The sequence below is a fragment of the Mercenaria mercenaria genome, chromosome 3 (assembly GCF_021730395.1).
Source record: "Mercenaria mercenaria strain notata chromosome 3, MADL_Memer_1, whole genome shotgun sequence".
Lineage (NCBI taxonomy): Eukaryota > Metazoa > Mollusca > Bivalvia > Venerida > Veneridae > Mercenaria > Mercenaria mercenaria.
In genome coordinates, this window is record NC_069363.1 from 81,017,276 (window position 1) to 81,089,364 (window position 72,089).

Sequence of the window (72,089 nt, forward strand, 5' to 3'; positions counted from 1 at the left end):
ATATTTTTATGACCTGTCATAAAATGACACAACAATAAACCTTTATTAAAGACGTTGATAATTTGAGGCCCGTTTGAAAAATAACATTAAAGCGCACCAGAGTATTGTGTTTTGACTTTTTAACTGCATAGAAAATCAAGGCTTTATTGTAAAGGCAAAACTGAAGAAGTGGGCCTCAAATACCCCGGGTTAAATCCTAACAGTAAATATCACAGTTTTAAGCATGTCTGCACAGGGCGGGCAAGAAAAGCATGTATAAGTACCACTGTATTTTTTGAAGATACCAAACTAATGTCTTTAATGTAAATGCGCCGTTTATCATTTTTAAAGATATTTCTTGTTTTCAAGTCCGCTAAATTGCAATAAAACATCCATCAACATTATCTATACTGATGTGAACATTCCGTATCAAGTGTGTCACGTCCCAGTGAAATCATATGATTAATATACAAATCAACAAACTGTGAATCAATTATAGCTAAAATGGAATTGTAAAAAAGAAACAAAAAGATCATTAATTAACTTTACATAAATATAAGAAATATGCGGATTAATATTGCGTTCCTAAAGTCGCGCAATATCTCCGCTTCACAACTCGTGCTTATTTTTCGATACAAAGTTGATAACCTATAATTACACTATTTATGGAATAGTTCACATGTCCGAATAATGGCGTTCTCTAGCTCTTGACCTTTATGATGTTGGCCACACAAGTGTTTAATTCTGCGCATGTCACTAGTTTCCAAATGACACACACAGTTACACTGACTAAGTGACTATTTTCTTAGAGTTACCTTATTGTAACTATTGCGGCGCACTGAATTTGTGTCCATTTATTATCGTTGTTATGTAAGATTTATATGAAATGATCATTAAATAGTGTGTTCAATTGTTATAGAAACACGTTATTATTTGGCAGAGATAACAACAAAAACTAAGTGTGGAGTTAAAAATGTTGTTAAGTATTAAAGCTGGCCAACACAACAAAATTTAAAGCACGAGAAATTAAATGATATCACAGTATTTGACATCGGCATTTTCTTCATATTCAGACTGATGAAGACAGAGGAACATATCAATGGCATCGATATCCAGCCTTTCGGATGCTAAGGAGAAGGAACAAAACTATATACGGTTGAATCTGTTGATTGTCAAGCTTTTAACGTTTGTACTGAAGGCCAGATTTGACCATATCGTTCCGCCAGTGACCTTCATCATCAGTTGAAAACATTTAGTAGCACAATCAAGTACGGCAAGCATAAGAAAATTATAAGCCAAAAGCAGTTTGAACTACTGTTTCCACATAATACTTCTCCAAGTTCTGACAAATTTGATATAACTTTGCTAGTATATTTGTTGAGACATATATGTAGTTTTGATGGAAAATGCACATAGTGGATAGAAAAAGACAACAGTAACATACCAGATACTGTTGAAGAAGAAATTGCAGATAGTGTTAGAATCCGAAATCTACGAAATGAGGTTTGTTCATGTAAATATAGATTCACGGCACATTTTGAGTTTCTTTAATTTCGACATGTTGTTAACAACATATCTTTCTAGAAGTATGTCAGATTAAAAAAAGTATCTTCATAATATTTAAAGGTACTGACAAAGTGCAAATCGTACATTCATTTCTGTCAAGATATTCAATATATGACACAGGAATGTGCCGTTATATACGAAGTCAAGTGTAGACAACAATCAGAGACCGTTGTACAACTGTTCAAAATATGTTGGAAACTCAGTTAAAACCGTTAACAGCAATGACAGAAATGTCAATGAAAATCTCGAAAAAAAAACGAACCCGTATTTCTTCTGAAAAATTAAGTAACTGAAACTGAAAAAGCAAAGAAACAGATGAAAGCTAAATAAGAATAGAAATGTCAATGAAAAGCTCGAAAAAAAACCGAACCCCTATTTCTTCTGAAAAATTAAGTAACTGAAATTGAAAAAGCAAAGAAACAAATGAAAGCTAAATAAGTGAAAATGAGTATGCTTTACGAATAGGAAATATGAAAACTCTACAATCAAAACAAAATAAAAATCAACTTCAGGAAAACATATCAAGAACGAGGAAGCAAAGGCAAGTACAGAAAGATAACGTTTTTGAAATGAGGCAGGACCAAGAAGAGAAAAACTCTGAATTTTAAAACGAAATTGAAAAGTAATCGAATAATTATATCAAGTACGAAGTGTAGTAGATCTCTTGAAGTCTGAAACAGTTCAAACATTCTGTGAGGGCAAATACACAAACGAACTAAGAGAGTGTTGCAGGACTCTTCTCACAGACTGCTATATAAGCATGAACAGATTGTCTTGTATCATTAAAACAGTTTTGCTAACATTTACTGGATAAGTCCCGGAACGTCTGCCTCGAAAGGTCATGGACTAAATCAAAATGCAATCATGATTTTCATGACAAATGTGAGAGTGAGTGCCCAGGTGACACTGAAAAGTGACAAGGTTTATAAAATATAAATTCTATGACTCTCTGTTCATTGAAGGTAATTCATGGCTTGATGCTCTTACAGTGCTAGCTCTTGAGCTTTTGTCAGCGCAAAACCTCATTCTTCTTGAAAAACAAGGAAGTCATATATTGCCAGTACTCAAACCCAGGACCATATTTAACTGAAATGGCATGGAATGCCCATAGAACAGAGCAAAGCCGGCATCATCTATATTCATCCTTGAAGCAATCGTGATGTATAGTTTCATGGTTGCGCTCACTTGATGTAGCGCGAAATATTGTGCTAAATGATACACCTTATATGACATTTTCGGTGAAAAAGAAAACATTCTGAACGAGAAAACTTAAACTTGAACAATATATGAAATCAAAGTTAAAAGCAAAGGTAATGAATTTTGAAATTAAAGAAAACATAGAAAAGAGTAGAATTAGGCAAAGAATTGTCTTAGTAGGGTGGCCCACGGAATATAAAAGAACCATAAAATGCCCGAAACATATTGGACACAACTGAACTTTGGAAAGCTGTGAATTGTCGGAGCCGTTCTGTTTGACGTGTTAATTAAAATATTTTTTATTAACAAAAATGGTGATACGCATATTTATGCAGTTATTTGAAGAAGATATTTACGTTCTTGTTAATTTACATACTATTTCTTTAAAACTCATTTTTATAGTTACTTATCGTTATCTCCGATGTATTTCATAAACACATATCATTATCAACATTTTGATCCCGTCATAGTTTAACCTTTTAAAACTGAAATTATAGTAACTTTCGCAAACACAAGTATTTTCCATGAAATCATGTAAATTTTCCTAAGGACGTTATTTACGGCCTTAATTTTACTTTTGTAAGACATTATAGTTTAATGTTAAATCATGCCAATTGGTATTCTAAAAAGCCACATTGGTTTTTCCTTTTAACCTGTGAGTTTCAAGCCGAGATAAAATGATGTACGTTGTGTTTCATTCATTGTACATTTCAGTCCTTGCTCATCACTTAACTTGACAGTATCATATAGATCCCACATTCCTGATTAGACATTTATCAGAATAATGGTCTTGATAACATCTGAGTTAAGTTTGAAATTCACTCATTTCGGATGAACAATTACGTAAGTCTGAATTTAAGATTTCATTCTATATACCGAAACTTAGATGACAAAGTCACATATGAATCATGATCAGTCAATAAGTAGGCCAATAAATACAGCAATAAAAACCCTTGTTCACACTACAAAGGCATTTTTGCCAACATACAAGAAACCCCATCAGCCTGTCTGTTTACCTAGGGTCTACCTCAAAGACACAAGTATCGTTATATTATCTCCTGTTCTATCAGTACTACGTAGAAAGTTTTGTTCGGCGCGGTGTTTCCTTTTGCTGCATCTTGCAGCAATTTTCGTACTTGTAGACTTATGTCATAGCAATTTAACGATACTGGTAAAAAGCGTACCTAAAACGTGTAAATATTAGTAAAGCAATTTATAAGGTATATTTTAAGTAAAATAAATCCGTTTAGAGTCTCATTCTTTTTACGCACATATATGACCTTGACATTTTGATATAATTAAGGGAAGTACATCGCAACGCACTATTATATCATACTTGGATGGTAACACACAAAAAAGCTTTTATACTTAAGAGCATTCATTACTTTTTCTGATTATCTTTAAAAACAAGGTAAGTTTTCTGTTTTTCAACAGTGATGACATTTTCCGCCACAGTTTCAAGAAAACCCGTGGGAAACCGCACATTTAACTCCATTGATTTTCATTTTTATACGCTGACGAGATATGAAAACGCAAGTTACATATGCCTAAATATATTTTTACTACAAAAAGCATCACCTTGAAATGTTCAACACATATGCATCTCGGTACTCTATACCCATTGTGTTCAATTTTAATCAGCACAACAGACCGTAAAATTAACACAATGGGTATAGTGTATAGAGATGTGTAAGAGTTGAACATTTCAATATGATGCTTTTTGTAGTACAAAATATATTCAGGCATATGTTTGTTGCGTTTTCATATCTCGTCAGTGTATATATGACATCATTACTAGCCGCTGTTTAAAAACATGACAAAATCATAGGGGTCAAGAAAACTACACTGTTGTAAATTAGAAGCGGCTACACTGGTTCAAATGCTATTCACTAGGAAAAATGAACATTTATATCTTTTTAAACAAAATTTCCCAAACCTTTTTTGTATGATGTTCCATAGCACATTTAACATTTTAGCTATTGTATACTATGATATTTTGAGGACGTTTTCTGCGTTTTAAATTTATATTCTACTTATTCCACACCCAGAGGTTATGTTGGAATTAGTTCAACCCCGAATGTTAGAATGACCAGCCTAAAGTGTAATAACAATTACAATAACCTGCTTGTATATTTCATTTGAGATACTTGTATACTAATTTTTATGAAGTTTGTTTAGTTTTTTTCCACTGTAAAAATATGGAAAACACCCTGAAATTGAAATATTGAATTAAACAATTCATATAATATCTATCTAAAAATATTTCTAGGCAATGCTACGTCTTGGTGCAACAAGTGGAATGCAACAGTTATCTTGGGACATTACAATGATCAAAACAGAACCACTTGATATTGTTAAGGAGAAGATAACCTACATTCAACAGTCACCTGGTCACTGCAACAATCGTTGTGATCAAATGCAAGACGAATACGAATCTGTCAACGATGAGCAAGATGATAACGATGCTTTTATTGATGGGAAAGATGATAACGACCATGAACATAATTCGCAGGGAAAGTACGATATTTTTATTGATGACCAATATGATAACGACCACTATGACGAGTTGACTTTGGAATATGAAGCTTTTCTTGATCGTAATGATGAAATACACGATGCTTTGTTGTACTGGCAAGACGAGTTGAACCAATATGATGAATTGCAAGACAGGTATGAGGATTTTGTCCGTTGGAAAAAATATTATAACCGTTATGTTGAATTGGAAGACGATTACAATAGTTGTGTTGATAGGCAATATAATTACAACTGTTATGATGAGTTTCAAGACGAATATGAAGCCTTTGTCGGCGGACAAGGTCATAACAACCATTATGATGAACTGCAAGACGACTATTACAATGATTTTATTGAGAAAGAACAAGATGATTACGACTGTGATGATGAAATGCAAGACCACTACGATTCTTTTATTGATGAGCAAGATGAGTACGAATATGATGATGGATTTCAAGACGATTACGATAATGTTGTTGACGGAGAACATGGTTACAAATATGATGATGAATTACAAGCTGATAACGATGAGTATTTTGAGTGGCTACATGAGATAGACAATGAGTGTGAATCGCAAGACAAGTACGATGACAATAGTAATGATGACGTGCAATACGAGTATGAAGCTTTTATTGATGAGCAAGATTATTACGATTTTAATGATGAATTTGAAGACGATTATGATAGCTTAATCGATGAGCATGATGATTACGCTTTTTATTATGACTCGCCGGAGGATTTCGATTCTTATGATTACGATCGCTATGATGGGTCATATGACGAATACGACTATTACGGAGACTGAGCGTTTAATGATCTCTTTCACGTGTGTTGTTAGGAGTTATTACCGTACGCTAATACATATCACTCACATGTGATCGACCAAAGCTCATATAGAAAAAAAACCTTGATCTCAATATGCTTTCAATTATAATCAGCGCGTTTGAATACATTGTTGTTTACTGTAACCAAAAACAAAATAATCGCATCGCACATGGCATAGTGTGTTTTATCTAATTGTTTTTAAAAGGCAATGTTTGCCTTTATAACAAACATGTCAGCTCTAAGTGTTTGTTAGCGTATAGAAAGTTAATCATCAACACTATGAAAACTATTCATTAAAACAATATATATGTCGGAAACCCCATATAATTTCTTCGAAATATAATTATGACAACCGATTTTAACAATCATGCTGAATATTGAAAGCTTCATTTTGTATATACGTCCATTAATGCAAGACATTTTAGAGTATATTAGAAATATAGTGTTGTGATATATACATTTTGTCATGAATATGACTTGTTTTCTCTGATATTTCAAGAAACATTTCCTTTTGTATAACATATTAAGTCTCAACTATATTACAGGTCAATATGTATATTTACCTCATATTATCAAATGAGAGTAATAGACGAGTATGAAAATGTATACGTATTTCGATTAATTTCGAGTAGTTTTCTCATAACACTGGATGGAACATAGTTTGGAAGGAATAAATAAGCCAGTTTACATACAAAGTCAAACCAAGCCAGGAACGTACGTAATAAATAGTCTGGCATAAAAAGCAACATCAAGTCTAAATTTAGTTGTCTAACTTCACTGTGCCGTTAGTATTAATATCAAGTAATGATACGGCATTCGTTGTTGTCCAGAGAAAACTGATGTTGGTGATTTATATTAAGTTCCCTTTAAATTGAATGAGAACAATAAAAGGAGATGAAAACGAAAGTAATTGTGAAGGACGGACGGACAACGACTACTGTATGTCTCGCGTGTCCGCAACACCAGGGGAATAAAATCCCTGTTGGCGGTAGTTCTGTTCCGATTAAACAATTAGCGGACGATCATTAGAAAATCAGAGGAGTCTTTCCTCAGATTCGTTTCTCCTTTATTTATATACATATAAAAATTGGTACGGGTCATCCATCTTTACGATCATATACTAGTATTAAGGAGGTAGGTTACCTTAATATTTGTATGTGCGCATGTCCAACCGGAAGCTAGCGTGACGATTTACGACGACGTTTACGACAAACTAAATGTGTTTATTTATCCATTCTTCTGAAAACAAATCATGAACCTGTATCCAATCTGATGCTTTATGGTTCAGTAATGCAGAAATAATGAATATATTTCCGCAGAAACGCTTCAAAACAATGTTGCCTTAAAATGACGTCATTGACGTTATGACGTTACGTGTCAGTTACCGCGCAAAATCTATAGCTTTTATTTTGAAAGTACGTAATTCTGTGCATTTTCTTTATTTGAACTATTTTCAAACAACCATCATTGCTGAAATATTTTTATGAGTCTTTTGCTCTGAATAATAATCAATATTTTGCTTCTTTTATGTAGTTATATTGAAATGTTATGCGGAATGTAAAATGGATGATGGTAACCAATGTTATTTGGAATATAGTTGGGTGAAAGGTTACTTGTTACGGCCAGTTTCAAATAAAAACACTGGCAGTTTTATTTGTAATATCTATTTTTCAGTTCCCGTTGATAACCTGTTACTTATATACTACAAATAAGCTCTAAAATTGTTCAGATTTCAGTAGAAAATTGTTGTTTCTTGAATTGAATTGATGTTACCATGGAAACGAAGCCCGTGACCTATATATCTAAATGAAAATTTCAAAAGCGTTGACACTGGTCTATTTACGGAACACAGCTTCGGCTTTTTATTTTCATTTCAACAATATCCATGAGAATAATAGCAGCATGCCGAAAGAGTTTTCCATGAAAAATGCCAAAACGAAGGGTACTGCTGTAAGTATTTTAAGCTGTGAAATTTGTTCAAATGAATGCAAATAACACGAAAATATAACTTACGTTAGAAATAATATGTTTTAAAGCTACATTAACGAGAAGCATAACTTTATTTAATATTTTCTTATATGAAATTACGACAAAAAGCAAGATATAAGCTATTTTAAACAACTCTGTTGCCATGGTTACTTTAAACTTTAAGAAACATAGGGTACCGTGTAAAGTGCTTGGTATTTTGCTAATATAACCCAAATATTCCATGTTGGTCATTAACAGAATGACACTTAAGCCGTCGAAAACCCCGTTTTTATACATAGTTGTTCAAAAATGACAGAGAATGAGTTTCCATGGAAACACGAGCCCCGCGACATATACATTTTAAGCTTATATTAGAAAGCTAATGCGCATACTAGAAAAAAAATCAAATATGCAGACTTCTACGGATATCAATGAATTTCAAACTAAAATACACTGAAAAGTGTTAATATCGTATTATCCTTCTTCTTTCAATATAAAATACCTGTGGAGGGTCGTGTTTTTCAAACCTGGATAAAAATTGTACTTGGAGGGACAGAGGTAAACGAAATTGTGAGTGTAGCAGTTAAAACATCATATTACACGAAATACAAAAAATTGCTGGGGTTCACCTAATTTGAATTTTCCCTGGTAACAAGGTAACCTTCCTCCTTAAGTCCATTATGTATAAACGAATTAAATGCATATATGAAATGACAAGTTGTGCACAAAAGGACTAATTACTGTATAGATGGCACAAAGGTAAAAGTTTGGCATGTCAGTACATGTGTATAGTAACATATGTCAACATAAAATATTAAACTAGGGGTAACCCCGTTTATTTTCCTTTGCATAACATACATATGACATACAATTTCATATACAATGTTAATGATATATATAGTAAAATAACAACAACATGAACTTAACATGTTTCAAATCAAAATCTCGTCAGATTCAATACGAATATTATGCAAGTAGTTTGGGAAGGTAAGAAAAAAGGAAGGAGAAGGAAGTAGAGAAGAAAGAAAAGAGTTATGTCGCTTGGGAGTTCTAACTTTTATTTATGAAAAAGAAGATTAAAATTGAGGAATGAGGGATGATCGTTTCCTGGTTTCAGTAGTAAGTACTCAATACTAGTATGTGTACGAGAGTTTTAGGGGTTGTAAAGTTTAGTTTAGTCAGCTATTATAATTCATCACACTTTGACCATTTTTCTCATGTCTATCTAACTTGTTTTGCATCAATGCGATTTCTTTTTCAATTTTTATCCTAGCTTTCAAGTATTGTACAAAGCAGTCAAACATTGGAATTAGATTTAAATATAAAATATTTACATAATATTATTATAAAGTTTAGAACATCATTTTTCTTATTGTTTTGTGTTACACCGAAACATATGTCTTTGACATTCAGTTTCACGTCAATTCCATAAAAATTTAAAAATAGTTGACGTGATATCTTTGATAGTATCTTCCGGTGGGTTTAAAGCACCGTAAATGGATAAACAAGTTTCAGTAGAGCATATGTTTTAATCACAGTTACTTTACCCAATAGGGTTAGTTTTCGATGTTGTCACTGTTTCAGACAATTCTTGCAATTAAGGTACGAGGTTGAGCTTATTATTTGATTCTAAATCTGTATAAAATGTCATTCCAAGTGTTCTAGCTTGTTTAGAAGTCCAAACGAAATTCATGTTTTTAGCATATTTAAAGTTCCTCTGTTTAAGTGAACCAGCCATTAGAACTATATATTTTGTTGTAATAAGTGTGAGTCCGGATATTTTGCCAAATTCATTTATAACTTCTATAAGTCGTTCAAAATATTCTTTCTGTCCGTTATTTACATAAGTGGCATCATCTGCGAACAAGGTTTGTTTAATTTCTGTGTTGTCTATTGTTATACCTTTTATTGTATTATCTTTTGCTATAAAATTTGTCAGTAATTGAATGCATATTATGAACAAAGAAGAGGAGAGAGGACATCCTTGTCTAACACCCTTCTTTATTGGAAAGCTTTCTGACATATAACCATTACTTTTTATTACACTGTTTATTTTGGTGTAAAATAGTTTTACCCATGTAATTAAAAATGGTCCGAAGTTGAAATGATGGAGACATTGCATCATAAAGCCGTGATTTAATCTGTCAAACGCTATTTGTTAATCAGAAAAAAAGAGTAGATCAGGTTGATTATAAGCTTCAAGATGTTCAATTATTTCATAAATTAAGCAAACATTTTCACCAATATAGCGGCCCTTCATAAAACCAGTTTGTTCATGAGTAATAATTTTATCTAAAACTTTTTAAATTCTATTGGCAATAGTTTTGGTTGCAGTTTTGTAATCTATATTTAAAAGACTGATTTGAAAGTAATGATTGGTCTTTTTCAATCTTTGGTAATAGGTCAATATACTTTGCTTTTGTAAATCTGTTAATTCCCCTTTTCTACACGAGCAATTTAAGGAGTTTATGAGGTAGAGTTTTATTTCGTTCCAAAAGAGTTAAAATTCTGTTGTTAGCCCGTCGGAACCTGGACTTTTGTTGTTTTTCATATCAAGTAGTGCTTGTTTACACTCGCTTACTGTCAATAAACCTTCACATGTTTTCATTCCTGATCCAAAAAAAATATATTTGTTAGGTTTTGTTCATGTTTTTCATATAAAGTTCTATAACAGTTTGCTTTTTTTTTTTTAAAAATCTGATCATTTTTTGTTATTTCTTGACCATTAATTATTAGTTTGGTAATGTTCTTTTTTTCTGCACGTCTTTTCACTATATTTGAGAAATATTTAGAATTATTTTCGTTACCTTCAATATGTATAGCTTTTGATGTAATCAATAAACTATTGAAATTTTTCTCATATAAACAGTCAAGCTCATTCTGTTTTTCTGTTATTGCAGCTTTAATATTATTTATGTCTTCATTTTCGTGAAGTACCTGTTTATTTAAACTTTCAATTTCTTTTATCAGTTTACTTTCCTGGTCTGTTTCAGTTTTCTTTTTTATGTAGAATATTTAATTGCTGTATTTCTAATGGTACCTTTGATATTTTCCCATAAAATATCAGGTTCAGCTTCAGAGTTTTGTCTGACTATTTCCTCAATATTGTCTTTTATCAATGATTTAAAATCATCATCTAAAAGAATACTGTTGTTTAGCTTAAAATAACCTGGACCTCGTTTACATTTGTCAAAATTTATTTGCAGATTAACACACGATTGGTCGGTTTTAAAGCCTGGCTTTACATAACAATTATTTGATAAGTTACATAAGTATTCGGAAATTAAAAAATAATCGAGTCTACAGTATATACGTGGTGTTGAGCTTGATTTCCATGTAAATTGGGTGGATGAATTGTTCATATGACGCTATATATCAATTAAGCTTCATTCTTGTATAATTGCTTTAAGTTTATTTCTTGTTTTAGTTGAGTGTCGACTCTCCCATTTCGTTTGTCTTTTGTTATATCTAATACTCTATGAAAATCTCCCCCAATGATAAAGTTTTTGTCATTATTTTCAATTAAAAAAATCTTCAAGAGATTTAAAAATGTTGACGTCGTCTTTATTCGGGCCATATATATTAATTATTGTTATATCTTGGTCCTTATAATTTAATTCTAAGGCAATAAGTCGTCCTTTAACTATTTCTTTGAAACTAATTATATTATGTGATTCTTCTATATTGAGTAAAATAGCGACTCCTTCGCTATTGGAACTATTGCCGCTGTAGTAAGATTCACCATTCCAATCAGATTGCCAGAATGTACTTTTATTATCTGGTAAATGTGTTTCCTGGAGAAGACATATTGAGAATATTTGAGATTTTAACCATTGGAATACATGTTTTCTTTTATTTGAATTTCATAAACCCCTAACATTCATTGAGCTAATTACGGATGCCATGAACTATTGAGTAGTCTACTAAAACATTACTTAACATGGAAACGATCATTTTCCTAACACTGAATTTGTTTTTAGTGGAAAACATATTTTGAAAATACGTCAAGGGTATCAAGTAGTGAGCTTACATATATTGAGAACTATCGACATTTTTTCTATAGCTGAAATTTATTTCTACGTAAGATAAATGCAAATTACATTTAGAAAAATAAAAATAAAACAAATAATACACACACAAAACACAAAAATACAAAGCACACTTTTTAACAGAGGCCTCAATATCATTTTTCAACATTCATATATGACCAGCAACATGCGATCTTAAAATTTTATTTCAGCTTAAGAAAGAAAAAAAAATACCGATTAAATAGTCTATGTTTCATTGTCATTTTTTGAAAACAGTCTTATTTGTATCCTGATTTTAACGAAAATATTTTTGATACATTGAAATGAAACTTATGAAACTTATTGTCGAAGGTGGTAAAGCACATGATGTATATGCAAAAAGGAACAAGTTATGCATAGTTTGATATATATGAGTGTAATTGTTCAAAACCTTCGAACATCATATAGATTCATATTCAATATTTCATGATCAGGGCAGTTGAATGACAACAATAGTTACTGACCAACATGGAAGTTATGCATGGTTTAATATATATAAGTGTAATTGTTCAAAACCTTCGAACATTATATACATTCATATTCAGTATTTCATGATCAGAGCAGTTTAAAGACAAAAATAGTTACTGACCAACATGGAAGTTGTGCATGGTTTAATATATATAAGTGTAATTGTTCAAAACCATTTGAATGAGTAAAAACTTCATGAATAAATATGTGTTTTCTAACACAAAAAACATGTAGAGACAGTTCAACTACCAAGACTTATTACATACTTAAAATTAAACTATCTTACTTTTGCAGGTTTTCCAGATCTATAATTAGCTACCAACTATTATTCATATATTCAAATATTATTCATAACTGGCCTTGTGTTAAAAATAGTCTATTTTGAACATGATCAGTAATACACCGGTGATTTTCATTTCACCTGTTAAAGGTATATACCCATGTTTTTTTGTATTTTGTCACATACAGAATACTTACGATCATTTACAATTTATCATATGAACATGCTTTTAAATATTTAAAGCGAGTTTAGTTTGTCAATAAAATACAGATTTATCAGTAGATACCACATGTATTGTTTTAGCTGAAATGCGTCACAGAGCTAGTAGTAGCATTGGAAAAAACATAGAATACTGGACACTGTGTTACTTTTTAACAAACTAATTTCTCAAAACAAAAACACTACGTGTAATTCAATATTACGCAGTACAAAAACAAAAAATAAAAACAGAAACAAAAAGAAACTAGGTATAATGATTGAACATCACTGTTTTCTATTTAATTCAATGTTACAAGTAGTGGTGTGTTGGAAGAATAATTTATCAGTGGTACATAAACATAGGTCATATACCTTTAGAGCGATTGTGTTGTTTTGTAATCATTACTGCCCTCAATATTTTGACAGTTGACAAACGTCAAAATCAAGGGATGTCAGATTACCAAAGATCCACGTTTTGCCCTTTACTTCAAATACAAAGCAAAGAAAGAACAAACATAGGAATTGGTCGAAGGATAAATTTATAATTCCTGGTCTTTTTTAGTTAAAATGCGAAAAGCAAAAGAAAAGATTTGTTTTCAGGACTGTTTCAATTTTAAATGGTGCTATGCATTAAAACTTTTTACAGACTTGTCTTTTTATAAAATCCACAGTTATAGTTGGTCTAAACCTATAGATATGCAAGACAGAATTTCAGTCTTAGACAATAAATGTTATTACATTATAAAAAGTATCATATTTGTACCTTTTTCAACATATAATGTTATAACATTATAAAAAGTATCATATTTGTAACTTTTTTAAAATATAATGTCTACATATTTATGCAATAGTTTCATGAATATGAGCAGTAGCAATATGTTATAGTCTCAAAAAATATATCATTGTTATATGCTTGTTGACACAGAACTCGTGTCATGGAACATTTAATAGTATATGTTTATGTGATAGTTCATATATGCACAATTTGATAAAATACTTTTCACTTTTTGTTTGTTTCAAACTTAGATTTCTCTTTTCATATAGTAGGTATAACACTTAGAAATATTTTCACATGTAGGTATATTAAATAGTTTAATAGGTTTATATAAAATACACAGTTCATGTCATGATCAGTTCATGTTGTGATTTACACAGTTAGTATTTTCCAGAGCCAGAGGCATTCGCTCGGCGTTCTGGCCAGGGTGCACTTAACCACCATCCAAAATGTTTGTACTGTACTTGTTGTACAATGTCAAAGTGGTTCTTGTAGAATATCTTCCCATTCCTGAAACAAGCAGACTTCACAAGATCTGTTTTTTTCTGTATTTAACTGATTGGAATGCCTGGTAATTTTGGGATGTCATGTCATCCATAATGGAAATTGCTTTCGGGAACAGTGGGCGATTTCTCATTATTTTGTCTTTGGTCAGCCTGGACATGAATTGGACAGTAATAGGCCTGGGCCTATCACCTGACTTGGGTGGTTTGCCCGGCATTCGAAGGCTAATACATATGTCATCTCGTTTTAAGTTAATCCCTGGTATATGTGAGTTGATCTTCTTGATAACGATGTTGGTGGTCTGTTCCGCGTTTTCATGTACAAGTTCATCAGCTTTTTTATTTTCATCAGCAGACTTTTGCGCGGCCTTTGCATAAGATTTTGCTTTTTTAACCTGTTCCTGTATTTTCAGTTTCAGTACTTTTTTCATCATATTCAGTGTCTTTTTCTATATTTTTATTTATGATTTTCGGGATTTTTTTCCTCGGGTATACTGTTTATTTGACTGTACTGTTCGTGATTATTAAGAAACTCACTGTATATCATGTCATTTCTCAGTTTCACTTGTTCAGAATTTAATATGTCCATGTTTTGTTGCATTTTTTTCATATCTATCTTTAATTGCTCGTTCTCTTTATCCTTATCAAAATTTTCTTTCTCAAAATTCTCTATACGTTTTATCACTGATTCCAGCAGCTCATCTTTCATTTGTTTGATGTTGTCTTTGATTAATGTTTTTAATGTTGGATCATTTTTTGTCATAACATTCGTCAGTTTTTCATTTCTTTCTTTCAACTGTTTGTATATATATTTCATTGCATTGTCTTCTTGTTTCAGTTCATTTTGATGTGTGTTTTGTTTCTTTTGTGGTTGTTTTGTAGATGTTGTATTCATGCTGGTGTCAGACTCACTCAAACTACTCAGTTCACTGTGGTTTCTTTTTGGTTTTCTGTTTTCACTATCTGCCATTTTAACAAGTTTCTACCTCAGTTTTTAATGACAAATATAGACTTTGTTTATCAGATAACTAAACATTCATGTATATAATCCAGTAAATCTACATGCATTTACCTGGAATAATCCACAGCTATTTATAGTCTATTTATAGTTTTATAAATCCAATTCACTTGACCACTGGTCACCATTCACTGACCTTTTCAAAATAGAAGTTTTCTTACATGCTTTTATCCATTATTCCTTTCACTAAAACACAGGTTTTTGCTGAAACACACTCCCAAGGGACATCACTCAAAACTTATGTGACTGAAGGTTCTAGGAAAGCCTCGCTGGCATTAAAACAAAATACAACAATATTGTCTTTCCATGTATAGGATATAGAGCAGAATAGAATAGTTGTAGTTATTCACTTCTACCAGATTAATACAATTGCATTGCAACTGACCTTGGCTCCGAGGCAGATACTACAATCTATTGATAACGAAGCGAGCAAAATGACTTATAAGATTGTAGAATATATTTCATGAAATTAATTTTCTCTATATCTGAGACCCGATTAGTAGTATATATTAAATTGAATATTGGAACAGGAATTACTTTTCTGACGGCTCTGCCCCTGATTTTCTAAAGGTCATCGCTATTTAATATAGATATAAATGTGTTACCTAGAAATATTTTAATGACGAACATTGCATACTGGGCGACAGAACTATGGAGAAAAAATTAGGTCGGTCGAGCATACATATTCGACCATTGTGGAACATGTACACATGTTTTGAATCGTTCAATGTAAATATATGGCGATACGCAAGATCATTTCTTTGGGTTGTCAAACAAAATGTGTAGGGGCCTGCGAGACCGAGTAATTAATGTCACTAACTTCAAATCACTTGTCCCTCACCGATGTGTGTTCGAGCCTCACTCGGGGCGCTAAATTCTTCATGTAAGGAAACCATCCAGCTGGCTTACGGAAGGTTGGTGGTTCTACCCAGGTTCCCGCTCGTGGTCAATAATGCACGTAGAGCCACCTGGGGTCTTCCTTCACCATCAAAGCTGGAAATTCGCCATATGACCTATCAGTGTGTCTTTGCGACGCAAAACCCAACAAAACAAATTCAGGTGTGCCATAACTATGAGACTTTGCATATTAGTATATCTAAAATATGTTTGAGAAAACCCCTTACTTTTGACCGAAGTACATACTACATGTACGTAGTTGAATACATATACATTTACGCCGAAAAGGTCTAATATAAAGATTGAATTCACAGTCATATGTAATTAACAATCCGTTAAATATAGTTTAGAATTATGATCAACGTTAGGTCAAAAAGAGTTGGAGTTTGCAAAGATTACAATTTCGAAAAGAACTGTTTAAATAAGTATAAGTTACATATTTAAGCTTGTAAGAATGCAGTTGAAATAATAAGGAAACCAGATACTTTTATTAATAATAAATCTTATCCCTGTTACTCTTAGATTATTATTTCAATGCGCGTTCCTTTCGTAATTTAAATGTTTTCGTCCCTCTTTCCACAATTCAATTTGCAATAAATGAGTCAAACATATTCAACAATTCTTCCTTTTTTCAACCACAAGGGCCTATATTAACATGTACGAGAGTTATTCAGTAAATACGTAGACTGGCGCCACAATATTGCCCTCTTAAAGCACAATCACGTATGACTGATATTGTTTTAAGCAGTAACATGTCCGTTTGCTACTGTAATTATTGAAATAGAATGACATCACACAGTACAAAACTAGAGGCTTGTTAGTAACCATAGCAGCGCGCTACGGAATAATCGATGTTCCGACGCCTTAAATATAAAAGCTACAATAACTGCAAATAAAATAAATTACATACATTTTTGTAAAAGAAAATTACATCAATATTTTGTATATCTTTTCTTTAAGTGATGCCTATGTAAAATTTGAATCAACTTTTTGTTTATGACTTACATAAAAATGGCGTCAAAAATCATTTGAAAATCTGTGTAAGACAGACATGTTATAGTCACAGGCACTAGTATCGGACCTGGGACAAAATATATGACCAGACTGAATCAAAAATGAAAAATATGTAGTGAAATATGATACCCCTTCAAAATATACATATATGTCTACTGAAGGTCAGAATCTCAGGATTCGAGCCTGCGAGCAATGGGTTCACTTCCCGGGCCGTTGTGAAATAAATTCTCTAGACAATAAAACAAACTACCTATCACTATTTTACGTGTACATTCAGCTAAAAAAATGAGACCGACCTCAAGTCTCTAGCCCTTCCCGTTCATGAAATATATATCAGGAAACGATTGCCCTTCTGCTGAAAGTCCCTGGTAGATAAAAATGCGGCACAACGAATCGGTACGAAATCACGAAATTAAATATGTTTGTCAGCCTAGCACGGGTCAAATTCACTAAAAGGTACTTAAAAATATAACTAAATACATAAACTACGGCCACTCACAATCGTAAGTAGCATCTCAAACACGCGATATTGGCGATTCAAATTTCTTCACGGTCTTTCAATTGAATGCTACGCCATTGCACGGAATTCCTTAGGTATTTTTAAACGCAATTTCTGATTGGCCAATACCGACACACCTCCAATAGAACCGCAACGTTTCGCACAAAATTACTTGGATATTATCATATCGGTTTCAATGGCGGATATTGCAATTGAAAGACCGACGGAAAAATAATAAAGTAAATCTCGCGAGTATCAGATGCTACTGACTACATATTTAGTAATACTTGTTCTTAATGGCAAGTGAATTTGACCCGTGCTAACCTGAAAAATATATATTTAGTCCCTGATTTCGTACCGTTTCGTTGTGCCACATTTCTATCTACCTGGAACTTGCAGCAGAAAGTCACTCGTTTTCTGGTAGATATTTCATGAACGGAGAGGTCTAGAGACTTGGGGTCGGTCTCATTTTGTAGCTAAATGTACACGTGAAATAGTGACTTTTAGTTTGTTTAATTGTCTCGAGAATTTATTTCACAACGGACCGGGAAGTGAACCCATTGCTCGCAGGCTCGAATCTTTTGAAGGGGGCTCATATTTTACTGTATATTTTTAATTTTCGACACATTAGGATGAAAACAAGGATTTTTATCGATCTGGTCATATTTTTTGACCCAGGTCCGATACTCGTGCCTGTGGTTATAGTAAGCTTGGGAAAACATCAGTAGAAACTTTTTAATTTAAGAGTTTTAGTTGACTTATGTTGAAATATAGCTCAGCTCAGTTATACATAATCATTAATTTTGATAACATGATAAGGCATACACTGCATCTATAAGTAGATTGGTTTATAATAAAAGAAATACAATATCTACACGCTTCATCTAAATTTATGTTTAACATTAAGGGGGAAGGAGACAGTAAATTCTAAATCGAAAATTCCACAAATCTGCGTCGATACATGTACCAGTGTGAAAAAAAATCATAATATATATATTTTTGAGAAATAACAGAGAAATGTAGAGCAAATATATTGCATATACTTAACACTTCATCATGTGCCATTTTAAGCATGCATATTCCGTTGTTGTATTGATAAAAACGAGTAAATCTCCGCTTTTAGGACACTAAATTTTGAGGCATAAATCGCCAAAAATGCACACATTCCGCGATATGTCTCGACCTATATGCAAATGACTTAACCAAAACATATGTGTATTTTTAAGGGATGCGACAAGACAAAACTAATGGTGGCAAGAAAAGTATCTCATTACCGTTTACTTCTTTCGCAAATGAGCTGAACTAGATGGATGGATGACCGTTACTGTTTCGTCCGGCTTGTTACCTCAGGTAAGATTTCAGACCATACCGTCTACACTGAGCTAGGAAAATCGATTCAAGCATTCATTTATTTATCAAATAAATAAAGATAAATATAGGTATATAAAGATTTTAAAAGAAATGCATAGTAAATAATTTTATGTAACTGATTTTCCTTTTGTAAACATAAACAATCATGACCGCCGATCTGTGTTGACTTTTTCAAAACTTGAACGTTTAGGTTTATACATAAATACATACTCAGCAATTTTTGTAATTCCTGTTTTTTATCTTTGCCAGATTTTGACAATGACATATGAATTAAAATTGTACGCAATATTTAATGATTATTTTCTTATAATAAAAAGTATAAGAAGTATCATTTATGCGTAACAATTGTAAAAAAGTAACCCTTAAATCGAAAGTCACCAATCCCAAATGGCAGCAGTACTCTTTACCATTGTCGAATTCAAGAAATTCTAATTACTGTATACTGACTTACCTTCTCCGTTTAGATGAAACATCCGTCATCATTTTCAATATCAACGTGTAATTTTATATCACGTATCTGACGTCACTAATGACACCACATTTTATAACATGGCGTCAAAATATACATTAGCGTTGATTTGTTTTAGAATTCACTCAGCCTACAAACAAAATACGTACGATTTTTCAATCTAAATGAATACACAATGAAAAGATGATTAGTTTTACATCGAGAAATATGTAGTTTTCTTTCGTGGATTTATATAGCGCCGCTAAGCAAATCTTATTAATTTTCTAATGCACACTTTTGGAACAGAATCTGCAACAATCAGCAAGCATAAAGTTGCACTCATTTTGTAACTTTTTAGTTTTAGGTTACCTTATGTCAACTGTCACGGTTCAATGAATTTGCACCCGATTGTTTTACTTAATTTAACTGATAATTGAACATGTTGAATGGTGTGTCCAAGATTTCTTTAAATATGTCCATATTTTGGAGTTAGAAATAATAAAGTGTAGAGTAAGAACAATTGTTGAATCTATATATATCATACTGCATCATCATTCACATATTTCATGTGATATAGCGCTTTTCTTCATTACTCATCTCGACATTTTACAATGTAAAAACCCAGCAGATAACTATTATAATGATATCTTATAGATGATATATCGGTCATTTGTAAATAAGGTTCATGTAGTAACATAATTTCCTATAACCATGCCTAGATTTGTTTACCAGTTTATATAATTAGTACATTTACAGTAAGAAGATGTATAGGCATCATTCACTTAGTTGGAAAGTCAAACTATACCAAATATTTCAATCCAATTACACATGACCTGGTGATTTTTTTTTTCATAACGATCGAAACTATTCCGCAGAACTGAAGTCAACAAATTCCAGGTTCCAGGTATAAATGGTCAAACCTGAAATGTTTTTGAGGTCATTTTGAAATATGCTAAAAAGCAAAAAGTCTGTGACCTGTTCTTATATTTTTAGTTTTACTTTGATCTAGTTTTACTGAAAATTTGGTGTTTTTGTATTGTCTGTCTAGATCCCATCTAAACATCCATTAGCTACACTGGCTTGTATATTTTTTGTTTTATGTATACATGCATAAAACTATTTATGCATGTGATTTCATTCAATAAGTGTATTCAGTCTGAATCACAAAATATTTAGTTGAAGATAGTTACCAATATCTTTTTCAATATGTTTTCATATAGCATGACGACGGTAGGTTATAAATGACATAAAGATTACGACGTTTGTTAAACATTATCTAATCGTGTGCATTTTCGAAAAATCAAGTTATACCGAATTGACATCAGTTTTGCATTTAGGATAATAGCTCTTACTTGCAGGTAAAATTTTAGACGAATATTATTTTAACATTTAATTTTCGTAAAGTAAACTTGCTATGGCGATTATCTATACTTTCTTTACGATGTTGAGAGAGACGTTTAAACTACTAGTACTTGTGAATGTCAATTTAGAACGTGTGCCATATTGTTTTGTCTTCCTGTTCAATGTTAATTCGAAAGTTGATATTATTGTTATTTTCTAATTTCATATTAATTTACTTCAGTATAATAAAATTTTGCACACGAATCTGTCTGAATGAGTAAACTTTTCTCCTCCTACAAAATTAGACTCAAACATGTAGAATAATAATAAGTATACTAATAGTATAACAATTATAACTGTATCTACTTTAGATTTCGGTTTGTAACATAACAAATGCATTGATATTTATCTGTTATTTTCTTCTTTGATCATTCTCATACGGCGGAATATTCTGTAAAACCCCTCATTATTTTAGCTACAAAATTGACAGGAAGTGAAACAATGTCTGCGGAGCATTTATAATTCTTTCAGAAATTTGAAAATATTTTAACCCTTCTAAGCATTTGCTTAAAATAGTATTGTTTAATACCTGCTGAGGTGTTTCAAAATGTTTGAAATTTGAATGAGTAAGATAGATAACTTAACATTCTTTATGTCGACCACCGATAAAATACTTAGTATACCATACCAAAGATTTCGATATAATAACGTGAGGTACTTTAAGATAAAGTTAAATAAATGAAAGATAATGTTTTATGTAAATATATGGAAATTCCCAACTATGAAAACAAACAGGATGATAAACTTAACAATTTTAAACAACTATATATGCCAAATTCATGTTTTAGAATGCTTATCTGTGGAAGCAGCGGTTCAGGTAAAACAAATGTATTTATTCACATGCTTTAGAAGCCTCCAATTTATTATGACAAAATTTACCTATATGCTTAAAATTTAAAGCAAGAGAATTATCAAGCTTCAAATAATTCAGTAATTGACTTGGATGACATCGAAAATGATGGTACTCAAAAAGTGGTTAATTTTGATGAGTATGTTTGTAAAGTCAATCAAAACAATATTACTAAGTCGACATAAAGAATGTTAAGTTACCTATCTTACCCATTCAAATTAAAAAACTCCAAAAGGTATAAGACTTAATTGTTCTCATTATATTTTTTTTGAATGTTCTAGTTAAAATGAAAATGATATAGTAGCAAGAGAACAAAATATTGATAAAGAAAAATACAAAGAAGCAACAAAAAAGCAATAAGACTTTCTTTATTTAGATAAGCCAAGAACATTAATTGCTAGAAATTTTTATTGTAAGTTGTAAATTAACTTACTTTATTGCATTTAATTATATAAATGGAAATATGTAATAATACTAAAAGTTAATATCTGATGACTGTCTCTAGAACTAAATTTGATATTAACAAGTGGATATGCTGCCAGAAAAAAATTAAAGTCTGTTAAAAGAGAATTGGAGTCTTATCTCCACAGATACAAAGAATTTGACAATAAAATGTACAAGTCGTTAGACATCGGTGGTTATGAAATAATTAATCTCGGAAACCCCGATAAACTCAGTGATGTTGTTTCAAGTCGGTTTGTGTTTTCAAAAATTCAAAATTTAGTTAATGACTACAACCTCGAAGACATAAAAGGTAATAAACAGACACTTGAAGCAGAAGTAAAGACTATTGAAGAATTAACAAAAAAAATAAAAACCAATGAAAAAGTAATAGTTCAGTTACAAGGCACAATTGAAAAGAAATGAAAGCTCTGTCTGATGCAATGGAAGAACTAGAAAAGAAATCTGATTTGAAGATAAGCAGCTATCACAAAGAGTAACGGTTAAAGTTGAATTAAAACGGGAAATACCTTTCTTTATTATGCCAATCAATGCTACACCCCAACACCCACCCCAATGAACAATATATGCGGAATTTACCATTGGACCAGGAAGTTATGTCAGATTCTATCTAGTCAATTAATATAATGGGAATATTTAATAATATACATGAAAAAGTAAATAAAATAAAAAGATAAACAAAAAGAAAACCTCCTTTGTATTTAACAGCTACAACAGAAGATACCGCTGGAGAAAATAGGTAATAAAGTAAAATTCTGTATTTGTCAATAAACACCAAATCACTTATCATAAAAGCCTTATATTTCTCCATATTGTTAGGAATAACATTAATTTTCTTTTCAAATTTCCATATTTGTTGCATTATAAAATGACTGTCATAACCTCTTAAATTGTGAAAAACAACAGGAATTTTCTTTGTTAGTCTGAAATTAATATTACATTTTGAATGTGCATTACCCCTAAATTTTCCTGAAATATGAGAATGACCTCTTACTCTTACTTCTCGTGTTTTGTTGGTTTTTTTCTCCACAAATATGGCAAGATGTTTGTTTTTCAAATAAAGTCTCATCTTCAACAGACATGATTAATTCTTCATTAAATTGTTCTTTAATTATTTTCTTACAACACTTTTCTTCTTTTAGTACTTCCTGGAAAAATTGATAAACTGCATAAGGACCTCTATAAACGTGAGCTGGTTTAGTATATTTATCATCATAAAAACAAACAACTTTGTAGCCGTAACCACAATCAGTATGTTTTGATATTGCTCAGTAAATGAACCATTAGATGATGGTAAAGCAGTTAATATTTTCTTATTTATACATTCAAAGTCAGTATAAATTACATTAATTGTTTCTGATAAATTTTAAAAGGTACCTTACTTCCAACATTTGGCATTCTTACAGCTTGAACACCATTTCATATAATATTCTAACAATTTGGAATATGTTTATTTGATACTCTTTCTGGAGAAAAACATTGTGAGCATGATTTACAGAAATGCTTCTATTTTGGTGTTTTGTTAAACATTAATCTATTAAATCATTTAATCCAAACATATGGTTTATTTTATCTTCATTACTCAATAACATATCACAATGTTATTCATAATGAAATTTTGAAACATACAATGGAAAAAATGTTATTAATTTCATAACCAAATATATTAAATGAAATATTATTCTGAATTTTCTTCATGGTATTTGATTTCATGTTACAGGAAATTTAACCCCAGTATAGTTAAGTTTTTCTATGTTTTTTTTTGTTTTTTTTGAAACTTTTTGACTCAATTTCTCTCGCAGGCAATGTATATAAATTTCTAAGCAAAACTAAATCAAAATATCTAAAATTATATCGTTTTCCATCAATTTTTGATATTCCACATTAATTTTTACTCGATTTCTACCTTTGAAGCACATTTTGATTAACCTTGAATTTATTCCAAGGTCTTTGGATACTGCACAAGTGTTTCTATATGATTTTTCATTTGTTGTTCCACACTCTGTTGCAATAGTAACATTTTAGAATTGTTTCGTAACATTTTTTATCTGTTTGTGACAATCACATTATCCTGTTTGAAGTTTCTTGTTCTGGTATTAAACAACCACAACCCCATTCAAATAGTTCTTTATTTAAAGCGACTAACGCACACATCGTGGTGTGAGAATTTATAAAATCAAACTTTTACCTATATTGACCTTTATGTGGCATATTTAATGTTCTAACAATGTATTTTTCATCGAAATCTGTCCCAAATTGTTGTTTTCCTAATAAATCAAAAATAAAAACATTCGTCTACCATAACTGATAAGGGTTTTCCGGTTTATAATTAAACGGAATCCCCGGCCTTCAGCAGCGAGCACCTTGAAAACATCAGGTGACATTGAGAACATGATAATCAATAGAGCGTGCAAGTATAGGTATCGCGTAGTGTAATGGCGTTTTAAAAATGTAACTAAATTAAACAATAATATAAAATGAAGTAAGCACACTATTATCCTTAGTATTGACCTTGCATTTATGAATATTCCATATTGTTGCGTAAATTATTGCTTGATAGCGATGTAGCGATATAACTATAACATATAAATAGAAAATATTAAACAGGCTACTGTCTTTTGATATCAATGTTATCAGGTCGAGGTTGATATGGGCTGGAAGGGGTGAGAGAACCAAGCCCATTCCGCCCATATCTGCCGAGCATTTATCAAAAGACAGTTGTATGTTATTCTATTTATCATGAAACTCATACAACCTACCTATATTACTCCAGTCCCTAGGGGTGTTTCGTGTGCAAAAAAGGTCCAGAGCTGATTTATACATCAATGTATAGGGGAATATCTCAACTTTCAGAAAATCTTGGGTGCATTTGCCGCATCATGGTACGTTTTTAGAAATCCAAGATGGCCGCCAAGATGGCCGCCAAAATTTTAGAAATACACTAATTTTCACTTTTGGGTCCTTATCTTATAGAAATACGAATGGATTTTTATTTTGATGTTCTAAAACAATAGAGAACACATTTTGCCACTGATTTAAACCCATTTTTGTCAGTTCTTGAGATATATATCGGAAAAAATATTGAAAATATCGTGAAATTTTCACAAAAATAGCCAAAAAATAGATATGGTTGTAAATTTTCATTTGTCTTATTTAAAGGTTCGATGATAGTGACCAATTTTAGTGATTTGTTAAATTCGACAACATTTTTCATTACCTTGATACCATTTGTCCTGTATAATGACACCTCATTGTTAGCCTATGGCTAAAATAAGTGGGTGGGGTAAATTGAAGTTTTGCTAGGAATACATTTATTGAAATGTATGAATTTTCAATGATGTTTTTTGTTTCCTCAGTAATATAAAAACGATGTTTACGATGTTTTTATTGTTACTTACAAATGTGGAGTAAAAATACTATATTAGTTGTGGTCGTTGCCATGGTTACAGCAGTTAAATAACGAAAGTACAGTTAGAACTGTTCAGGTGAGTTTGGTTTCATGAGAAAGTTAAGAATACTTTATATACTATTGTCTAAATGACAAAAGATCGAAAAACTTTAAGATTCATTGTAGCGATACCGCGAAAGCTCATTTATAAGTGTATAGGCACTCGAACAAAAAAAATTTGGACACTTATATATTTACTACCCCCATAGATAGCATTTTGCTAAAATGATATGTATAATGTCATATCTGCCATATTAAATTATATAAACTATAGTGTCGCATAAATAGTTTTGGGGTATATGTTTTATATGTCTTTTCAGTAGAAGTACATAATGCAAATGTTATTATGTTTGAAAAAGTATACCCTAAAACATTACTTCTATATTTTCATACCAGCATTGTAAGAATAATTATAAAAACTGCCATAATATTAAGAGTCCGGGGTAAATATCGCTTATAATTTAGTAATAAAATCGATTTGAATGATTTTTGAGACGCAAACAAGTTCAGAAATTCTATTTTCAATTTACTGCATTTATTGGGCGTTTAAAACATCTGTTGTGCATATAAACTTCAACACATGATCACATAATCATGATGTATTACACAAATTTTTTAGCAATATATACGTACTACCATGTCCATGACTATCATGTACAATACAATATCAGTTTTGTACATCATAACATTACATATTTAAAATACTAACATTATTCACAGGCTTGCATGAATACTACGACTGATACATTGCTACAAAAGTTCATTGCACTGTAGTAAGTTCTTACAAAACCAAAAAATGTTCCTGAAGAAAATTCGTGGTTGCGGGTTACAGTTTTATACAGGTAAAAGTTTTGTATAGTGACAATGTCATACATTCAGCATATTTCACATGAATTCTAATTCATTCACAAATTACACATTGTCACAAATTGACATACGGGCCTTATTTTATCTGTAGTGTAAATGCAGGTATTGCATCATCTTTTTGTAAATTTTTGAGTTATTGAGGTAAATGTCAGATTTCACGCATAAAATACCTCTCATGTTTTTCTGTATTTCATAACTTAAATTTCCATGTAAATTTCATTAAATTCTGTTCAGTAATAAGAAAGTTGATATTTTATAAACTTCAGTAATTCGTGTTTTTATCCCCAAAACCACTATAATGGGCCTCAAATTGTCAATTTAAATTCGCGCCAAAGTAGTTAGATTCCCCGGCTATATCGTGAATCCCGTGAAAATGACAATAGTCGGAGTCCACGGCTTAGCCGTGAATCCCATGAAATTTAGTATTTGGCGGGACATTATCCTTTAAATAGACTGGACTAGATATGCCTTGCGCACACCACCTTACGACTTTATAGACGAATCTATGTCTGAATTATTTTCTTGCTAGAAATTTATGCTCGATCGAGGTAAGAAATTTATTTGTTAGATTTTTGTATGATTTTTGCATTACGATTTTTATTTGGTAAATTTTTGTTCATTCTACAGAATTCTGTAACATTTACTTTTCGGCATGTGATTTTAGCTAGTTTCGGTATGTTAGGATAATTTATTAAATTTTTCAGACTTTTGTAAATTATTTCGAAAGAGGAGTCTAAACGTTTCGTTTATATAAGATGTAAAATTTGTACTGAAATTTGTATCGTGATAATTGTAAAGCACTGTTTCAAAAACTTATGTCAAACATTTCGTTGTTATGGAACGCCATCACTGCACTGTATTGTTATGTATAACTCTATATGGCAAGTCTAGTACCATGTATATATTATTGTAATTTGTAATTGTGTGCCAGTCTATAGCACATCTAATAAATGTCCGTTGTAGTGTATGGCATTAGATATTATATGGATGCCAACTATCATATAACGTTTGATTTACATTGAATTTTGTTAATTTGTAGTTGTAAATAATGGCTGCAGTTTATCATGTCCGTATCTATAATGTTTCATCATATACTTTTCATATCTTTTTCATACTTTAACTTTAGTCTTTTAAGTAAGTAATTAATTTTGGTAATAATGGAAGTAATAAGTGACGTATTTTAATCATGTGACGTTTGAACTTAGTAGCACATATATTTTGTATAAGTAGCACGTATTATTTATGGGAGCCTACGGAGGTATGGTGTACCCAAAGGAGCAGTTTTATGCCCTGATTTATTTGTTTTGCTATGGTGCTTACCATATGTTATATATTTTAGCTTCTTCCGCCAGACGATTTTTCCTGGTGATGTCATAACCCGGAAGTACAATGCCCGAGGTTCACTTGTCTTCACTCGCCTGGATGTGATATTCCCAGCGCAGAGCTTTCGTCCCATGGTTGTGCCGTAAACCGCAAAGACGATGATTTTTGTTATCCTCTGAAGTCAGCTCAGGGATGCAATCACCTACCACCATAGGGAGCCAACACGGAATCAACGTATTCACGGTTTAAAGGGACTGAATTTAGAAATCTGTTTTGTTTGTGCTACTTAAAGTTCACAATTACATTAAAGACCTGTGTCACGTCAGATTAGAATGGAAGTATAAGAACTTTTGTATCTAGAGATACTGAACTTTCTTTTTTTTTTTTCTTATAATCAGTTTTTTTTTTTTTTTTGTTTTTGTTATTTTTTTTCATATCATCTATTCATTGTAAATAATCATCTTTTGTAAATAAATTTGTAAATATTGTAAAGGGTGTTGATTTGTTCTGATGGTTACTGTCGCCGGTACGGCCTTTTCTGTCACACACATGTATTAAGAAATTAAACACACAACATATCTGTATTATTTAGCCACCAGTAACATATATAATATAGAACCTTACGTATTTGTTTAACAAAGTTGCAATGGTATAAGGTTGTCACAATCAGTTGAGAATATAAACCTATCACACCGTCATATTGGTATGTTAAATGTACATAATTGTGAACAAATATAAGAGAAATTCAACTTTGGTGCTTCTCAGAAATCATTTAAAGGTTTTATTACTGAAATTTAAGCGAAATTTACCCCGTCCTCTGTAATATTAAGGCCGTTTTTATAATTATTCTTACAATGTTGGTATGAAAGTATAGAAGTTATGTTTTTATGGTATACTTTTTCAAACAACATCTGCATTATATATTTCTACTGAAAAGACATATAAAACATATACCCCAAAACTATTTATGCGGCACTATATTTTATATAATTTAATATGGCAGCTATGACATTATATACATATCATTTCAGCAAAATGCTATCTAAGGGTGTAATAAATATCACATAAATGTCCATAAACTTTCAACATACATTTAAATGTTATCCGAAATTTTGTTTGTCCGAGTGCCTATACACTTATAAATGAGCTTTCGCGGTATCGCTACAATGAATCTTAAAGTTTTTCGATCTTTTGTCATTTAGACAATAGTATATAAAGTATTCTTGACTTTCTCATGAAACCAAACTCACCTGGACAGTTCTAATAGTAGTTTCGTTATTTTACTGCTGTAACCATGGCAACGACCACAACTGACCAATTATTTTTAACGAAATATAGTATTTTTATCTCCGCATTTGTAAGTAACAATAATACATCGTAAACATCGTTTTTATATTACTGAGGAAACAAAAAAAAAACCATCATTAAAAATTCATACATTTCAATAAATGTATTCCTAGCAAGACTTCAATTTTCCCCACCCACTTATTTTAGCCATAGGCTAACAATGAGGTGTCATTATACAAGACAAATGGTATCAAGGTAATGAAAAATGTTGTCGAATTTAACAAATCACTAAAATTGGTCACTATCATCGAATCTTTAAATAAGACAAATGAAAATTTACAACCATATCCATTTTTTTGGCTATTTTTGTGAAAATTTCACAATATTTTCAATATTTGTGTCAGGACATGAGATTTTTGGCCCAAATGCGATTTTGGTCGAAAATGGGGTTTTCAGCTAATCTGACAGATTGTCATGTTCAAAGTAAAAATTTGCAATTTGACAGCAGAAATCAGCCATTATTATGGAGAAATTACCGCTTTTCGGACACCATATTTTCGTCTAACTGAATCAAAATAGAGGTAGAATATCTTAATGCAAACTCCTTCTTAAAATAATATGAAAAGAAAATACATAACGAAATATCAAACGCAACATGCAGTTTATTAAATTTATTTTGTTCTGTTTCTTTCTTTCATATTAGCACAAATTATTTTCCCCTAAAAATCGTTTCCATGGCAAAACAGTTGTTAAATCCAATTTTAATAGTTCCTTGATAAATCCAGCCAAATTTAACATTTAGAAAGTGTAGTTAATATACCGTCAACATTTTCTAGTGTACAGTGTTTAAAGATAACAGTTTTTTAGCAAAAAATCTTATGGCTTTCTTTTGTAGAAAAAAGATCGAGTTAGATAGCATGACAAAACTAGGACATTAACTTTGTTGTTAGAACACTTAACTCATTGGCATATTTCTTTGTTACTGTTAGACAGAAAATCATGCAAAAAGAAATAATTATTAGAAATGTTATAAACTGATTTTGCTCAAGGTTGTAGTACAGATGCCATACTGATCAGTGACTCGTTACCATGGCAACAATGATGTATTTTCTTACCAAAAGTACCATTTCTATCAAGTTCTTGAAATAACTGAATATGTTAAAGTGTTTTTCAAAATACTATTTACATCGAAAGCTGTTTACTTCATATTCAAAAGTAAGAAAACCTCATTTCATGTAAACTGATGTGACACAGGTTGGGATATACATAATTTTCTGATACACACAACACAGTTACAACTCTTGCTAGTTCAAGGCAGATTCATATGATAACATAATGTTTTGTTGATGCAGTTATTACTTAGAAAAGAATATGACCTTACATTAATTTTTTGACAAATAGAACATATAAACATGAAAGATGTTTTACAATAATCTATAGTCAGATTAATGTTTAATACCATGGCAACAAGGCACTATTTTCTTATAAAAATAAAAATAGCATTTATTGTCAAATTTCCTGAAACTGTATGATTATTTAAATAAAAAAGAGCACTTAAGATACTTTATGCATAGAGAAGTTAAAAAATAGTCTGTATTGCTTAAACAATTAAAACAGAACTTTTTACTATAACCACTTCACTGCTGTTCTGGCAACACACCATACTTTTACCAAACATTTCTCACAGTTGAACTGTGACAGTTCAGTTAGTTTTACTTTTTTCTTGACTCCCATTTGTAGTTTGAATCAGCTTGATGAACTTTTGCAGAAAACATGGCCTTATTTTGTGCACTTCTGTGACAGTTGCACTTTATTCCATTGGCATACTTTCAACTTGATGCTCAGCAAATATGTTAGGTCCTTGGGTTTCATTTCCATTCACAAATTCATAAAGAATTTTATTATTCTGGAAATTCTTTCATCCTTCAGCCATTCTGCAGTAGTAACTGTAAGTAGAAAGTTACAGAATAGAATACTGTGAAGCATTTATTTTTAAATGAAAGTGTCTTTTTGTGTAATCTACATAAAAGCATTAATAAGTATCCATCCACCAATCAATCTTATAATTTTCAAGAATACAAAAGCTAGCTTAAGCTTCTCACATACTTGACATACACTTAAAAGAATCAATTAATTCAGAATAACTAAATGAATACTCAAATACTACAACAGTTTCTTGGGAAAAATACATGTATGATAATATTCAATCATTATGCATAGTTCTCCACTCTCTTAATATGCTTATATGTTTGTTGAATGAATCTATTAGTAATGATTTCTTTCCAAATGTTATTAATACAATCAGGTCATTTATGTTTATGATATTATTAAATGTATTTAACTTACTTGTACATATTTTAAGAGGAATTTATTTTTTGTATATATTTTTAAGATGTATTTATCTTTTTAACAATAGAAAAACTGCAAAAATGAAGAAAATTATAAACCTACAAACTCTTCCAACATGTGGTATGTAGACATGACTTGAGAATTCCTTTTTTTGTTTAAGGTCATAGCAACATCATGCCAATATGCCAGATGCTCCTCAGTAGTTGATCAATAGTTGATCTGTAAAATTAAAAACACTTCTAAAAAAGCTGAAATGTGAGATAAAGATGGCCTAGCTAGTTACATCAGTACACAGAACACAAAGATTTACATTAAGAGTGTATATGTTTCAACCAGAAGCATGACTTTCTTAACAAAATGTCTTTAAAGTTTAAAAATATATTCATTTAATTTGTACAAGTTCTTTTAACTTGTAAAGAACATTATGTAGTTAGTGAGGAATCCAACAATCATGGTCAAGTGAACTGAATGCACATGAAAAGCTATTGAGCATCTGTTTTATACAAAATAAAAACAAACCACCATTCTTTGTACTTTTATAATTAAAGTGAGTATGACATGAATAAGAAATAATGTATTTAAACTGACAAAAGATGTGATACAATTTTTACTGTAAGTCACTACATAAATATGGATAAGGCTGTGACTTCTTGCATACTGATACACTGATCAGAAATAAGAGTGTAAACAGTTGTGGAAAAAAGTTAGCTTCCTGACACCCCCCCCCGACCCACCACCCCCCTTATTTGGAGGATATCTGAGGGGGGTAATTTACAGTTAAAAAAAACGAGGGAGGGGGGAAGAGGGGGGGGGGTTAGTTTATGTAGTGTGGAAGCAGTTTCCAAGATGGGGACGGGTGTATTTCATATGACAATGAGAGGGAAAGAGACGAAATGTATTTGGTGGAAGTTGGAGAAGGGGGGTAAAATGTTTCCGGGAGGGGGGGGGGGCGGGGTAAAATGTTTCCGAGACGGGGGGGGGGGGGGTAATTTTCTTTTTTGAAAAACTGCGGGAGTTCTGGCTGACGCTGATTTTATTTTCTGATTATTTCCCATTACCATCAGAGGTCCGTAACAGCATATAAACTGTTCTACAAAGGACTGACCTACCACGAATGATACATTTGCCTCTAAACGTCTCTGAGCTGAATATCTTTAGCCAAAAGTAAAATTAGAACCCAATTGACAATTCTGGGATATTTTGAAGGAAAAAAACACGGACAAAACGGTCGATATGGATCTAATTAATATTTTAAAACTCTACATATTGTGTAAATATTACTACTTACCTGTAAATCGCGCAATACCATTCATTATCCCTTTTAAATTAATCGTCAAATTACGATTTAAAAGTTTCCTTTCTCACGACCTTTCATGGTTGATACAAAGGGCGATAAATTGTCAGTTATTTGATAATGAAACGAAATGGCAAAACACGGAAATGTTACAATATATGCTTGATAAATGACGATTGTCTCTTAATTCGTTTATTGTCCCAATAATATAGTGTTAATTGATAAAATGCATTAATTGACGCGAAAACGTGTTGAACTCCACACATTTTTGTGACGTAACTTAATCGGGTTTTTCTCGAATGACGTAACGCCGCATTTGGGCCAAAATTCTCATGGCGCGACACATTTTTTTCCGATATATATCTCAAGAACTGACAAAAATGGGTTTGAATCAGTGGCAAAATGTGTTCCCTATTGTTTTAAAACATCAGAATAAAAATCCATTCGTATTTCTATAAGATAAGGGCCCAAAAGTGAAAATTAGTGTATTTCTAAAATTTTGGCGGCCATCTTGGTGGCCATCTTGGATTTCTAAAAACGTACCATGATGCAGCAAATGCACCCAAGATTTTCTGAAAGTTGAGATATTCCCCTACACAATGATGTATAAAATAGCTCTGGACCTTTTTTGCACACGAAACACCCCTAGGGACTGGACAACATATGTCCTTATTTTTTATTTCATAAATATTGACTTTGAAGCAGAATTATTAATAAATTCATATCTTACGGATTTGAACATTCATCCGCCCCTGAATAATTTGAACGGAACAATACGGCAGCCATACTGATTTCAACTCCGACAATGTTTATTGACTTTCTCATATTCTTATAAAAATATAATACCAATGAAATAAACTCTTATCTGTGTACAAATCATCCTCTTGAATAAATCAAAACATGCTTTTTTCCACTTTATTAAACATTTGACTCAGACAACTGCATGTCCAAAGCCCTTAAAATTTCACTTCCAGTTCCAGACTCGGTAAGAGATACTTTAAACTTTGAGTTTAATCACTAAATTTACACTGGTCCAAGAAATAATAACAACACAAACATTTTTGCTACTAATTAATAAACAGGGCCGTAGGAACAGGGTGGGGGCGGCAATAATTTGACCGATTATGGTAATTCTTTCAGCATTCTTTTGACAGCGAGTCAATTTTAGCTGATTTTCATAATGTGTGCCCCCGCCCCAATCTGAAAATGCTTCCTACGGTCCTGATAAAAATGGATGCCTTAATTATAGGCATAAATCAAGAACAAGTAAATTGTCAAGTGTATTGTAAACCTTTCCTGTCACGATGAACGTTCCACAGTGACATTATTAAGTGATGTTGTCTGTGTGATAAATATGGAGACAACCATCTCTATAAGGAGTTGAGTTGAGATTACAGAATTTAAAAAAAAAAGTCATGCAACATCAAAACTGGATTCTGTAGTAAAATTCGATGTGGAAGGAAACTGATGTAAAAATTAGTCCATCAATATGGGAGGTGCATAATTTTGATATCAGTTCAATGACCTGATATCAAAACAAAATATCAGGGAAGTGATATCAGACGCTTTGCAATTTGCGTAGTAGTTGTATGATAAACTACTCTATAATGTAACTTATATCGCATCTGCAAGTAGCTGCGCGGACAAATCGTTAACCTGCCAATCTCGGTGTAGAAAAAATGCCACACTTAACTGATTAAACTATTAAACTTTATGGTCAATCACTTGAAAGAAATACACGTGGAGTCTAGTTAACCGTTGTGGAACAAAATGAATAAAAATATGTAAAATTTTCTCAGATAAAAAGGAAAATGCACATGTCAACAACGATTCAAGAAAATCAATACTACAAATAACAGATAGAATTTGTAAAATTTGTTATGTAAATATTGTAAGAATTAGTTTTAAAGCAATATCGATAACATAAAATTACAATAAAACTTTTAAAGAAAGTGGTCTGAGATGATTTTGAACTCGTGGTAACATGCATGGGAGTCAGACACCTTACCACCACGTCATCGTGTCATTGTTTTTTTTTTTTTGATATACGTTATTTCAGTAATACCTGTATAGATATTTTAAGGATAGTTTGTTTGTTTGTTTTTGGGTTTAACGCCGTTTTTCAACAGTATTTCAGTCATGTAACGGCGGGCAGTTAACCTAACCAGTATTCCTGGATTCTGTACCAGTACAAACCTGTTCTCCGCAAGTAACTGCCAACTTCCCCACATGAATCAGAGGTGGAGGACTAATGATTTCAGACACAATGTCGTTTATCAAATAGTCACGGAGAACATACGCTCCGCCCGAGGATCGAACTCGCGACCCCGAGATCCGTAGACCAACGCTCTTACCTACTGAGCTAAGCGGGCGGGCTATTTTAAGGATAGAAATTTTGCGTAAGCTAACGAAAATCCCCGAAATCATTGGCGAAGATTAATGAGTGCCAGGCCAATACTTGCAGACAATACGTTTACGATACAGTCAGTGATTTCTTGTTGATCGAGCGGTTACGGTATTCGTAGAATAATTTTTCGTAGGGAGTTCGATTCCCAGACCTGTTAAAATTTTGTTTTCAAAACAGTATTTTTTTTTTCTTCAACACGAATCAACAAAAACAAAACGAGTTAGTTAATCTAGTTTTAACTTGTTCACTAACTTACACATATATCACTACTGACACGTAATTATGTTATACATATACACTCCACCTCTGATATGGTCCTATATTTTTCAAGTTTTCCTGTGATATTTTATCCTATACGGGTATGTTTTAATAATTTTACAAGCTTACATTTCAATTTAATAAAAGCATTGCCCGGTCATGATTTCAGTATCGACTTAGTTAAAGATACTACCGATTTTATACTAAAATAGGAAACAAAAGAATAAATTCGAAACCAGGGAAAAACAATTTTTCACAAAGTATGTAATGCAACAAAATGTCGGTCGAATGCAAGGTTCGAACCGTCAAAACTATCGCTATAAAATGGATACGTATCCATCCACTCAACCTACGTACAGCGCCGTCAAGCCATCTATTAATATCTAGTGTATATCTTCATTTTTAACGAGAGTGCTACTTATTGTTGTTGTTGTTGTTTTTTAATCAAAAACGAGCACAATAGGTGCGATACCTATAATACTTATTGCTCATATTATTAGTATTTTTTCAGTTTTCTGTGATATTTAACCTATACGGTAAGTTTTAAGACTTTACAAGCTTACATTTCAATTTAATAAAAGCATGCCGTCATGTTTTCAGTATCGATTAGTTAAAATACTACGATTTTATACTAAATAAGAAACAAAGAGTAAATTCGAAACCAAGTGAAAACAATTTTCACAAAGTATGTAATGCAAACGAAAGTCGCTCGAATGCAGGTTCGAACCCGTCAAAACTATCGCTATAAAATGGATACGTATCTATCATACTCACACCTTAGTACACGCCCGTAACCATCTATTGATATCTACCGACCATACATTTTAAGAGAGAGCTATTACTGTTGTTGTTGTTGTTTTTAATCAAAAACGACACAATAGTGTGCGATACCTATAGATACTTATCTGCTCTATTATTAGATATTTTTCAAGTTTTCCTGTGATATTTTAACCTATACGGGTAAGTTTTAATAATTTTACAAGCTTACATTTCAATTTAATAAAAGCATTGCCCGGTCATGATTTCAGTATCGACTTAGTTAAAGATACTACCGATTTTATACTAAAATAAGAAACAAAAGAGTAAATTCGAAACCAGGGAAAAACAATTTTTCACAAAGTATGTAATGCAACGAAATGTCGGTCGAATGCAAGGTTCGAACCCGTCAAAACTATCGCTATAAAATGGATACGTATCCATCCACTCAACCTACGTACAGCGCCGTCAAGCCATCTATTGATATCTAGCGTATATCTTCATTTTTAACGAGAGTGCTACTTATTGTTGTTGTTGTTGTTGTTTTTTAATCAAAAACGACACAATAGTGTGCGATACCTATAGATACTTATCCGCTCTATTAAAATAAACGCGTGCAAAGCGTATGAGCCGCGCCATGAGAAAACCAACATAGTGGCTTTGCGGCCAGCATGAATCCAGACTAGCCATCCGCGCAGTCTGGTCAGGATCCATGCTGTTCGCTTTCAAAGCCTATTGTAATTAGAGAAACTATTAGCGGAGAGCTTATATCCTGCAGGCTGATCTGGATCGATGCTGGTCGCAAAGCGAATATGTTGGTTTTCTCATGGCGCGGCTCGTTTACTGCCCACGTGATAAAAGTGTCATACAATACTTTCGCGTCTCATTCTATATTTATATAAATGTTCTCGTAAAACTGGAAATTAGAAACTTCTCAACCATTTAGTTTCATGTATATATATGAAATAGTGGTGTCATTATGACTTTCGGTGATATTTAAATAAAAATAAAATTCACAAGGTGAGGTTTAGTCGCTTTAAAAGATAATGATCTATAACATTTTCTAATTAATCAGTTACATTTGCTTTAACTTCATCGCTTGATATTTGTTCAAGTTGAGATTTAATTTATGTTTCTATGTTTTCGTATCTTTATAATGATATAATTTTTTATCTGGATTTGTTATTTCAGCTAAAGTACAAGCCAATTTTACTGTAATCATAGAGTCAGAACCTTTGTTCTTTCAGCAAACTTTGTTTTTGAGTCAAGTCTGTATATTATTCTTAAAGAAAAAAATATTTAAAACAAAATGCACACTAAGCTTTATCACTGTATCCGTTTAGCTTAAACTCCTTCATATGCATTGAACAGTCTTTTTTCTTTATGCATTTCTAAAAGTGCTGTAAAAATTTGGATATTTTTAAATCCAGCTAATTACCTACATAAACTGATTGGGGATTTCCTTTAAACTATAATTAGATAGTTTACATTCGTCGCTTTATCATGTTGTAAGGAATGCGGAAATCAATATTTAAACAGGTATAGCACAAAATCGGCTTGCCTAATAAACTTTGCTTTATCTAGTCAGTGTCAAGATATCACTTTTGTGGGAACTTATGAAATCCCATATTTTATCAAAATTTTGCATTGAAACCGTTGCCATTATATTGGAAATGTTTGAACTTAGAGAATGAGTGGTCAAATCATGTTTTTATCCAGAAAAAAAAAGTGATTGCTATTTTTTCACTTTTACAGCACTTCAGCTGGAAATTTTGAAAACATTTTTTTTTCCGAATTTTTCACTGAATCCGTTATCATTGTATTGGAAATGTTCTAACTAAGAAAATAAGTGGTAATATCAAAGATTTTTATCCAGAGACAAAAAAAAAGTTATCGCATTTTTTCAATTTTATCCACAAATTAAATTGCACTTGCAAACGTCATATATGACATCAAGTCTGCACGCTGTTTTTCTTTCCAACGATTTTCCCCAATTATCTGAGCAGATAGTATAAATAGAATATTAGATTACTGTCTGAAAAAAAATTAGACTCGTCTACTAACAAATATAAAGCTCAGCAGAGCCTCGCCTAATGTTTTTTCTTCAACTTGCCTTTTAAATTTAAATTTATCAGACAGTAACCTAATATTCTCTGTCCATCATACAATGTATTGTGCTAAATACCGAACATTGTATACATTTATTTCTCTTTCTATGTTATTTTAGATTTTGTCTTTTACCGTGTTCAAAACCACGGGTTTTTCACTTTAGCAGAGGCTGTAAAGCAATGGTTTTTAGTTTGTAGAAACCTATGATTTTTCACTTTGTCAAAACCTGCGGGTTTTTTTATACTTGATAAGTTTTTTTTTAAAATTTAGCCAGTAGAGGTCCGTTGAGATAAAGGGGGGCGGTCATTAGAGGTTAAAAACTTCAAAACTATCATATGCTATACTACTGAAGTGTAATAAAAAATACAAGAAATTTTCAGTGCAACCAAATTCTTCAGGAAAAGAAATAAACACCCTCCGAGTTGGTAATTTACAGGATGGATTAGTTGGTGATCAAGATCTTCCAGGATAGCCAATGCCTATCCCGGAGCACGTTTTCTACGTTGGTTTATGTTCGTCCTTTCGCAGAAAGCGAGAATGAAAATTTGAACATTGGCATGAACAGTTGCATTCTCAGCTTGTCACATAATCTTATGTACTCAATCATTATGCGAACGCAAACTTCCGAAATAAATCTAGCTCAAATATTTTTCTTCATATATTACAAGTTGCAGTCGGTTTACTTACATTTAACGGTAAGAAGTAAAGAACTGATAGACTTATTACATGATTATATACTGAAGTAGCCTACGAGTTCGAACCCTTCAGAACAAGATATCTAAAGATAGCAACAGTAGATTTTTAATCATTGTCTCTATATTCCAAGCAATTTCTGAAAGGTCGCCGTTCATTACTGTGATTTCGAGCTGGCAAGAGTTTCCGTGACAGAACTGTTATGCACGTTCTTCAGCAATGTTGTAAATTATTGGTTTCAAGCCCATGATCATTAAAAAACTGTCTCAGAACTTTCAAGAGTTAATCAAAATACCAGGCAATGGCAAATATTTCATCATCTGGTGATCCAGTCGTGATACCCATCATGAAAAGTTTTCCCCTTCCCGCAAATTGTTTGCCTCACACTGGGCTTAAATGGCCGACTTATTCGGCTAAAATGACATTTACCATGGAAACCCTGTGCTTTACCAAACAAACTAGTTTATTGGTCGAATACTCATTGTTCAGTAACCGCAATATGACCTAAATTGTGTCTGTGTGACTCTAACATTTTTTAATCAAACAAATATAAACATCAAATAGTGTTCAATAAAGTTTTCTTTTGGGATCCTATGAAAAATATTAATCTAAATTGACAGGGCTATATCAAAAATTAAAAAAAACATGTATCGTGAACAAAGGGTAAGAATTAAAGGAAGGGAGAGGCTTATTTTCAAGAGTACTAATTATTACAGTAAATTAAGTGCGGATGTTTAAAACTCATTGTACTGTTAAACGCAATATGAATGTAGGACCAACCCATCAGTATATGTGACTGTTAAAAAGCACAAATAAAAGGTACAACAGTAATAGTATTAGAATATCATGATATTCGTATATTTAAATGGATATGAAACTAATATATTCAACAAAAGAAACCTCTGTTGAAAAAAAGTAGGTGGGGTAAGATGTATTTTGATAATATAGCATTTTCGTGTTTATTTACTGCAATATTATTATACTAGCAAAGATATTAAAGGATTAAAACAAAGATAACAATATTAAATGTTTCTATGTAAACTGGCCGCCATTTCGATGACGTCATAGACCGGTTCAGTCGCGAAACTCGGACAGATGAAACGTGACCTTAAGACAATGCGTAACAGTTTGTTGTATACCGCCATTAATCTTTTTTCCGATCGCACCGGATTCTCGATCTGCATACGCTAAAATGTTTTTTACTCACATTCACACTTACTTCATACGAAACAGTCCGTCTACTTCGCAAACATTTCGTATATTTTGCGTACGAAATATCTTTTGAACTTCGTACGCAAAAGTTCTGTGAAACAGGCCCCGGTCAGAATGAATGTCGTTAAAAATTCACATTTATTTCTGAATTCTAAAGTGGTCAAAGACAGGTCACAAGGTCAAAGCACAATTAACTTTGATAACACCGTAGTTCTTACATTTTCTATCTAAAATACAAAACAAAAATGTATGAAACTTGGTCATAATGTTTGTCATAATAAACTCTAGGTCACGATGTTGATAATTTGTCAATTTTGGTAAAACAAATAAGCCAAAAGGCTAATATATGTTATCACTCTAGATTCCATATTTTCTTTTTTCCTGATCTTTATAAAGCTTAGTCAGAATGTTTGCCTGACTGGATCAAATCATACTGAAACCTTGTAATCACTCCATATGGCACATGTTCTACTAGTATCTAATATACATAACACCTGGTCGGAAATATTTATCTTCATGAAATCTAAATCAGGTTCCAAATGTTGTTAAATTTGGACAAAAACTAAGTCACTAGGTTAAATGCAAGAAAACCTTTATTTTGATATTTCAATGGTCGGGTTTGCTATTGTTAAGCACTGACGCCATATCGATTTCTGGCAGCCATAACATTTAGTATATTTATTCAGTAAATTGTTTTGTTATGTTCCAGTATATACTCTCATCATTTATGTGTTGGAATGAATATCATGCTTACCAGAGTTATTTTTTAAAACTTTTCGCTTTGTTTATGGTGATAATGGTTCGAATAGTGCTCTGTGATTCAATTTGTCATTAACTCTGTACAATAAAAGTGTCACAGCAACAGCTTTTAAATTATTTGTATTTAATTAATGTTTTTGTCATAGTTTTTCAGACATATGAAGAAAGAGAACCATATCGATGGCATCAGTAGCCAGTCCCACAGTTGATAAGGAAAATGAACAAAACTACATACGGCTAAATCTGTTGGTTGTAAAGCTTTCAAGTTTTGTACTAAAGGCCAGATTTGATCATACTGTTCCGCCAGCACAACTCCATCACCAGTTGAACAAATTCATCGGCACAATTAACTACGGCAAGAATAAGAAAATCATAAACCAAAAGCAATATGATCTACTGTTTCCACAGAATGCTCCTCCAACTTCTGACAAATTCGATATAACTTTGCTAGTATATTTGTTGAAGCATATTTGTGGGCTTGATGGAAAATGTAAATGGTGGAAAGAAAAGGACAACAGCAAGATACCAGATACTGTTGTAGAAGAAATTGCAGATATTGTTAGAATTCGAAATATACGAAATGAGGTATGTTACTTTCAAATAGTTTCATGGTACATTTTGATTTTGTTGAAATTTCAACAATTAAAACATACTTTTGTACAATTATGTCTATTTTCAGAGCTGTACGTTCAATAACTTCAAAGATGTTGTCCAAAAAGTCAAAGGCTGCGCTAGAAGTTTTGTTAAGTGTAGTATCTGTAGGATAATCTGTTTATTTCCATTTTGTCGGCAAATCGCTTGTTCTTTTTTGTTCTGTTTAAGGACTTCATGTACGATGTCTAATTGTTTGTATATTCTACGTTACATCATAAGTAATTGATACTTTTAATGACTTGTGTTTTTGTTCATTTTCAGATTCAACATTTACAAAAAGCATCCATTGATCAAAAAGATTTTGAAGAAAAATGGGACATAAACGAAAAGGTATTTAACAATTACTACCACCATGTTTGAAAATTCCTATATAAAAATTGTCTAAATCTTCATTCGAAACATATCTATAATATTACACTTCTTCGATCAAATAATGTTAATGTTTGATATACCTGTTAAAGCCTATTTATTAGATCCTTTACTCATAAACGAAATAATTTTCATAATGTTATAATAGGCGATGTTGCGACTAGGTGCGATTTGCAATCTGCCAGGTTTGATGAGCGAAATAGACACAGTGAAGAATCAGCCATTCGAAACCGTGAAGGAGAAGGTTATAGTTATCATGCAGTCGCATGGATTAGAAGACGACTTTGGAGATTTTGATGACTACGAGGATAGATACGATGACGTTTATGGTGACTATGATGACTATGAAGATGACAGATACGATGACTTGGGCAATGATTACGATGATTATGATGATCACGCAAATGAATGTGATATTTACGGTGACGAAGATGACCATTATGACAAGTATGAGGATCTCGGAGATTGGGATTATGATCATGATAATCAGTATGACGGAAATGATTACTATGATGAGTGGTAGGATAGTAAAAAGACGACCGGGACTTACCTCAGATTAGACTGATGTTCCCTGTGATGTGTTAAATTATATTCATAGCTAACATTTCTTTTAAGGTGTTGAAGTTCCATTATTTCTCAAAATAAAATAAAAAAACATAGTGCATAGAATTAATGTCCGATCGTGTGTACATGATTGTTTCAGAAGTCCTGTTCAAACTGCGCAACAATAGTTTGACTACCCACTATTTAACAATTCTGGTAGTTTCATACAGACTTGTGTTTATTTTTATTTTGCCGAGCCGATTTCCGTCAAGTACCGATTGCCTTCGTGACGCGGACGTTAATTTATGCAAATGAAAAGTGCGTACCCAATATTGATGACTTAGTAAACACTCGTAAACAGAAGAAAATGTCGTCAGTAAGTTGCATCATGATAGTTAACAACATGCCGCATAAGGGTTTGACTTATCATCAGTAGTTATAATAAAAATACTCACTCTAAAAGTCAACTTCCGCGGTGGCCGAGAGAGCTAAGGCGCTATAAGGCTGACACTGTTTTTGTCAGTGCTGCGGGTTCGCTCTCAGCTGTAGATATTCTTTTTTTTTTTAATTTTTAAATCATTTTCATATTCTTTTAACGATATAATCTCAAGAATAAAAAATCATAAAAAAAAAAAAGAAAAAGAAAATAAAAGATTGTCCTCAGCAGGGAGCGAACCCGCGGCCCTGACTAAAACAGAGTTTTCTAAACCAGCGCCTTAGATCTCTCGGCCACTGCGGCAGTTGACTTTTATAGTGAGTATTTTTATTATAACCACTGATGATATCGTCTGTGTCCAGGCTCTGTTGGTAAATTTCTGTGCGCAACATCAAGCTCGGATCTATTCTCGTATTCCTTGGACAAGCAATTTGTGTTGAAACGCTCGTAGTAAATTGTTTTTCGGGTTTTTTTGGTGTGTGCAGAGCTTCCATCTTGAATTTTTTTTGCGAATGACGTCATTCAATTATGCGATCTTCCGAGTTATTACGAACTGTCATCGGGAAGTCCCGCCGATTAAATATGTAAACACTGGCAGTATTTTGTCATCCACACAGAATACTAAACGGCGTTTTGCGGCGATTATTTTGCGAAGGATAAAGTGTCAACATAGACCAAATATATGCTGTTTCTGTACCATTTAGGGAGCTCTACAATCTGACAATGTTTCGTGGTCTTCTTTCTAAGGAAAATAATGCTATTTCAGAGTAAACATGGGACTTTAAATAACTACAAAATGATGCAATGAGAGGTCTTCAAACATCTGATAAAAGTAACAAATTTGACTTCAAAACGTAATCCTTTTCTGTTTCATTGTATCTCAACAGACTCGTACCTTAAAGTGTTGTATTTTATATAGCAGAACCATATCTTAATAAATAGTATCTAAACAATACGAAGAGGTTATACGCTTGTGGAATATTTTCACAAGGGTACGTGTCGCCCGACGAATCATTACACGCGGCATATAACCTTTGTAGTGTTAACATATATAAAACATTGTCCTGATATATTTTATTTCGATTCTAATATGTCTTTTATGTTGACAAATAAATGAAATATAGAAGCATTTTCATGGCGCATGTATGGCGCCAAATATTAAAGGTCGGCATGACGATAACGTGCAACTGTGTTTCAATAGTATTAGACATCTAGTGAATTATTTTGGACGCCTAACAATCGGTTCAGAGAGTGTAAATTAAGTATAACACCATTCTGCTATATAATTTTAATTTTGAAACGTCTTTAAGATAAAATAGTCGACTACCTGTGGTAGCACTTATTCTCGGCGCCTGTACAATACTAGGTTAAATAATTATACGTTCATTAAACATAGATTCAGGCAATGATTTTCTTTTAGATCAGCCTCCACTGGTGACTATTCAAGACCTCCAAAATTCTTATTCAGAAGACAGATTCCCCATATTTAGATAAAATATGTGTATCGATAATATATATGATCTTTTTTGTCGATGTGCTGCGACATCTAACTCATTCATTAGTTAGAGGTTAATACTTGATTGCCCTGAGGGTCGTACGGCCCGAAGGTCATTAAAAACTTCTTTGGGCAGTTAATCCCTAATCGCACTGAGCAATCAAAATTAATGTTATAGATACCTATGTCTTACTAGCAGGTGTGTTTAAAGACCAGTTTTCTGTAAGGACCAAAAAAAGTTGAAAACTTATAGTCACAAATGTCTCTTAAACTGATTTTTTATTGAAGAGCACGCAAAATTATGAAAAAAGACGGTTGCCATGGAAACTTCCTTAATTAAAAAAAATCAGGGGGTGTGCCTTTTTTGTTATCTGGAAAATAATAGAAAGCGTCCTTTATTTATGTACTTGTAAGTTTTAAACAAGGTTTCATACCAAACTAGTATTTCAAAATAATTATTTGATTCTTGTATAATCTAGATTTGCAAATGCAAGGAAAATGATATTTATGGAGCAAAGCATACGTTTATATTGCAGGGGCGTCGGAAGTGGGGCCGAAGAGGCGGCGGTCGCGGCCCCAATAATTTGCCCGAAAACGATTTTTTGTAAATTCACAACTTGGAGTCGCAGATCCGCGGACCCAATATTTTGTATAGTATACTAAATTTTGTTTCGTGTTAAACAATTGGACGTTAAAACATGTGGACGCATTGGTCGAAAGGGCTAAGACGCTTTCCTACGGAGGTGAAGGCCCCTGGTGCGAATCCTGGCTACACCCATTGCGGTGTGTCCTTGGGCAAGGCACTTTATCACGATTGCCTCGGTCGACCCAGCTGTAAATGGCAAATCGCTGGGGGTGAGGTATAATTGGTTTTAACTGTTCTTAATTTAGGGTCGCAGAAAAGCTCTATAGAGCTTATGTTAATTATTCCACCAAGCGACGGTAAATAAAACTTACCTTACCTTAATACACGCTGTCCAGATTAGTGTGTTACCGTGGTGACGGTGACACGATCGGGGGTGTTAATTGGAGTCATAAACACGTGTCCGTGATTGGACTTCATTACGCATGAACAAATCAACATGTTTTTAATTGGCATGTCTTTAGTTAATGGTACGTTTAAGATCTAAGGTATTAACTGATAAAATTCAGATAAATGATTATCATGTTTTTATTTAATGAAAGAGGTAAGTGTTAAGATTTATCACACCGCTAAGATGTAAGGAATTAATTACATCAATTGATTTTACTAAAAAAAATAATATTTCAAACAAAATAAGAAATGAAGTTTAACTTATGTCATATGACTTTACATATTCACAAAGAGGCAACAGACAGTATTGATCTCGATGCGGTGGCAAATAAGTTTGTGAACAGCAACGACTCACGTCTTTGCATTTTTGGAAAAGTGTAATAAGTCAATTACACTTAGCTGATTTGAGAATAATTGGGCTTTACACAGATCTCAGTAGTAAAGTATATTTGTTTGTATAGAGGGAAGATGACATTTTAAAACGGAACATAAGTTGTAGTTTGTCATTCAGACACATTTTGTAGATTTGGGCCAAAGTTCATGATTTGGGGTATTTTTCCTTTTTTTATTACCTCCCCTTGATGCTCTTCATTGAGGAAAGTTCAAAAGAGCTTAATCTAAGTTGAATTCCTGGATTTACCTGAAATCAGTTTTGTACTCATATTTTGCAAGATTTTAGTGTATAAACACAAAGACAGTCAGAGTTTTTATGCTAAATTTGCATGAGATATCTCTTCAAACTAACTCCACATTGACATTTGCTGAATAGCGACACTGTTTGGCAAAATCTCTTAGGCAGAAATGAAAGTCTAAACTGTCGGTTGACAATCTGTCAATACCTCGATTAGTGGAGTGTTGTATCAACAGATGGAAGTATCAACATTAAAGAATGATATTAAAATGAAAACAGGTAAGTCTCAGAATATTTGTGCTGAAAATCATATGAAAAAGGTAACTGGTTACCTCCCTTGAACAGATTGTACACTAGATATTTTACCAAGATGACACATGTGCTGTAAATGACAACTAACATGCCTTATTTATGTAAAATACATGACATTAATTTAAGTAAGAGACTGTAAAAAGCAGATAAAGACATACGTATATTTCAAAATGTACATATTTTCATAAATTTATCTGTTTTGTTTTTCAGCTGCTTGTAGTGTCTTTTGAAAATTACTACTGGAACATAAAGCTTCCAAGATGTATGAGGTGAGTGGATGCTTATAGACAGGTAATCATATTTAGTAATTTACAATAATGTGCGTGTTTGCCTAAGTATCTGTAGAAAGCTATATAGAAATCCCATACTTTACAGAAGAAAATTAAACGCTGGAAATTGAAATATTTAATTGCATCAATTGCTACACATAACTTAGAATGTTATAAGCTGCAGATGACTGTTTAACTGATAAATAGTTTGAATGCAAATGGCTTAATTGAGACAACATTGAAATGGTTTTAACCTTTACCCAGCTAAATTTCTAAAATCGACTGGTCCATCATTCAATTTAGGCAGTACCACTTATTATTCAAAGGGATGCTGACTGAAAATTACTGACTGAATAGCAAACAGTGCAAACCATGATCAGCCTACAAGGATATGCAGGCTGATCTTGGTCTGCACTGGTCGTAAAGGCAAACTGACTTTCCGCCAACAGGCTAAAGGTTAATATTTACACCTAGGAGGCCTATTGAAATAAAGAATCAAAATCCCCCACATGCCAATATTCATACAAGTATGAAATCTTGACCTCACAGTTTAGGATACAAGACTAACTAGTTGTACCTTATTTCACTTAAATTCACATACATTCTGTTGTAGTGTGACTACAAAATGTTGCGAGTGTTTAATCCTGAAAAGTAAACTTTTGAAATTTCAAAATCTGAAATACCCTTTTCAGAAAAGACTCTCTGCACATGAGAAAGAGGGATTTTGCCTTTAAAGTGGTTACTATAATGTTGGGAATTATTAAATCCTGTATCTTTCAAATGTAAGAACATTAACAAGCATTTTAGTTTGCTTTCGATAAAATAAGTGCTCTGACTTGTGTTAATTTCAGACTAATTCTTCAGAGAATGAATGATCATCGTCATCCTTATATTTGAATAAAAGGAAGGTATAAACGTTTAATTTATATTTCTTTTTGTATTTGATCAGGTTTGATTTCAGATCTTCATAAATGCTTGATAAAATATTATTTTGACAGCATATTTTAGGTGCATGAGCTTCATCTAGAATTTCATGTATGTCCAATCAAAGTGCAGTAGCTTGTGAGTTATCAAACACAGCAAAAAGTAAACAAAAAAGTATATAAAAATAGACTTCACATGAGACAATTACATGTACATGCATACATTAATGTAATACATTTATTTGTTTGTCTTTAGTTTTGTTTTTAGTTAAACAAGGGATTGACATAATATATGTAATGTAATTGTTCCTTTTAAAATCATTTCAAGAAGAGAGAGGTCATTTTCTGATGAATCATTTTCATTAAAAGAAAAAATAAAGATGTATAAATTGTACATTTAGATTCTACACATATAAACTTTATTAAATGATTGAAATTGGTACATGTAAATTTTATGCATTTCAAGTTTGTAAGACGAAGCCCTCCAGCTGGCTTGTAGGTCAGTAGTTCTACCCAGTGATACGATGCCACAAATATTATAACTGGGGACTCCCCCACCACCCACAGTCAAATAAAAGAAATTAGATTGTTACTCCCACATTTCTCTATTTTTCAGTGACAGCTACATGGTAAAAGTAAATTTGCAGTGGGGAGACCTCCGAAATCTTTTTGAACAGCCAGTCTTCTCAAGATTCTGTCTTAAATAAAAATAAGATGGATTGCTAAAATCATTTTCTATAACTTTAAAATGTGCAGTATATGACATAGCTGTCTGATCGAGGTAGTTTAGTGTTGACAAGATGATTTTTCATCTCTAAAGTAGGAATTAAACACAAGTTTGAAATATATCACTGTGAAGGCAAACTGTTTAAGAAAATAGTGTTTTTTTTGTGTTTTCATAACAGAGAGGCTGAAAATGGGAAATCATCAGTCAGTGTTTTTATGCCCCTGAAGGTAGGCATATTAAAATCGCACTGTCCATCCGACCGTGTGTTCGTCCGTGTGTCCGGGCTGTAACTCTGCTATCCATGCAAGGATTTTGAAATAACTTGGCATAAATGTTCACCATAATGAGACGACGTGTCATGCGCAAGACTGAGACCCCTAGCTCCAAGGTCAAGGTCGCACTTATAAATCAAAGGTTAACAGGTGTCCGGTACATAACTCTGCCATTCATCAAGGGATTTTGAAATTTCTTCATAATGAGACGACGTGTCATGCGCAAGATCCAGACCCCTAGCTCTAAGGGCAAGGTCACACTTAGAGGTTAAAGTTTTACATGGTCAGTTTTTTGTCCTGTCCATAACTCTGCCACCAATAAAGGGATTTTAAAATTACTTTGCATAAATGTTCCCTATATTGAGATGATATGTCATGCGCAAGTCCCAGACCCCTGACTAGGGCTAGAATAAATTTTGCTTAATTAGGTCAGTGACTAAATAAACTTTAGCCGAACATCTTTTTTTGATTTTTCTTTTAAAACGACGTCATCTAGTTTTTGAGAATAACTGCTAAAAAGACATATTTATGCAATTACTTTTATAAACGCGCTTTTATTAGGTACGTGAGACCATGCCACTAATGTATAGCGTATGCATATCGTATTTGCAATTACCACAAAACGTTTTTATAACGGAAACGCTCGGAGAAACGGAAAATGACTCATCTATAGCCAATTTAGTGGATATCTAATTACAGCTCTTTCAAGGAAGTGTTCAAAAGGTTAACAAACTGAAAAACAGAAAACTGTCCGCAGTGCCTTGGAAATTGCTCTCAAAAACGAAAATGACAGTGAAAAGACTTTTGTAACAAAATATTCTAAATGGACAGAGACGACCAGTCGCGGAGGATTAAAATTTCCAAGTCATAACTTCTTTATGCTTATCAGGGAATTTGAAATAACTTGCCGTCAGGAAATAGATGAGAACAATATTGATAAAAATACACTGAAAAAAGTTTTCCTTTTTTTAAGAATTATGGAAAAATTTACGGTTCGGCATTACTTACAAAAATCATCACTGGTGAATACGCTGTATATATTCTAGAGAAATGTGTAAACTTGTTTCTCACTGTCCGAGGTCATGCATGGGCCAGAAAGATTAAAGCAGTTGCAATTACAGATAAAACCAATAAAAAGGCACTGCGGAAAGTGCTTAAAGAGAAATTGGAGAACTGAATATTTAAAACAGTTACAGATTGAAGTTTTGAAATGAAACGATCTAATTATGCAAAGTAACTATACAGGTATCAATTGTATATCTTGGTTGAATTAGCATTAACTTCTTATGTAATTGTGATTTAGCAATTAGAAGAATTACCTTTTATTTAACTCCATTTAGGGTCATTTTGAAGGTTGTTGTTACATATTAAAATTATATGCCTTCCTGTAAAATAGAAAATGTCCCACAATACTCATAAATGCTCATAATGCCTAAAGTATGTTTTAAATGTGGCTGCTGCATTTTCAGCCATGAACATCAAATGCATTAATTTCTTGTTAAGGTGGAATGCGCCTAATTTGAAGTTGTTAGGTTCCGTTTCGAAATTTTGTTTAATATAAAATTCAGCATATTCCTCATAGAATACGTATTTTACTTTTTTGATATTTCTGTAACTTTTTTCTCTACAAACCTTCAAACACGACTATTGACGTCCATTTTTGATGAACCATGATTTCACGTCCGTCAGACTGTTTTCTTAAATCGTTCTGTTCAGTCAACAAGTATCGATTTGCTTGTTTCTCATCATATTTTCATTTAAAAATGTCTTTGAAATGGTGTATAATTTGTGGAGATCATTTTAACGTTGAAGCCGATATTTACGTTAAAGTGACGTCAGAGCGACAGATATGACGTTTAGTTTTGAATAAAAAGTTTGCGTTAATCTTGTCTCATGTAAAACCCAAACGATAGACTTTGTCAAAAAACTAACATGATCATAAAAACTTTATTTTCTGTCGATTGAAGGGAAAAAATATGGGGTCACCGAATTCATTTTCGCGTAAAATTATGTTACGCTACCCATACCCCCAAATAACAACATAGCTTAGTTTGGCTGTCTATCCGATATATCTCTTTTCAAATCTTAGTATTTTACATTCTCATTCATCAGTTGTTCACTACAGGCGTGAAACGAATCATGGAACGTGAGAAAGAGAGTTTTCCTTTCAAAAGAGGTCCTTATAACTGTAAAATTGGCGACTTCATTGAGAAATGGTTTGAATGCAGAATGTATTACATACGCCAATACGACAACTTTGCTAAAAATACTGATCATGTTAATTTTGAAAGTCGCTTTAAATATACTTTCTATATGATAAAGCTTATTTTTTTAAAAAATATTTCTTATTCAAAGTACCAATAAACACGTTTTCCGTTGTAAAACACTGCTAACATGAAGAATATTTGCATATGCAACATATGCAATTGTGTTTATTGTTCGGAGTTTTCACACTTGAAACACAAACAGAAAGCATCATTATTGTACAATATCATTGATCAATATTATACAACAGATTCAAATATTCTAAAGGATGTGATTTCAGACGTATGGCCCTTGACTCAACTGCCCCTCCAAGGGAGTAAAGGTTGTTTGTGTCTTGTTTTTCTTAATATTATCCCTAACCCTCCCTAAGTAGGCACACACGCACGCACGCACATTCCGAGGTCTTACATTTTTACTATTTCGTTTCTTACTTCACCACCATAGTAACGTCTGACCATAAGATAAGTTGCCATGGGCTTGCAAGGTTAATTACCCGCTCCACGCATACGTTCGCATAATGTGATGGTGGAATTAGGTTTTACGGATCAGAGTTAATTTTTCATTATTTTGAAATTTTATACCACAGACGCTATTGGAAATAAATCATAACTTCTACAAGTTCAGTATTCATGATATAAGAGAGGTTTCGTTGAGTTACAGTGAGTGTCAGCCACAGCCGCCGCTTTCTTTCTTTTACCCCATCCGCTTAGCTCAGTAGGAGCGCAGATCTATGGATCGCGAGTTCGGTCCCCGGGTAGGGCATGACGATTTGATAGAAGGCACGTTTCCGAAATCATTCGTCCTCCACCTCTGATTTATGTGGTGAAGATAGAAGTTATTTGTTGGGAATACAGAATCCAGGAAAACTGGTTAGGTTAACTGCCCGCAGTAACGTAGAAAAACAGAGCTAAAAAAATATTCCTTTTTTATGTCATGGAATGTTTTCTTTTCTCGTATTTCTTATGTTTCTAATATTAGGAAACAGTATTATGTACGGAATATGTTTCTATTATGTGTCTATGAATACAAGGATAACATTTGTACACACATCTCCGGAGAGCTAAAACCTCTTTGCAAAGGATGGTGTTTCTGTCACAAATTGACATACGGGCCTTATTTTAGCTGTAGTGTAAATGCAGGTATTGCATCATCTTTTTGTAAATTTTTGAGTTATTGAGGTAAATGTCAGATTTCACGCATGAAATACCTCTCAGGTTTTTCTGTATTTCATAACTTAAATTTCCATGTAAATTTCATTAAATTCGGTTCAGTAATAAGAAAGTTGATATTTTATAAACTTCAGTAATTTATGTTTTTATCCCCAAAACCACTATAATGGGCCTCAAATTGTCAATTTAAATTCGCGCCAAAGTAGTTAGATTCCCCGGCTATATCGTGAATCCCGTGGAAACACAAATAGTCGAAGTCCACGGCTTAGCCGTGAATCCCATGAAATTTAGTATTTGGCGGGACATTATCCTTTAAATAGACTGGACTAGATATGCCTTGCGCACACCACCTTACGACTTTATAGACGAATCTATGTCTGAATTATTTTCTTGCTAGAAATTTATGCTCGATCGAGGTAAGAAATTTATTTGTTAGATTTTTGTATGATTTTTGCATTACGATTTTTATTTGGTAAATTTTTGTGCATTCTACAGAATTCTGTAACATTTACTTTTCGGCATATGATTTTGGCTAGTTTCGGTATGTCAGGATGATTTATTAAATTTTTCAGACTTTTGTAAATTATTTCGAAAGAGGAGTCTAAATGTTTCATTTATATAAGATGTAAAATTTGTACTGAAATTTGTAACATGATATTTATAAAGTACTTTGTTTCAAAAACTTATGTCAAACATTTCGTTATTATGGAACGCCATTACTGCATTGTATTGTTATGTATAAATCTATATGGCAAGTCTAGTACCATGTATATATTATTGTAATATGAAATTGTGTGACAGTCTATTGCATACACATACAATGTCCGTTTTAGTGTATGGCATTAGATATTATATGGATACCAACTATCATATAACGTTTGATTTACATTGAATTTTGTTAATTTGTAGTTGTAAATAATAGCTGCAGTTTATCATGTCCGTATCTATAATGTTTCATCATATCCTTTTCATATCATGTCATACTTTAACTTTAGTCTTTTAAGTAAGTAATCTTTGTAATATGGAAGTAATAAGTGACGTATTTTAATCATGTGACGTTTGAACTTAGTAGCACATATGTTTTGTATAAGTAGCACGTATTATTTATGGGAGCCTACGGAGGTATGGTGTACCCAAAGGAGCAGTTTTATGCCCTGACTTATTTGTTTTGCTATGGTGCTTACCATATGTTATATATTTTAGCTTCTTCCGCCAGACGATTTTTCCTGGTGATGTCATAACCCGGAAGTACAATGCCCGAGGTTCACTTGTCTTCACTCGCCTGGATGTGATATTCCCAGCGCAGAGCTTTCGTCCCATGGTTGTGCCGTAAACCGCAAAGACGATGATTTTTGTTATCCTCTGAAGTCAGCTCAGGGATGCAATCACCTACCACCATAGGGAGCCAACACGGAATCAACGTATTCACGGTTTAAAGGGACTGAATTTAGAAGCTATGTTTTGTTTGTGCTACTTAAAGTTCACAATTACATTAAAGACCTGTGTCACGTCAGATTAGAATGGACTATAAGAACTTTTGTATCTAGAGATACTGAACTTTCTTTCTTTTCTTTCTTATAATCAGTTTTTTTTTTCTTTTCATATCTATTCATTGTTAATAATCATCTTATGTAAATAAATTTGTAAATATTGTAAAGGGTGTTGATTTGTTTTGATGGTTACTGTCGCCGGTACGGCCTTTCCTGTCACAGTTTCTATCTAGCCAAGTTGCTAAATAAATTAGCCTTTTCAGAGCAACAGCCTCCTTACAACAAATATGCTGTTTTCCCGCGGTTATGAGGAGGATTCACTTTATTCGAAATAGGTGTGTCCGACTACTCTCCAAACAATCGAAATATTTCCAAAACGTAAAATTTGTAGTAATAAAGTTAGATAAAATAATGTTTACTCGAACATGATGTTATAATTACATAAAGGCTTTCTAAATTTTAAAAAGTTGTATTAGCACTTTTTTCCGAGTTATGTGTTATGTCCTATATTAACTAATAAGATATTTATTGCATATATTTATAATGTAGGCCTATATTTGTTTGCCTCAATTCTATTAGATATATAAAATTCTTTATGTAACAATCTTTTACGCAAAGATAATACGTCACGGAAATAGCGGCATGTGATGGAATTCTATACTGGTACTTGTGAACATTAAAAGGTTAAGATAATTCTAATAAAGGATTTTCACTAGATTCTGTCGTTTTTTTTTTAAATTTATTTTTGTAAATGTTAACAATTTAATGTGCATCGATACATGAGTTTTCATGTATTATCATTAACTTGCGAGATAAATCATTTCACTTGTAACGTTGAATGAAATCATTAATAGTTGTAAAGACCTCTTTTGATTAAATTCTACTTTAATAGGTTAAAGATGAGTTTGTCTTGGTCACGAGAATCAGAAAATCCATTTAATTACGCATTTTATATCTGGGTTAGGAGTAGAGTAATGTAATTCAGCGCAAAAGGTAACGGGATGTTGATTTTGTCGCATTCTCATATATCAAATATAGTATAAACATTAAAATCTGAGTTCTACACAGAAATTATTTCGCTAATGTAACAGAGTTTTAAAGGCTATTTTGATTTAATTTTACTAGGAAAAATAAAATAGTAGAGTTTATCCTAAAAGGAGATGATACATGAAAAAATACTCAATTGCGCTATCTTGTGATTTGGGGGGTAGGGGTAGCGTAACGTAATATTACGCGAAAATGAATTCGGTGACCTCATAATTTTATTCCTTCAATCGACAGAAAATAAAGTTTTCATGTTCATGTTAGTTTTTTGTCAAATTCTATCGTTTGGGTTTTACATGAGACAAGATTAACGCAAACTTTTTATTCAAAACTAAACGTCATATTTGTCGCTCTGACGTCACTTTAACGTAAATATCGACTTCAATGTTAAAATGATCTCCACAAATTTGACCATTTCAAAGACATTTTTAAATGAAAATATGATGAGAAACAAGCAAATCGATACTTGTTGACTGAACAGAACGATTTAAGAAAACAGTCTGACGGACGTGAAATCATGGTTCATCAAAAATGGACGTCAATGGTCGTGTTTGAAGGTTTGTAGAGAAAAAAGTAACAGAAATATCAAAAAAGTAAAATACGCATTCTATGAGGAATATGCTGAATTTTATATTAAACAAAATTTCGAAACGGAACCTAACAACTTCAAATTAGGCGCATTCCACCTTAAATCCTATTTCTGATAATTACTTTCTTTAACATTTGTCAAAGGTTTGAATACTGCTGAATATACTAAAATGTTTTATTGAATCTATTGTTTTTTTATTACCTCCCTTTATGGATCTAACTATAACAGTTCATGTGCAATATTGAAAGTAGTGATTTTCTAACCATGTAAATATGCAAAGTATCTATCTAAAAAACTGTTTCATCTGTTTTTAAGATAAAAATTTAAAGCATTATGGACCTTTATTTATAAACAATTATAAACAAAGATCTTTTCTACGGTATATATTATATTTTCAAGATGTAATTCTCTCTTCCCACGAGCATCAGACAATCTAGGCCTTATGATTTGGTTAAAAATGAAGAAAATCAGTGGAATATTATTCAATAAATCAACATTTTCTGACTATTTAAACAATCCATAATTGACATACAAGTATATGTACACATTACTAGAAAATTGTCTCTATGTAAAAACTCTTTGTAAAAACATGAACAATAGTTATGTTAATAAATTCTGAAACTGCTGAAAATAGTTAAGTTATCTTGCAAGTAAGTGATCTGAACATGCTAGGTGAATGTGTGTTATTGTCATGCTTTTTATTCAAATGCAATGGTCACTATCAATACACTCGCCAACTAAAATTTAGAGCAATTTTTAAAATCCATTTTCTTTCAATAGAATCACAAAAACACTAAATATTTTTTTTTTTTAATTTCGGCTACCGAGGTAACCCATTTATTGTCCCCGTCATAGATGTGCGGGGGTCGGGGATCCATCCCCCATCACATCTTACAAAAAGTAACATGATTACTATTACAACTAAAATATAATCATATTAGCTAATGAACTGTTGTAATAAAATTCTCGGGGATTTTGTTTTGACAATAGGGACTAATAACTTCTTAATATACAATTTAAGTGACTCTTTATTTAACAGCTAAACTATACAAAAATGTATTTACTTAATCTGTTTAATTATGCACTTCATAAAAAGGTTATATGCATATAAAAATAAAACACTAAATATGATCAACACTATTATTTTAAAACTATGCTGTTGCCACATATACAACTTTTTATCAAAAATAATCGTTGAATTCATTTTTGTCTTGTTTTTTTTCAGCAAGGGCGTGTTGTCAACCTGTAACTCCAGACGTCTTTTGGTATTGCTCTAAGTGGTGCAAGGGCTTGATCATTAACAGTTCTCATTTTTTGTAACGTGTTACTTAATTCCTGCAAAGACGGATTTGTACTCTTGACTTTCTACACTTTCGCGTCACTCTTTAAAGTTATTTAAATAGTCACCCGTTAAATAATTCAATCTTTCATCATCCTGTGTTTGATAGGGTGCTAAATTAGGGTTTCTTTTTGACTGCGACTCTTTGACGTTTCTAGTGTTCATCAATTCAAAGAACTTATCCATATGCCGTATGAAAGTAATTGTTTCTTTGACCTGATGCCCATACAACATTTCCAAAGCGTTTGCAACAGTAGAACTTAATACTTTAATACTACTGAATGCTGTTACATCTATGTGACGTTTTGTCAGTTTATTACAAAATCTATGAAGTCCTGCATTATGGTTTCCATACAAATCAACTATGTGTAACCATGATATATCCCGACCGTGTTTCCATATTTGTTTTGTTTTCTTATGTGAATATGAGTTTGAGAAGTTATTACGTGTTGTTTTAATAAGACGAGGTGCATCTGAAATAAAATAGATGTATCTGAATTCATCCGCAAACACATTTACCGCCCTGAAGATTAAGTTGTCAACTGCTAATTCTACATTACGATGTAACTTTATAAAGCGACGATTAAGGGAAGCTCCGTCACTGGTTATAAACAATAATGTAAGACCGACCTCAATCTCATAAACTTCGACTGCATCCCAGAGAATTGTATAAATAACTGATCCGAAATTGCACCGTTTGTAGCGAAATGTGCAAGTGGAAATTTCAGTCTTGAAGATACCCCACGAACCATTACAACAAGAACATACTTGGCAGTGGTTTGGTTTTATTTCTTAGGTTATCCTGAATATTTTGTAAATCATTACCAACACTGCCTATGTCCACAAAACCTATTAACTCTCCAAAGTATTTGTCATAAACAAGATCACTTCTGATCTTGACTTCATCTTGGAGGAGTCCAACTATGCGTTGATGTGGTTCCTTGAACTGGCTTACTTCTTCCTGTAGCTGTTGAACCACATCGTCATGAATACCAACTCCCCTTGATAGAACATGAGAATAATCATGGAGCGTTCCCTCACTTGGTAAACTGATGAATACACTTTTACGCAAGGAATCATAAGTCGATGTTGATATGCTCTTAACAAAAATGCACCATTTTATTATCATTAGGTGTCAGCGCATACACTTTTTATTCACCAGCTTGTTGTATGGAGCCTGCTGGTCCCAAAACAATCTCTGTATACTGGTGCTGTCTGAATATGACTTTTGTACCCCCCGAACAACGAAGTTGTAAGAGGGGAGGGGGTGGGGGGGGGCTATATTGGTTTCAGGTTGTCCGTCTGTCCGTCTGTCAGTAGACACAATCTTGTGCGCACCATATCTCCTCATCCCCTTGTCACAATTCAACGAAATTTCACACAAGTGACCAGTAACAACAGTAGTTGTGCATGGTGCATGTAAGCTTCTTTTAAAAAAATATTGCAGAGTTACGGGACTTTGATTTTTGTTACTATACTCTATACATAGAGTATGCATATGCAATCTTGTGCGCGCTAAATCGCCTGAACCCATGCGCACAATTTAATGAAACTTCACACAAGTGATCAGTAGTAACCCTAGTTGTGCATGGTGCATGTTAGGTTCTTTCAGAAAAAATTCTGCAGAGTTATGGGTCTTTGATTTTTGTTAATATACTATATACATAGAGTCTGAATATGCAATCTTGTGCGCGCCTAATCTCCTGAACCCTTGTACACAATTTCATGAAACTTCACAGAAGTGATCAGTACCTAGCTGTGCATGGTGCATGTTACTTTCTTTTAGATACATATTCTGCAGAGTTATGGGACTTTGTTTTTTGTTACTATACTATATACATAATCTGCATATGCAATCTTGTGCACGCCTAATCTCCCAAACCATTGCACACAATTTAATGAAACTTCACACAAGTGATAAATATCAAGCTTACTTGGGCATAGTACACTGTTAGGTTATGTTAGAAAAATAATCTGCAGAGTTACGGGACTTTGATTTTTGCTACTATACTTTATACATAGAGTCTATATACATACAGTCCACATAATTATGCAATCTTGTGTTCGTCAAATTGCAATGTACAGTGTCAGTGCATGCGGGGGTACATTCATCACCTTCAGTGATAGCTCTAGTTTCATTTCAGAATCTGCATCCTGCATTAACTGTTCCACATCACAACGTTCCCATTCATTTAATGCTAAGCCGTCTTTGCGTAAGATGTTCTTCAGTGGCCTTTGTACTTTATCCACTTCATTTTCAAGTGAGCTTGCATATCGTCTGAGTTGCCTGATTTTTTTCAACCTGCTGAGTTTCTAACAACCGTGAAATTCGCATTCTTGACTTCAACAGGTTCTTTCTGGGCGTTTCAACTATGTCTTTCAGGCGAAATAGTGCCTTGCTCAATGTCCGTCGGTATGTTATACAACATGAGCATCTTCCTGACTTCATCAAAAAACTTACATGCAGTTGAGCGTACGGTAGGGATGCCAGTTGTATTGTCTTTGTAGCCTGCTCGATTCTGCTCACGTGCAACATCAAGGAAAGCTCCCTGTGGGACCAAGTCAACAAGATGTCTATCACTATTTTCCTGGCAAACTATATAAGAATCGATGACATTTAACGCATTTTTAATGTCCAAAACACTGCAACATTTGTACGGTAAAATTGACCACAGTTCATGATCAGCTAGTGAATCAGCATTGTGTACTTTGATGCCGAGTTGAAAAGATTCATCTACTGTTACACACAATTTAACAAATGGATAGTCATTATCACACACTTGAATACAACGTATAAACTTGGAAGTTTTAAGCAATGAAAAACATCCATAATCTGCAACTTCAAGGCATTCTTTCTTCAAGGCCTGGTAATTCAATTCAATAATAGTTTCTTGTTCATCTTGAATATTATATGTGTGATCAAAGCATGTAGTGGACCGAGATACACTGTTAACATCTACTAATATATACTGTTCTTGTTCATCTGGTTGGAAATATGTGTGATCTGAATACGCATTTGTAGAAGATACGGTTACTGTGTTTAAATTTTCAGAAATGTCCATGTGTTCCGAAGTATACACCATGTCCTGGTGTTCAGATACATGTACCGTGTCCAGGTGTTCAGAGACAGTGTCCACATGGTTAGATGTTTCCACCATTTCTGTGCCACTCATGTCAGGGTGGATAGTGTCTGTTGCTGAAAATTAAAACAAAGCATGTTTTAAGTATTTTTACCAGTAATTCTGAAGACGGTTTTGAACAACAATTATTTAGCGAATAAACAAATAGAACAAGAGCTGTCCGTAAAACAGCACGCTCGACTTTTCTCAGTGCTTGACTCTGAATTAGAGCTTTGCCAGTGTAAACTTTATAAAACCTTAACCAAACAATTCTAGTTTTAAAGGGGCACAACTCTGTCAAAATTCAAATCAAGAGTTATAGGTATTTTTTCTCCTTTTATATATTATAGTAAATAACTGTTTTAAGTTTCAAGTCAATAGCTTTGCTAGTAACAGAGATATTTGACTTCATATTTATGTAACTCTATTCATATTCGAAACTTCGTGAAAAATCATTCAAATAGAACGTGTTTCGCTCATGCACATCTACACTTGGTACCGATGATAATAATAACAAGGTTTGATAAAAGTCTGGCATACAATGACTGAGCAAAAGCGCAGACAATTTTTTTCCATATACATATGATTCACAGAAGAAAAAAAATAATAAAGGACAGTGACTATGTGAAAAATCATTCAGATGGAACGTGCTTTGCACATGCACAACTTGACTTGGTATCAATAATAATTACAAGATTTGATAAAAGGCAGGCATAGAAGGACCGAGAAATAGCGCGGATCTTTTTTTCCCATGTACATATAAAGAAACAAGGGATGTCGCTATTAGTGACAAATGCCCCCGAAGTGTGCCCAAGAATGCTACAGTTGTCTGCGCAAAATATGCCAGAATAGTTTAGGTGTGAATTTTAAACCATGAGTATGACACTTGAAAATGCTCTATGTGCTAAAACGATATATGGACCGGACACGCAGACATCAAATTATGACCTTGACCTGACTGACCAAGGTCACAGGCACTACACACGTTTGGGCTTAGACAAACATTTAAAAAATGTCATTTCAAAATCGTTCCATGGTTCAAAGAGATATGAAGCAGAAAGGAAATAAAAAAAAAATAATAATGACCTTGACCTTGACCCGAGAGACCCGGTTAATGCACATGTATAGCATATTCTCAGGCTAAAATAGTTATTTGCACAAAATGACTTCTAAATCCATATAAAAACAACAAAAGCAAAAATAATGACTGCATGCAATAAACCGATATGTCAAATTGTGACCTTGACCCAAGAGATCCGGGTCATTAACACGGCACACCCTCGGGATTAGATGAACATGTGTGCAAACTTATTTCAAAATCCCTCCATGTGTCAAAAAGTAAGGGTGTAACGATATATCGAAATTCACTGTATCACGATACATTATTCTGGTGATACGCGTATCGTACAATGTATCATAGTATCTGGGGGTGTAATAAAGGACAGTCAACCACTATGTTTTTTCAGTGTGTGTTCGGGTTTAACGTCTTTTCAAACAAAAATCAGTCATATAAACGACGGTTATGTGTATTCAGTTGCACTATTTACATATGTTGTACAGAGTTTTTCTGCGACAGGGCTTACTTATCCATTCGCTTAAAAGTTTTTATGTACATAATGGCTTGAATCCAACATTTCTATTGTAAATAATACATTGAATAGCTCAATATAATGTAATTCAAAATACTTTTCGCATTCCGTTCACCAACCGAAGCCAACAACTACTATGAAAGTTAGTAACAGATTTTTGCTTTAAATCATCGTGAAATTCTTCCCAGTGTTTCGAAATCATAGTGCATACAGACCCTCTATTCCCAGCGCATTCTTGATAAATATCAATATATATGAAAATTTCGTGACCGAATTGAGGCTACAAGAAAACACCTTTTAGTTCTGTAGGCCGTTTATGATGACGTGCATGTATCAAAATGAAAACTGTGTATTTTGGTTCTACACACGAGATTTGGTACACATCTAAAGAAAATTCCATTGTGTATATTGCAAATTTAATTCGTTATCTATGCAAATACACAACTTATCTGTTGCTATGTATTCAATTGTACCCCATCAACTTTCAACATATATATTCATGAAGGACAATAAATGTTTATCAGTTCAACCAATTTAACATTATATCTGAAAAGTATTACACTACATTGTCCACTAATGCAGTCATTAATACTTTACATTTTTCTGTTAAATGTAAACATCAGACGGAGTAATATCGACAAAGTAACTTACCTTTATCCTCAATGAGCAAAATTTATAATATTTTTAATATCAATAGATCTTTTTCGTTCTTTTTTGTTTTGATTTTCATTTATAGGACTGGTAAAATATTGTACTGTGTCTTGCAATAAGAATGGGTCAGATAAAAATTTTAACATTTACAACAAACTTACCATGCTGCCTCCAACACACAAAAAAACACAACTTTTATAACAATATCCTAGTTCCTAGTTGATAATAAATATGTAGCATGTTTACCTTTTTCAACTTGTCGCGGAGAACCTTTCTTTCTAACAAAACAACGCCTGTATCCCCTCTTTCTTCCCATAGTGTAACACTACAATGGTCAAAGAACGCAAGCTTTAACACAATCGAAGTGAAAGTGTTTACTTACTAGGAAGAATATAATATACAATAACTGTAACATCACTCCTCCAAGATATCAAAAGTAAAAACAATATTGTTCTTCCCAAAATTAGCGCTATCCTGACGCCATTTTATTTCTGCACACTAAATGTGCAATAGAATCACTCTGATTTGGGCAGAAAAGCCGATATATTCATTATAAATGAACCAACATTCGACGTGAAATCGATGAAGGAAGCGAAAAAACTTGCCACTTCGGGGTTGCATCCGCTCAGATGTAAAATAAACGATGCAGAAGTTAACATTTTTTTACAAAATTTTCGGACGTAGCATTCCGAACAGTTTGAAAACAGCTTAGGTTTGCTGCAAAGAACACATATTTTACAGTATTGATATATTAAAATTTATGAACGCTTCACAAGAACACTTCTATAACAAGTGATTGCAATAACGTTTGAAACAAGATTTTGTTCAGGTACTGTAAACAATGCTGCAAAACTTTGTACGTTCGTCTACTATACTTATCGACGCCATGTTTTGTCACAACGTTTACTCGGCAATTAATAGGTTACAACTGTCTCATATAATAAAATTTTTAAATTAAAAAGTGACCAACTTTGTCAAAAATACTTACAGATCAAAACTGCAACATAGAACAACTTCAGAATAATTATGTTCCACGATCGATACAGATTTTTAACACCGGTCTTTCTCGATTCAAAATGGCTTTCCAATATGGCGGCACTCTCTCAAAATCTCGCCACGGCAATTATTTCCCGAGATTTGGCCTCGATTCTCACTCCTTTATATCTTTGCTCCGGCTTATATTCATGTCCTATTGATAAAATAGTTTCTTTAATTAGTTATTGTTTCTTTTATTTATTCCGTTAACAGGTGCGACAGTTTTATACAGGTGGCATGTTACTTTTGTTTTTAATTCCCTTCTAAGTTTACTGAGATGGTTGATGTTCATAATATATAGAAAACGCTCCCTTGTCCGCTTTTCACGCTTTGCATTATGGTATAATAGGCCGGTCATATTACCACATATTATGTCAAAAGGTTAAACAAATTCCAACATGAAATATTTTTATTGTTTTATAATCTTTAAACATTAGAGCATTTTAGAAAAAAAGTCCTCAAAAAAAATTCCATTGGAAAATCTTAAAAAATGACATTATGAAGGGCACCCTTTTTGCAATTCAATGATTCATACGAATCAAGAAATTCAGTCATTAGGTAACATACATTAGTTTAAACCTATACGTTGGTTTATTTCTTCGATCAGAGGCATTGATTATATGAAATACCACATAAATTAAAGCTGATACTAAGTTTTGTTGTGACATTTACTAATAAATGCATTAATTTACACTATAGATTTACCCCACCCATCAATTTTATTTGTGTTGGATTTAACGCCGTTTTTAAACAGTATTTCAGTTATGTATCGGTAGGTAGTTAACCTAACCAGTGTTCCTGGATTCTGTACCTGTACAAACCTGTTATCCGCAAGTAACTACCAACTTCCCCACATGAATCAGAGGTGGAGGATGAATGATTTCAGACACAATGTCTTTTATCAAGTCGTCATTGAGAACATACGGCTCGCCCGAGGATCCAACTCACGACCCCGCGATCCGTAGATTGGTGCTCTTCCCAATGAGCTAAGCGGGCGGGTCCACCTATCAATAAAACGTGCATGAAATATCTTTAAACTATTTCCTTGAAACTCGCACTAAATGTAATAAATGTTATAATAACAACAGCATATTAAGAAACATTCAGGAAAAGAATCCCAGATCAACAGTGACTGTACTATAGTATATATAGAACAGGCCACTACAGTAAAATGTTAAAACTGTTTTAAAATCGATACTAAACTACAATTTTCAGCTAAAAGCAAATGTACACAAAGTCGTAATGTACAAAAATGTGAGAACAAAACTCTGCGATGCGATATACTGTAACAATATGCTCTGTTATAAAGTTAGTATGTTCGAAAAACTTTTCATTGCTCTCTCAAGATTATGAAAGTCAGTTAAGTGTTAATGTCATGACATCTACAGCCATCCCAGTAGAGCAACCTCTGTGCCAAGGAACAAGTTTATCACCACGTTTGTACCATCCCAAGTCAAGAGGGTTCGTTTATTTTCCAATCCATGTTTCTATTTTAATGGCAGTGCACTCTAAAATTATGAAACTTTGCAGTTGCCTCTGTAGGAGTTAGGCTCTGTATCTTTACTACCGATGCGCTTGTTGCCTTCGTAATGAATTTTCTGTACCTAAATGTGTTTAATGTTTCATTTGTTTTACCTTTGTACAAACATAATTATGAATGATATACTACCAGCAGTTTCAATGTCATCATGTTAAGAGTGTTTATTTACAAAGACTCTGCCTGGGATCATTTAATAATTTAAGCTATTTGCTCACTTTCAGTGTTTTCAAAATAATGCATGGTTTTCAGAAATGCCTCTTCAGATGATTCTTTTGTTAGTCTACTTTTACTCCGTTTTACAGTATTTTGAGGTGTTTGATGTTGAGTCGGAACTTGACATCCTGTTCTGAAATGTGTGCTACATTTTTTATGATAACTTGCACCAACTGCTGTTAGATCATGTACGGATTAGAGTCAACAGAAGACTTCGATTCCAATTTTTCTTTATTGTTGACTGAAATTTGGAAATCACCATATGCCTTTTTGTCGTTTTGTTTGGCATCTGTACCACATAACAGGCATTTGAAATGAAAAGAAGTCAGATGAATGTGTCCGTTTCGCTACGTTATAGAGGTACCGTTTGCATCTTCAAGTAGATTCGGGTGGCAGTAATTTTTCTACACTCATAGCACACAATTTTCTCAGGTCTAACATACATTTGTTCTCCTGCAATTTTATAAAAAGAGTAATAAACATAAAGGTCAACTGATTTGACATTAAGATTAATAGGCGAGTAATATATAATCTATATTTATAAAAGGGTTGACACAAATAGACTCATTATGGTCCCTTTTATAATTCATTCTTTTATGTACAAATATCAAAGATGTTTAGGTTTCAAAGGAGGAGATACAATGACACACAAGTATTGTGTAATGTTTTGATACAATGATACAGAGAAAAAAAACAGATGGCGATTTGAAAATACCTTTCTTTCAATACAGATACACTACACAATTGAATATTGAAATTAAATTGGTAATAAGTAACACGCGATTGCATTCTTCTGCGTCCATTCTTCTCAATGTTTAAATAAATATACAAGGCTAGATAAGCCAGGAAATAGCATGAACTACAGAAATGCATGAATATAATATTAGAGTACCTTTATTCTTGGCTGCAGAAATTAACTATCTACACATTTTTTCACCCAATGTTGCTATTTTACGTTCGTCTTTCATGTCGCAAATAACACAATTCTCCTCAGCACTGAAAATGGAAAGATTATATGCATTGGTATTAAAGTATTTAAAACAATTTTGTAAAAATCAAATGTTACAAATCCAAATAGCAAGGGTTTTACCTCATAATGAAATCCAGTAAACACCAGACAAATAGTATAGCAACACTTTGAACAGTAAAAAAACTTGTTTCTTCTAGTAGCACTTATGCCACAGACAGCATAACGCAATCATAAATTTTGATCTGAGTATAACAAAATTGATCCTATAGCAATGACATATAAAATAGTCAGTATTTTCGAAAGAAATATACTTCTACTACTTAGATATACAAAATGGATGCATTTAATTTAGTTTCTACAAAATTAATTTTAAACATCGTTTTTATGACACGAACACGCTTCCGTATATCTATTTTCCATGCATAACCCATGTGCCTGATTTAACTTTACTAGACCTTTTTCAGAATAAGCTATCGTTGACAATTCTAATACTGAGTACCACTAATACTTACATTTCATACTGGTCTGTGTATCAGTACAAGTTTTGAATAAAACACTTTGTCGTAGTGACCTTCGCGAAAACCCATAAAAATCAAACAGCCTTGATAACTATATAATTTAATATTGCATTCACCTAGTAACAGACATTTGACATACTTCAGTCAATAAATATTTTTACTTACCATACACGATTCATTTGACAATAACCAGTATTCTTCGAACAGAGTGTGTTCCAAACAATTTGACAGCGAAATGCGATGGATTTAGTTTGACCATATGTTTCACTATAACCGGCCTATAACTTCTGTGTGTTCTATTTATAGAACACGGCAGAGTGCTATTATATGTCTACATGCCTTACATGATATTAAAATGCAGATTTTCTGCTTGTAATAAACACATACATAATTATAGATTATTATGTTTATTCATAAAGTCTTGGTGAGACTCTTTAATGAAAAACATTTGTATGAAACAAGGAGCCTCTCCTCCCACAACTCTGGCAGTAATCATTGTTTTGTAAATGTCTTACTATTGTTTTACAAACATGAGTTTTAAGAAGGCGCTCTCAAGCTATCAACGAGGTTTATTTAAGGTTTACAATACTTGCAAATATAGCTTTATAGTTCTTACGATTTAGACATTGCAATTAATACATTTAGACAAAATTTTGCATGATTATTGCAAATACTGGACATTACTTCCGTTATCTTTTACGCTATAAGTAGTAATTTCATTCCAATGCACTTTAGTTATATGTAAATTCTACGTACAACATGTCTTACCACGAGAACATGATTTTATTCCATGTATATTGTACATTGATGAGACTAAAAAGAAATATGAAACTTCCAAAATTCGTCAAATGAAAAAAAGAAAAAAGAAAACGCCAATTATCACCGACTCATTTCAATGGTATGGTAATGATTGTAGCTGATTAGCGATTACATGTGGTGAGTTCCGTAACCTCTTTAGGTGGCTCATTTAGCACATTATGATATATTTACATTCGCCCCATTCTTCTCCATTGAAAATTATGACGTTCATTGCATATGAACAGCAAAAGGAAAGGCACGAAATTTACGTCATAGCTGCTTATAGGGATAAGCGACCGCTGTTTTGACGACGTCCGCGTTTAGTCAGGGAGAACGTTCCTTAGATGACGTCGCAGTTATTCCGTGTGTTGAACAGAATGGCCGGCAAGCTGATTTTAATATTAAAAGCTACAAAATATGTGCAATTTATAATATTATCTTGTTTATAAATGGAAAGGAAATATAATGTAAATATAAGAAATGAATCTATTTTTTTCGGTGTTCATGCGAAATGAACGACAGAATAGGATCGGAAAATTAAACATGAATGGATTTGCTGGTCCTATTCTGACGTTCATTTCGCATGAACACAGAAAAAAAAATCATTTCATTTCTTAAATATAGATCATTATCATTAATCTCGTTACTTTAACAGCAGGGAATCGGATTTTATATTCTTTGATGCGACCATTCATATGGCAATAATTCTATAAAGGATGCCATATGGTAAGTCAAAGTAATCAACATTTATGATATATCCGACGAACAGCTATAATTTTGAGTATTTCTGTACATGATTCATAATTCTGCGTCAGTGTTTCATCTTATTAATAAGTGTTCATTTTTTTTGTAGAGATGTGCATAATGTCTTGGGGGAACTAAATATTCACACGACTTTATATTCAAAAATTATACGAATATAGAGCTTTTCGTTACATTTATTCAAAAATAATTTTCACCGAATATAGAACTGTTTATAGGTTTTTGAAATTGTGTTTCAATATCTTTTTTTTCTCTTGCATTTAACCATTGGCATTCAAAGACTGAAACACATGTCTACGTTTTTGTCAGAGTTGTATTAACATAGAAGACAGTATAATTCAAACGTTTCCGACTTGGACATACTGCTCAGAAATTCAGGAATGATACATCATAAATGTAGTTTTTATATTTAAGGTACTTAACCTACTCCGGAACTTCGCCAGAGCGTGTCCTTCGTAAGTACAAACTCGGGTGAACAGAGATTATTGATTTTATTCACTTCAGCGTGGCATAAGGTTTTGCATCTGTATTTGTAAAATGTAAAATATAAAAAAATCCGTTTCCATAATACATACAAAATTATATTATTCCGATTCATTAAAATTTATTAAGAAAAACCGTAAAATAATAAAAGAAATGTAATTTTGTTTACGAAAAAAAAACTAGTCCAGAAATAATGCACAAGACGCTTGATCTGACACAGATAAAGATAATTATTTGTTCATAATGTTATGTATGCATATATTGCTAATTACTGAACGATGGTTTACATGCTGATCCTACGGTGCGCAATTGTGAGATTGCGCACGCATTTCAGGGATCCATAGATTACTGATACCGCTCTATTTACATTATCAGTTTACTCTAGCTATACATTATAAACCTGTAACCCCACTTCCTAAAATAATTGATACTTTAAAAATGTCTGGTTAGTAGAAATTCGAAGTGTAGTTACAACCTCGTACATCATGCGATGAGTGTACACAATACTTCAAAACTCAAAGACTTCATTCAATAAATTGTAGTGTTTTATAGAAATAATTATAAGCTGCAAAGCATTTTAAAATTACATTTGGTCAATGTTTTAAAAACTTACTTTGATAATTTATAAAGAGATTGCGATTTCAATGAAATTAGGCCAAGTGAAATGTAATAATTGTCAAATGGCACAAAACACTTTTAAATAAATTTAGATATAACAAAAGGAGATATGTTTTTGATGTTGCAAGATTAAGAAAATAGTTTAATACCATCGTTGTTAAAATACATTTCAATATTTTTTACGCAGTTTCATATGAACTCCATCGGACTTGTTTAATTCAAGTGCAGAGACGGAAAGTAATATTTTTTGTTTGCCTTATATAAGAACAAGAACACCACAGTTCTATAATATCACGGAAAAAGTGCCTGTTTCATGAAAACCAGAGTTAAAGTCAAGGAATATCCTAAACTTTCCATTATGTGGAAGAATGGACGATTTAGGCGTGTTGCGAGATAAAAGACTCAGACTTATCTCTTTTACATAGCAACTCATCAATACAATCGAGTCGCAGTCCGAAATTGGGTATTATTCTACACGAATAAAGTATATAATTGTCTACATTTTAGTTTATGAAATGCTACAAAAATAATTTCTCCCCAGGTTATGTGATCTCCGGTATTGTATTAATGGCGGGATAATGAATCTGAAATATTCGGGATACAATCAGCGTTCGGATAGCAGTCCGTCCATGTGTTTGAGAACTCCACCACATTTGTATGGGACTCATCACTTCTTGAGTTTGCCTTAGGAAAATCAAAAGCCATGGAAACGTCCGCCTGCTTAGCTGAACAGGAAGAGCTATGAATCGTGGAATCGTAAGTTAGATCTCCAGGTAAGTGTATGTTTCCTATGCCGCTTTGGTAGAAAATGTAATTTCTGAAATCATTCGTCCTCCACCTATAATTAACTACATTTGTATATAAAAGATAGCAGGTGCATTTGAAAAACAGTTAAAGCTTGTCCAGATTTAAGGAACACGCATTGCCATGTTAAGTGACTGCCATTATATAACTGCATGAACGCTGTTGAAAAATGGCTCTAAGCCTTAAACAGACGAAACAAAATTTTAATGAACAATTGAAAACACGGACAAGCATTATATGGAAAAGCAAAATCCTCATGCACAATGCAATATTAAATTGACAGAGACAGTTCCTATTTTTTTCTGATTATTTCAATTAGCATATTGAAAAAATTCAGTTTGCCTTAAACGAGCCTACCCCAACTATGAAACTGTTTTGTATGATATTTTTGGTATTTAAACTGTGTTTCATTTTGATAACATCTAGATTTTATCAAAAGAAACCGATGTATTTATTTGCATCTTCACTGCTTGTTTATTTATATCTGCGCAAATATAAGCACAAGTCTTTATCCATTTTTCCAAAAAGAATCAGCTTTGTAAATGTATCATATTCTTTCCCGTGTCATAAACAAAATAAATTATACCTTGCACATCTTCATGATTTCTATGTTGAGAACATCTAGTGAATTTTTACATGAAAAGTACACAATAAGATGTTCTAAATAGAGGTCTTAATCTGTTATTTGCTGTTTTAAAACAAAAGTAATCTCTCCCTATCTCTCTATTCTGGGGGCTTCTCTCCCTCTGTTCAGACCGCTCTGGGTCTGTACTGGATCTTTACTGGTACAAGATGAATTTGGTGCTGTCCCGAGTGGCTGTCTTTGTATGTCAAGTTTATCATGAAATGGGTACTGTATAAATCTGGGGCCGTATTCATAAAGCATCTTAAGTATAAGTATAAGAAATTGATTATTTACTTAAGTATTACTTAGGTAAGAAATTTATTTTACTTAAGTATATTTGTTATTCATAAAACAACTTAATAAGTAATTCTTGGCTTTAATTGTGGACGAAAACATTAAAAAAAAAACCCATTAATTTCAGACAGATACAACATGCACAATTATGTTTAAAGTGCTTTTATCTGAAAAACAACACTTTAATCGTACTCACGACGCCATTTTGTTTTCTGACTTATGATTTGTTTCTTACGTATCTTAAGTTTAAGCTGTTTTATGAATAGGACTTAAGCTTTTTACTTACACTTAAGCTGAAATCACCAAAAATTTAAGTAAAATCTTCAACTTAAGTCAGAACTTATACTTAAGATGCTTTATGAATACGGCCCCTGGTATATCTGGTATTATAATGTATTGATATATTTCATGAATTTTGTGTTTAGAATAATGTAGTTATTCCAGTATGCATATTCAATTTGAATGTTCTTCATCTTTAAAATGGTGTCCTATATTTTTTGCAGATCGTTGTTCGAATCTTACAGTTCTGATTCTGTGATGTGAGTAAAACAGTGTGTATATAACAGTGGTACAATCCATGACGTATTTTTGGCCCGGAAACTTCTTACTTCAACTGACCTTGTTAATAAGATAATAGACACAGTTATAACTACAGTGTTTGTAAGATCAAATGTGAATGAGACACATTTTCCGTTTATTTTATAACCCCGTTTTATTTCCTTTAAACCCTCATGTTCTTAATCTTGAAAGCAAAAGGATGATTAATTTCAAACACTCTTAGGTATAATCTGAAGATAGATTTTTGTGCCAAGTTTCACAAAATTTGGAATGTAAGTAATGAAATTATGGCCAGAAAAAAATATTGATGGCATCTTGAGCTTATTTGACATTGATCCTGAAGGATATATGGTTGCAGGCACTGCGCGCGACAATGTTTAAATACATATTCTGCAAAATTATAACAAAATGTATTAGCTGTGATACCAGGACAAAACTATTTTACTTTTTGAACCACCTTGACCCCGAAAATATAAGGAGAGTTTATGTTTTGTGCACTGCATCATATTGATAAAATTAGACAAAATCAGAACACAGGTAAACCAAAATTCAAACTAATATTAAATTTCTAAACAATTGAATTGTTCTGCTCTATCTTTTTAAGCTGTTTGTGTTTTGGCTCGACAGTATATTCATACTCCTAAAATCCGGTCCATATGTAAGACGACTGGCAGTGTGACATGAGCTTCACATTCACCGCTCCCTTTTAAACTCATAATTGGAAATTTCAATTCAAGGACTTTAAATTTAAAACCTGTCAGTGGGTCTCAAATTTAGGATGTAAGTATGAAGAAATATTTACTTTCGCCCTATTCATTTCCACTAAAAGTTATGACGTTCATTTCGCATGAACAGCAAAAGGAATGGCGCGGACGTTACATCAACGCTGC

At 32.7% G+C, this 72,089-nt stretch overlaps 2 protein-coding genes and 2 long non-coding RNA genes across 8 annotated transcripts in view; 2 read left to right on the plus strand and 2 right to left on the minus strand.

Annotated features, from left to right (window-relative positions):
- The window catches only part of LOC123524271 (protein PFC0760c-like), an 11,488-nt gene extending 2,076 nt beyond the window's left edge, over window positions 1-9,412 (plus strand). The window contains exons 2-3 of one of the 3 annotated variants that reach the window (XM_053539039.1): window positions 1,053-2,855; window positions 5,012-9,412. In XM_053539039.1, the coding sequence (XP_053395014.1) occupies window positions 2,832-2,855; window positions 5,012-6,061 (1,074 nt within the window). In that variant the 5' untranslated portion in view covers window positions 1,053-2,831 and the 3' untranslated portion in view covers window positions 6,062-9,412. The remainder of the gene's footprint in view (window positions 1-1,052; window positions 2,856-5,011) is intronic. The other 2 variants (XM_053539040.1, XM_053539041.1) reach the window with 2 other exon arrangements.
- An 11,407-nt stretch (window positions 9,413-20,819) lies between these two features.
- Window positions 20,820-44,465, plus strand: LOC123523397 (coiled-coil domain-containing protein 1-like). 3 transcript variants are annotated; one of them, XM_045301081.2, is made up of 4 exons: window positions 20,820-20,945; window positions 41,209-41,647; window positions 41,978-42,046; window positions 42,234-44,465. In XM_045301081.2, exons 2-4 carry the CDS (start codon window positions 41,243-41,245, stop codon window positions 42,606-42,608), a joined length of 849 nt encoding a protein of 282 aa, XP_045157016.2. In that variant the 5' UTR covers window positions 20,820-20,945; window positions 41,209-41,242; the 3' UTR covers window positions 42,609-44,465. The 3 variants fall into 3 exon arrangements, with proteins under 3 accessions (XP_045157016.2, XP_053395017.1, XP_045157015.2); XM_053539042.1 differs by lacking the exon at window positions 20,820-20,945 and adding an exon at window positions 36,440-36,493; XM_045301080.2 differs by lacking the exon at window positions 20,820-20,945 and adding an exon at window positions 37,163-37,309.
- LOC128555735 (uncharacterized) lies at window positions 29,882-32,953 on the minus strand. The gene is made up of 3 exons (XR_008370311.1): window positions 32,863-32,953; window positions 31,677-31,793; window positions 29,882-31,159 (listed from the first exon to the last, which is right to left on the minus strand). It is a non-coding gene; the product is annotated as an uncharacterized LOC128555735 (long non-coding RNA).
- Window positions 44,466-63,472: 19,007 nt separating the features above from the next.
- On the minus strand, window positions 63,473-66,535 carry LOC123528031 (uncharacterized). The gene is made up of 3 exons (XR_008370413.1): window positions 66,423-66,535; window positions 65,662-65,765; window positions 63,473-65,222 (listed from the first exon to the last, which is right to left on the minus strand). It is a non-coding gene; the product is annotated as an uncharacterized LOC123528031 (long non-coding RNA).
- Between the last annotated feature and the right edge of the window lie 5,554 nt (window positions 66,536-72,089).

Excerpts from the sequence above, each read along its gene's own strand:
- LOC123523397 (XM_045301081.2), top strand. The coding sequence starts at position 41,243 with ATGGCATCAGTAGCCAGTCCCACAGTTGATAAGGAAAATGAACAAAAC. Across the intron at positions 41,648-41,977 it reads TTCGAAATATACGAAATGAG|ATTCAACATTTACAAAAAGC; the intron begins GTATGTTACTTT and ends GTTCATTTTCAG. Across the intron at positions 42,047-42,233 it reads AATGGGACATAAACGAAAAG|GCGATGTTGCGACTAGGTGC; the intron begins GTATTTAACAAT and ends ATGTTATAATAG.